The sequence below is a fragment of the Apodemus sylvaticus genome, chromosome 6 (assembly GCF_947179515.1).
Source record: "Apodemus sylvaticus chromosome 6, mApoSyl1.1, whole genome shotgun sequence".
Classification (NCBI taxonomy): Eukaryota; Metazoa; Chordata; class Mammalia; order Rodentia; family Muridae; genus Apodemus; species Apodemus sylvaticus.
Genome location: NC_067477.1, coordinates 116,476,689 through 116,548,777, shown reverse-complemented (window position 1 = coordinate 116,548,777; position 72,089 = coordinate 116,476,689). Strand labels below are relative to the sequence as shown.

Below are 72,089 nucleotides of genomic sequence, written 5' to 3'. Positions count from 1 at the left end.
CAGGTATTAAAAACAATGAATTCATAAAATTCTTAGGCAAATGGATGGAACTAGAAAATATCCTGAGTGAGGCAACCCAGTCACAAAAGAACACACATGGCATCCACTCGCTGATAAGTGGCTATTAGCCCAGAAGCTTGGAATACCCAAGATACAACTCACAGACCACATGAAGCTCAAGAAGAATGAAGACGAAAATGTAGATACTTTGATTCTTCTTAGAAGGTGGAACAAAATACCCATGTCTCACAGCCAACCAACAGACTGAGTATAGGGTCCCCAGTGGAGGAGCTATAGAAAGGACCCAAAGAGCTGAAGAGGTTTGCAGTCCCATAGGAGGAACAATAATATGTAGCAACCAGTACCCCCAGACCCCCCTTGGACTAAACCACCAACCAGAGAGTACACATGGAGGGACCCGTGGCTCCAGCTACATATGTAGCAGAGGATGGCCTTTTCAGACATCAATGAGAGAAGAGGCCTTTGGTCCTGTGAAGGCTCGATGCCCCAGTGCAGAGGAATTCCAGGTCAGGAAAGTGGAGGGAGGGGTTGATGAGCAGGGGGAGGGGGGATAGGATAGGGGTTTTCAGGGGGATAACGAGGAAAGGGGATACTATTTGAAATGTAAATAAAGCAAATATCTAATAAAAATTTATTTTAGTGGAAAGGCTTTCAATTTTTCTCCATTTGGCAAGTTGTAGACCGTAAGCTTGCTGTATATTACCATCATTCTATTGATGTTTCTTTTATCCCTACATACTCCAGAACTTTTATCATGAAAGGATGTTGGATTTTATCAAAAGACTTTTCTATATTTAATGAGATGAACATAAGACTTCTACTTTTGATCTACTCGTGTACCAATTACAAACACTGATTTACAAAAAAAAAACAAAATATTTATCCCCCTTATTTTTGAGGCAGGGTGTCTCTTTGAATGTGATGTGCACAGACTCAGCTGGGCAGATAGCCGTCGAGCCCCGAGGACCGTTTCCTCCGCCTCCCAGCACTGAGACCGCAGCAGGGTGCTGCTGTGGCTGTTTCATGTGAGCTCAGGTCTTATCCGCGCACAGTGAACCTCTTTTCTGACTGATCCATCTCTCCAGCCCTTCAACAGAAACTCTTCTGCCTGCCACTGTCATCTCAGCTCCAGAAGTCTCATACTCCCCTCACACAGATTTCTCCAGATTCTAAAAGGAGACAAATGTATTCTATGCCTTCAAGCTGTTTCTCCTTCCTTCCCCTTATTCTCCAGCTAACATAGAAGAACATGAGTTTGCAGTTAGGCAGACTTGGGACAGCACCCTGCCCAGTCACCTCACACAATCCTAGCATCTCATCATTAATATGGGCATGGACTTACTTAATGGAGTTTTAGGACATCAAATATGGCAAAATGTACAGAAATCCTTGTTGTTCCAGGGTCTCAATAGACCTTCACACACTCCCCAGTATCTTCGATCCCCCTCCCCATTTCTTCTTCCTTTATTGTCTCTTTCTTCTGGAATCAATCATCAACTTTGTGCAGGTCAGCCATGGATGGCTTGGCAAAATAAAGTGGGAAAGTGAAGCAGTAACAGGAGGCGTAGACACACCCAATCCCCCAATTTGGATGTCCTAAACAAAGACTCTCAAGTTAGAACAGAAAAGTGTGTCCTTCAATCCAACTCGGTTCTTTGGCTTCTCTTGAATAGAAAAGGCCCGCTTGTACTTCTCTACCTTTCCAGCCTAGATTTATGTATGAATGAGCAATTTCTTCTGTGTCCAAGAGTAATGAGATATCTGAAATATAGAGGCTCTGAGAGGAGAATTCAGTGTGGAACTGGTTTCATTTGATGGGATACTTAAATCTCAGTGCCCACAGAGAAACTATTTTGTTGAAATACAAGAGTCTTTGGCTCATGCCATATCTTTATTTATGTAACATAGCTTAGATTAGTGGGGGTAGGAGTGCTGTATGCAGACCTGCTGAAAGAAATCTACTCTGATACCACACTTCCCCATTTTATGATAGGGATATGGGGAACAGACAGCAAACCTTTGTAGGGGAATAAAGACCTCTAAGCTATTAGGTTCCTAGAAATCTCTTTATGTGGAAAAATAAGGTCATAAATAACAACCAGCAAATTACAGACTGAGCAGGTTGCTGGCATGAATTGTCGGGCATTTCTGTCAGAACTGGCCCTGATGACTGACTACACATGCAAAGTGTTATCAGAGAAATGAAGCAGATTAGACAGCCTTCTGCCGTTACTACAGTTAGACACGCTTTAGACTCCTAACATAAATACAGAATACATTCTTTCTCTGAGGTTTTAAAAAATGTGATTTTCCATTTTGTTCATAAGGAAATGGTCTTTGGGCTTTGGTTGTGTGGCTTTGTGTTCTATGGGTCTGAGGATATTCAACCGTAAACAGTGCTTCTCACCTGGAGGCACAGCCCAAGGGAAGAGGAGGTTCTTCCCCCATTGGAATGAGTTCATGGTGTAGAAAAGTTGACACACCAATTGGATGACTAGGACTGGCAAGATGGCTCAGCAGGTAACAGTGGCATTTGCCTGATGACCCGAGTTCGGCTTCTAGAGTCAACACAACAGAAGGAGAGAACCAAGTCCCACGCTTGCTGTGGCTTCATCCCCACCAATAAATAAATACCTTTTAAATTTTGAAAACAGCTGGTAGCTGGGCGGTGGTGGTGGCGCAGGCCTTTAATCCCAGCACTTGGAAGGCAGAGGCAGGAGGATTTCTGAGTTCGAGGCCAGCCTGGTCTACAGACTGAGTTCCAGGACAGCAAACTTGATGGCTCTATTATTCAATTCAAAAAGAGATTTGGACTCTCTCTATGGTTCTGTCTTAGGTGTTTCACTGTGATGAAACACCATGTCCAAAAGCTAGTTGGAGAGGAAAGGGTTAAGTTGGCTTACACTTCTGCATTGTAGTCCATCACTGAAGGAAGTCAGGAGGGGACCTGGAGGCAGGAGCTGGTGCAGATGCCATAAGGGTGCCACTTCCTAGCTTGTTCCTCATGGCTTAGTCAACCTGATTTCTTATAAAGCTCTGGACCACCAGACCAGAAACAGCACCATCCACGATGGCTGGGCCCTCCCACATCAATAACTAATTAAGAAAATGCCCTGTAGCTGAATCGTATAAAGGCATTTTCTCAATTGATGTGACATTTTATCTTTTCAGGTGACTTTAGCTTATGTCAAGTTGATATAACACTAACCAAGACAGGTCCTTAGGTCAAATAATTTTAAGTTCTCCTAAACATGTGTACAAGCAGAAATTGTTCAGCCACTCGGTGACTTTGTTTTCTATATCAGTAATTAACAATAGCAAGGAACTGAACTGAACGTGGTGACCCCAGATTCCTCAAAAGCTCTGGCTTTCATTTAAAGGGAATTTGATTCCCTTTTCCTTTAAAGCCTATCTAGCAGGCCACCACTGGCTGTGCAAGGCTAAAAGTCAGCACCCAGGAGATGAAAGCAGGGGCATGGCAAGCAGGGGCGTGGCAAGGAGACATCTCTGGAGCTCAAGAGATGGTTCAGCAGTCAGTTAAGAGCTCTTTCTACTCTTCCAGAGGATCTAAGTGCAATTCCCAACCCTGGCTGCTTTAGCTCATAACTGCCCATGACTCCAGATCTGGGGAGGATCCAATACCCTCTCTTGCCTCCACAGGCACCTGCATTCATATACACATTCCTACATGTAGAAACACAAACACACACACACACACACACACACACACACACTTCAATAAATTTTAAGAGCACTTATCTCAAAAAAAAAAAAACCCAATATGTATTAATGAAAAGTCTATAATACCATAGCATTGCAAAAGTATACTTTATACTGTTAATTCAGAAACATTTAAAACTATTATATTTTCAGATAACTTCAAGACTTGCTTACTGTTGTTTATGTAGATAACAATAAATAAATAAATCCCATGTCAGCAATTGATGGGAAAGAAACACACACAGTCTTGAATGCCGTAGCCTGAGGGCAAACAGAATATCTGTCACTTGCAATTTTATTGTCACTTAAAAATTCAGACTTCAAGAGAAGATGAAAACCACTTCCCACTGCCATTTGCACCAGGGAGCCAGAAGACTCCACAGCCTTCTGTGCACAGCCCTCCAGGAGAGAGTGATTTCCCAGCAGTGCTTTCACTTCTGAGCACAGAGGTGAGATCTCCACCTTCTCTCTGGAGGGGACCCAGCTAGGATCACACAGGGCCTAAGATCAGTGGAGCAACTCTTCCTGCTGCTATTTGTACCAGGGAGCCAGAAGACTCCACAGCCTTCTGTGCATAGCCCTCCAGGAGAGAGTGATCTCCCAGCAGTGCTTTCACTTCTGAGCTCAGAGGAGTAAGAACACAGGCTCACAGGCCCACAGGAGGAACAAACTCCAGCCAGAGACAACAATACCAACTAGCACCAGAGATAACCAGGTGGTGAAAGGCAAGCACAAGAACCCTACCAACAGAAACCAAGGCCATATGGCAACATCAGAACCCAGTTGCCCCACCACAGCAAGTCTTGGATACCCAAACACACCAGAAAAGCAAGAGTTGGATTTAAAAATCATATTGCATGATGATGATAGAGGGCTTCAGGAAACACTTAAATAACTCCTTTAAAGAAATACAGGAGAACATCAGTCAACAGGTAAAAGTGCTTAAAGAAGAAACACGAAAGTCCCTTAAAGAAATACAGGAAAACACAAACAATGAAGTGAAGGAACTGAACAAAACCATCCAGGATCTAAAAGTGGAAGTAGAAACAATAAAGAAATCACAAAGTGAGACATCTCTGGAGACAGAAAACCTTGGAAAGAATTCAGGAGTCATAGATGCAAGCATCAATAACAGAATACAAGAGATAGAAGAAAGAACCTCAGGTGCTGAAGATATCATAGAAAACATTGACTCAACAGTCAAAGAAAATGCAAAATGCATAAATCTGGTAACCCAAAACATCCAGGAACTCCAGGACATAATGAGAAAACCAAACCTAAGGATTATAGGTATAGACGAGAGCAAAGATTTCCAACTTAAAGGGCCAGTAAATATCTTCAACAAAATTATAGAGAAAAACTTCCCTAACCTAGAGAAAGAGATGCCCATGAACATACAAGAAGCCTTTGGAACTCCAAACAGACTGGACCAGAACAGAAACTCCTCCTGGCACATAATAATGAAAACATCAAATTCACTAAACAAAGAAAGTATATTAAAAGCAGTAAGGGGAAAAGGGCAAGTAACTTATAAAGGCAGACCTATCAGAATTACACCAGACTTCTCACCAGAGACAATGAAAGCTAGAAGACCTGGGCAGACCTCATACAGACCCTAAGAGAACACAAATGCCAGCCCAGGCTACTATACCCAGCAAAACTCTCAATCATCATAGATGGAGAAACCAAGATATTCCATGATAAAACCAAATTTACATAATATCTGTCCACAAATCTAGCCCTACAAAGGATAATTGATGGAAAATGCCAACACAAAGAGGGAAACTACACCCTAGAAAAAGCAAGAAAGTAATCTTCTTCCAATAAACCCAAAAGAAGATACCCACACAAACATAAAAATAACATCAAAAATAATAAGAAAGCAACAATCACTATTCCTTAATATTTCTTAACAACAATGGACTCAACTCCCCAATAAAAAGACATAGACTAACAGAAATATTTCTCATGTAAATTTTCAATTTTATCAGAAAATGTTTGTAATTCCCCTTTTAATTAAATTAGGAATTTTTTATGTCTACCATTTTATCTGCATTGTTTTTCATAATCTTCAATTTTAATGTCTTTCTGTATATTTCCTCTATATTATCAGAAATGTTTTCAATGTAAACCTTTCATTTTATCACAAATGTTTCTAATTCCACCTTCAATTAACTTAGAAAGAGTTTTCATATCTACCATTTTATATGTAAAATTTTCCATGAAATAGTCAATTTTAACATGTTTGTTTATATATTTCTTGAATTTTGCCAGAAATATTTCCTATGTAAATATTCAGTTTTATCTGAAAATATTTATAATTCCGCCCTCAATCAATTTAGAATTATCCCTATGCCTATCATTTTATCTATATAATTTCCATGATAATCTTTAATTTTAACATGTTTTTCTATATATTTCTTCAATTTTATCAGAAATATTTTCCATGTAAATCTTCAAGTTTATCAGAAAATGCTTATAATCCCACTTTCAATCAACTTAGTAATACTTTTGTGCCTTCCATTATTATATCTATATAAAATTTTCCATGATAATCTTCAATTCTAACATGTTTTTCTACAATTTTATCAGAAATATTTTCCATGTAAATCTTTAATTCTATCATAAAATGTTTCTATTTCATATTTCAATTAATTTAGCAATGTTTTACATGTCTACCACTTTACTCTTTAATTTTCCATGAAAATTGTCAATTTTAACCTGTTTTTCTATGTATCTCTTCTATTTTATCTGAAATATTTTCTATGTAAATCTTTAATTTTATTCCAAAGTCTTTTTACTTTCCTTTTCAATAAAAAATAAAAAATAAAAATAAACTTTAAAAAAGATGAAAATCTTGATTTTTATAATTTTTTCAGATTTTGTAAACGCTGCTTAGTTTTAACAAGTGAACTATGACCTTGATGCCATAGCTTTTGGCCTCCTTTTGGCTTTACCTCTCTTAGTGTAAGAGGAAGTGGGGCCCCACTGGCTCCCACTGGTTCTACATTGTCACCATAAGCATGCTATCTCTGTGGCCCTGGTTTTCAGGATCCAGGAAATTTTGGCTGTTCCCACCTGTTCAAGCAAAAACAGAGGGACTTTGAATATAAAGCTGTAAGATAGGAGTGTATTCCCAATAAGGGCAGCAGCAGTAACCTTCTAGGCATGTCGCGTCCTATGATCAGAGTTAGGGGTGTCCATGAGAGTAAGGGAGAGCTTGTTCTGGGGTGCCTGGTTGCTGAAAGTAGAAAATACTTTATAATTACAATTAAGGCCTTCAGTAAAAGTCATGGGCCCAAGATTCCAACAGCATCAGTGAAGGTTCCATGATAATTCTCTCTGGGCCTTAAATGTCCCACTCTCCTGAGACATCTTCTTTAACCTAGTATGTGTATGTTGCCTTTCGGTCACTGTGAGAAAAAGAAAACTCCAAGACAAAGAAGAGTTTGTTTGGCTTATTGTTCCAGACACACAAACAAACCAGAAAAGTATCACAGCAGGGAGTCATGGCAAGAGACCGACATAAAGGCTGCAACGGGAAGCTGAGCACACACAAAAGCAGAGAGAGTGAACTGGGAGTGGCTTGAGGATTTAAACTCTCAAATTGCACCTTCCGTGATACACTTCCTACAGCAAGGAAACCTAAACCTCCCCAAACAACTCCACCAACTGAGACCAAGTGTTCAAATATCTGAGCCTATGGGACACATTCTCCTTCAAACTGGAACAGTTTCCCACCCTCCCATACACCCAGGCAATGATGACCATTATTCTGTTTTCTAATATTTCCTCCTAGTTTTCATCTCTATCACCTGATACTCATAGTTTTGTGTGAATGTGTATGTGTGTGTATGTGTGTGTGTGTGTCTTTATTTGTTCATATTATTGGACTTCTCCATTATCAACACCTCTGACTAAAAGATATGTCTCATTGATACCAATGCTCTTAGCACCAGTACATAATGGTCTGGCTACATAAGATTGCATGTGTAAAATGCACCTAACACAGTATTCATAGCACAGTGGTTTATCATCATTTGTCTTCCCCTTTGACTGGTTGAAAGGATGAATGGTTTTGTGTATAAACAGATATGTGGACTGGCCTATAGGGGAAGAAAGTCCTTGGAGCACCCAAGTAAGACCAAACTGCATACCTTTAGGAATATAATACTTCATCTGTACATGTGTAGGGAGTACTTGAGACAATACAACTGTGGTGGTTTGAATACGCTTGACCCAGGGAGTGGCGCTATTTGGAGGTATGGCCTTGTTGGAGTAGGTGTGTCACTGTGGGCATGGGCTTTAAGACCCTCATCCTAGCTACCTGAAAGCCAGTCTTCTCTTTTTTTGCTTTTGGAACAAGATGTAGAAGCCTCAGATCTTCTATTGCCATGCCTGCCTGGATGCTTCCTCTATGATGAATCTAAAGCCATTCCCAATTAAATGTTGTCCTTATAAAAGTTGCCTTGATCATGGTGTCTGTTCACAGCAGGAAAATCCTAACTAAGACAGCAACAAAGACCATTGTCATTTCAAGTACCTAGCTGTAGCTTCTCAGGACAGCTGAATAGAAAACATGAAATATCTCTACAGTTCTAAGCCTCAACTTCAGAGACCTCCATGGCAGGATCTTTTCCATATCTATCTGCCAAAATGAAGAATCGTCTTCCAAATGAGCTACTGCCCAAGAAGCCAGACTCAGATTTTAGAGAAGTGTCCATCCTTTTCACAGAATTCACATTCATACCTGCTCTGTAGGTCCACCAAGTACCTATTTTTTTAATATACAATAAAGCTAAGGTCAATTCCTATGTAGTAACAGAAATGCTGGACAGTGATTATGCATGATGTCACTTTGACCTTATTACCACTGCAAGGAAAACGTGGCATCATTATTTCACAGATAAAAACATAATAAATTACTTATTCAACATTTATATCTAAGAAACAATCCAACTAGTATCTGGACCCAGATCATCTTCCTCCAAAACTTTAGTATTTACCATTTGAGTGACAGGGTTTAAGCGTGTAGACCAAATTTCAGGGATTGGAACACCCAAGTAAGACATAATTTCTAAAGTCATAAGCTAATGATACTTCGGAGGTGAGACCTCAGGAGGTAACTGGGTCTTCAAGGCCCACCCTCAGGGGTAACTTTATTTGTGGTTTGTTATGCTAATGAATTATGGGGAATAGCTTTGTGAAGCAAGAATTGTCTAGAAATCTTGTAATGACTCACTGTATGATGTCCTAGACCACCCTGGGGCTCAGCAGAGAGTCCCCACCAGCAGGAAGGTCTTACCAAATGATGCATCACCAGAACACTGGACTTCCAGAACAGGTAACTACAAAACCCTCTCTTCTTCATAAATTTCCCAATCTATGGTATTCAATGTTAGCAATGAAAATGTATAAAGGAACTTGTGCAGTTATTTTTATCTCTATATTCTATTTCTATTTCACAAGTATAAACAGAGCCCCCATCACTGTGTTCTTATTAGACTGATAGATTGCAACATATCCAGATGCCTTTTCTATGTAATCTTTCCTCCCCTAACTTGCTTCCTATCCCAAGATAACCTGGAGCTGCTGGTCCTCCTGCCTTCTCTGCCTCTCAAGTGCTGGGATTATGTGCACACATCCGGTTCACAGTATACTCTTTTGAAACATAGTCTCACGCAATCATCTCCTCACTTATTTTTCATTGTGAACCACCTTTGAGTTAGAAAATCCTGTGAAGAAAATCACACAAGCTATGTCTGTAAACTCTAGACAACGCAGTCTGAAAATTTTCCACTTTTGTTCCCAATCTATTTTTTAAATAAGTCATTAATAATACAGTTGATCTTGAAAATTGTTATAAGGAAGTTGAAGCATAGCTCTCCACAATTAATGCTTCTAGTAGGAGTGAGGGTGGGGAAGGTCTCAGTTTTATTTAAGGGTCTGGCCACTGAGAGTTTGACCATATTCCAGGGGGTATATGAGAAACACAAATTGACCTTTCTTCTTCTTCTTCTTCTTCTTCTTCTTCTTCTTCTTCTTCTTCTTCTTCTTCTTCTTCTTCTTCTTCTTCTTCTTCTTCTTCTTCTTCTTCTCTTCCTCCTCTTCCTCTTCTTCCTACTCTTCCTTTTCCTTTTCCTCCTGTCACTCTTGTTCATTTTAGAGGGTCACAAGAGTGGGAGAGCAGACCTATGAAGACTGGAAAGTGAGTGACATTGTGGTGCATGATGTGAAATTTCCAAATAATCAATACAAATATTATTTTGGAAAAGTAATAAATAAAGTTGAGATCTGGAGATGTGCCTTAGCTGGTGGAGTGCTTGTCTAGCATACAGAAAGCCCCAGGTTTGCTTGCACAGCACCACATAAAACAGGAGTGATGGTGTATAATATCACCACTTAGGAGGTAGAAACAGGATGCTTATGGTATGTACATGTAAATAAATACATAAAATATAATAAAATTAATATATTTATAATTTTTCAAAAAGAAGTTTGAGAGGTACCATACATGCTGCTCCCAGAGTACATGGGTGATGTCAAAATTTCAGTGCTAGGCATGTAATACCTCCCTGTGAGCTATTGGTTTGGGGGGGGCTCCAGAATACTCAATACAGCACAGACTGTTGCCATCCTCTTGCTTGTCCAGCCTTATATGGTAAGACAATATTGCTGAGGACATCATACATTTTGATTGCAGAACATAGAGAGATAGAAGGAAGTAACTATAATCTTCCTTTCTGTTGGTTTTCACAGTCCCAGAAGGAACTAAACAAACTGCTGGGGGAAGGAAACACATCATCGGCCTTAACCAGCGCTGGACCCTGCATTTACAGTATCATCCTACCAGATAAGAAGTGCTCAGTGGTGTAAGAATGATATGACTATCATAGGCATAACATGACTGTCATAGGAATAACATGACTGTTATGGGCGTAACATGACTGTTAGGGATGTAACATGACTGTTGTGGGTGTAACATGACTGCTGTGGGTATAACATGACTGTTGTGGGTGTAACAAGAGTGCTATGGGTATAACATGACTGTTGTGCATGTAACATAAGTGCTATGTGTGTAACATGACTGTTATAGTTGTAACATGAGTGCTATGGGTGTAACATGACTGTTGTGCATGTAACATGAGTGCTATGGGTATAACATGACTGTTGTGGGTGTAATATGACTTCTTTGGGTGTAATATGACTGTTGAATATTCAGCCCTAAATGGAATATCTATATCAACACACACACACACACACACACATACACACAAATGACTCAGGGAACTTTGTGTAAGAGAAAGCAGAAATAATGTAAGGGCTAATGAATGGGAAGAGATATGTGACATGGTATCTTCTAGACATGACATGGTCATTACATTCATGAGCTCATAGCGGCTGTGACTGTCTGAGGCTGAGCCAGTCAATATTCCTGCATAAGTGTAGGAGGGAGTCACAACATTGATTGATTATCATACCCTAGTGGATGCCCCCAACACACAGGAACACACACATGCACACTCACTCAACTGCAAATACACACACACACACACACACACACAGCCTTAACTAGATTCAGAAGATTATTTTTGAAAATGAAAAGAAGAAAAGGATATGATGTTGGGAGAGGGATGCTTGGGAAGGACCTAGCAGAGAAATGGAGGGAGAAGTGAGAATGGACTTGATCAAAATGCATTGTATACATGTAGGAAATTCTCAAAGAATAAATCTTTAATTGCTTTAAAAGTAAATATAGGCATACATAAGCACATACACACATCATTATCATCATGAATTTCTTGTCTCAGAGTCTATGAACATAAAGATTTTTCAGTAGCCTAATCTCCCCAGTCAAAACCATGCTTATCTTCATATTCATATCTCAAAAGAAGTTTTATTTTAGCATAGGAAAGGATCCTAAAATTTGTTTTTCAAGTGCCTTTGCATTTACTGACTTTTCTTCCTTAGTATGAATCTTAGAATAATCTTATAAATCCCATAAATTGTTCCATTAGAATTTTGATTGAAAATGAATTTCATTTGCCAGGCAATAGTTGAAGACTTGACACAATTACCCTATTGAGCCATCTCACAGAGAAATATATATATATATATATATATATATATATATATATATATATATATATATATGTATATGTATATTTATACATACATATACTTCATTTACTCAGGAATAATTTGTTCTTCCATACATTCAGTAATATCTTCTGCAAGAACTTGTACATCATTCACTTATAAATAATGTTTGGATTTTCTGCTATGTGAGTGATGTTTTTTATTCTGCATTGATTATTACTAATGTAAGTAAGGCTGCTAATTTAATCTAGAAATCTCTTCATCAATAAATATGTTGCATTCTCCTTTAACTTGTGCTCGTTTGCTTTTAAAATGCTTCTGAATTTTCCATGTAGATAATATTATGACTGTAGTCAGTGATGTTTTATATTTTTACTTCTGTTTCTATATCTTTTATTTTCCATATCTTACTTTATTATCTGTGACTTACAGAATGTTGAAATGTCAAAGTAAACACATTTTTCTTATTCTTGAGTTTCAGTTAGTAAAAATGATGCTTTCCATATTATTTAAAGTACATTGTTTAACAAGTTAAGGGAGCTCTGTTGCTCTCAGTCTAAGAGGCTTTTGAGGGGATGAGAAGCTTGAACCCCGGAAGGCTGATTAGCTGAGTACATGGTGGCTTATGCAAGGCTTAGGGACTACCCCAGCACCAAAAAGAAAAAGATTCCTGTTGTTCATCACTGTGTATCAGAAAGTTCTGTATCAACATGTATAAAAAGCTAGAAGATTTTGAATGTTTTCATCATACTAAAATAAACAACAAATATTTGAGGAGATTCATGTATTTTGAATTAAATATCACATAATGTATACAGTATTGAAATATCACATAGGAACCCTAACTATTTACAATTTTTACTTTCTACATATCAATTAAATTATAAATGTTTTAATTGTCATAAAGCGTTTCCTTGAATCTATGAATGTAAACAGTTGTGCAAGTAAGCATGGATGGACGCGGTGAGGAGCCTGCAATGGGAAGAGGATGAGGAAGAAAGCAGGAGGTGACAGAGGGAGGGCGGGGAGGAACAACTAAAGCTAAGGACAATCTCGTAGAAGGTCCCTAAGGTGTGTGTGTGTGTGTGTGTGTGTGTGTGTGTGTGTGTGTGTGTGAAGGATATCTAAATGAAATTGTCAAATAGCAGGGGGGGGGGCGGAATCCCAGCTGGACATCTTTCCTCACCAAATGAAGTTTCCAGTGCTGGAAATGGGCTACACCTAGTCAAGGCTGTTGACCATAGGGCTCCCACCCCACCCCAACCCCCACCCTCATCCCCCTCCACCACCCCCAGCAATCCCCAAGCAAGCCAAGCTATTGCTAAGGCTATTGGTTGCTCTCCACAAACTAAGAGCAAGGTCCTGGGCTAGATAGTTTTATGTCAGCTTGTGTGGGTGATGTGGAGATAGATCTGGTGGAGAAAGAAGGGGGATGGAGAATGAGGCACCACAGTCTACTGCGACTCCTTGAAGAGTCGTGATCCACTGTACACAGTGTATGATCTAACGCGGCTCCTGGCTTGCAGATGAGACGACACAAGGGACCCAAGGCCAGGGTGTGGCTGCTTCCCCTGTCTCCATGGAGAGGGGTGCTGGTGGGGGCATTGGACCTTCCCCTATAGGCGAGTTAGAGTCTGCTAAGCAAAACCTTTTGCACCCAGATTTGCCCTTGAATACCCAAACATACCTAATGGGCTAAAAAGTTATAACTTCATAGAATAAACAATAAAGTTAGACCAACACTCCAGTGCTGGTCTCTTTAGTCTGAATCCCAGGTATCGTCTGTCTCCAATTACCAACCCTTCCCCCAACACCCCGTCCCTGTTCCCACAAACTTGATAAAAGCTATAGTCATCTGAGAGGATAGGATTTCAATTAAGAGAAGGCCCCCATAGGAGGGGGTTGTAGGCAGGCCTGTAGGGCATTTTCTTCTAAATTAGGGACCCATGGAAGATAGCCCAGCCCATTGCAGGTGGTGCTGTCCCTAGGCTGGTGGTCTTGTGTATGGGGAGGTTTTGATACTAAGGTCTAGTTCCTTAATCATGTAAGGCCTCAGGGAGATCTAGGGCTTGCAGCCTCCGCTACTATGAGCGGGTGGCCAAAGATGTGGTAAGGGCTCGAATTTCCAAGCGGAAGGTCTTAGTGCCCAGCAATTGTATTTAGAAGACAAGTTAATGGAAGGGAATATAAGGACAGAGAAAAAGGAGGGAGTTGATTGGAGAAGGGATGGAGAGAATAAGGTTTATGGGACATATGGGGAGGGGGGATCCGGGAAAGGGGAAATCATTTGGAATGTAAACAAAGACTATAGAAAATAAAAATATTTAAAAAAAAAAAAAAAGAAGACAAGTTAAAAGGTAGTGGAGCTGTGTGTGTGTGTGTGTTTTATCTGGGTATTCAAGGGTCTTGGGGTGGGCTGGTCACGAGACCCCTTTGTGGATCAAAGGCAGGCAAAAAGGAAGCAGGTTTGGGCAGGCAGCGAGCTGGGAGGAACAAGAGAGCTGAGAGGGGCTCTTAGCACGGCCTTGGCCCCAGGCAAAGACTGTTGCTGTTTTTTAAAACTACACTCACCATTTATTGAAAATGGATCCATCCCGTATACAGCCACCAAACCTGGACGTTATTGTGGATGGCAGGAAGTATTTGCTCACGGAAGCCTGATACAGCGTCTCCTGAGAGGCTCTGCCGTAGCCTGACAGAGAAGGAAGCTCTCAGCCAACCATCGGACCGAGCTCGGGGATCCCTGATGGAGGAGTTGGAGAAGGGACTGAAGGAGCTGAGGGGGTTTGCAGACCCATGGAGAGAGCAACAGTGTCAGCAGGCCAGACCGTCCCCCTCAACCCCCCAGCTCCCAGGGACTGGACTACTAACCAAAGAATACACATGAAGTGACCCGTGATGCTGGCCACATATGTGACAGAGGAAGGCCTTGTTGGGCATCAGTGGGAGAAGAGACCCTCGGGCCTGAGGGTGTTCAATGCCCCAGCATAGGGGAATGCCAGGGTGGGAGGATGGGAGTGGGTGCGGGGAGCACCTTCATAGAGGCAGGGGGAGGGGGAATGGGATAAGGGGGGTTCTGAAAGGTGCTCAGTTAATTGTGCACTTAAAGCTTGTTAAATAAATTAGTCCAGCCTCAATTATTTAGGAGCTAGCTAGATAAGATGAAAACTGTAACACACTTAACTAAGAAGCCACTAACACCTGGGAAAGGGGAAAATATTTGAAATGTAAATAAAGAAAATATCCAAGAAAAACATTAATTAATTAATCAAAACATAATAAAAATTTAAAACTACATTATCACCTTAACAAGAAAGAAGGAAAGAAGGGAAAGAAAAGAAGAGAAAAGAAGAGAAGAGAAAACAAAAGAAAAGAAAAAAAAAGAAAAGAAAATGCTGACCTTTTTTACACTGGATGGTTTTGGCTTCTTTGTCAAAGATCAAGTGACCATAGTCTTGTGGGTTCATTTCTGGGTCTTCAATTCTATTCCATTGATCTACCTGCCTGTCTCTCTACCATTACCCTGCAGTTTTTATCACCATTGCTCTATAATACAGCTTGAGGTCAGGGATGGTGATTCCCCCAAAAGTTCTTTTATTGTTGAGAATGGTTTTTGCTATCCTTGTATTTTTTGTTATTCCAGATTAATTTGAGAATTTCTATTTCTATCTCTGTGAAGAATTGGATTAGGGGCTTTGTGGAGGGGAAACTGGGAAGGGAGATAACATTTGAAAAATAAATTCAAAAAGTAATAAAAAATGAAAAAAATAAAATAAAAACTACACCCAACAGTCCTGGGTACAGGCATGTTACTGCGCACTGTGTGAAGATTCTAATGCTGATTTCCGTCTCCTCTATATCTGGTTGCAATCCTTATTTAGAGAATTTCCAATCTCAATCTTGTGTAAATACCAGGTCCCCAGTTGTGTGTATTGATGTGTCAATAAAGAGAGTTTAACAGCCAATGACTGATCAGGGGAGAGAATAGGGCTGGACTTCCTGCCAGCCAGGGGAGGGGTTAAGAGGGAAAGGAAGTAGGAGATTCAGTTAGGAGAGAGTCTAGGAGAGATGTTGAGAAAACAGCTTGAGAAGAGAAAGCCATTAAATGCAAGTGCTTTGGGGATTTTGGCTGGGATGAAGCCAGATTACTTTAGGGGATTAAAACATAGTAATAACTGCTCAGTTATTGTGCACTGAAAGCTTGCTAAATAAATAAATTAGTCCAGTCTCAGTTATTTAGGAGCTAGCTGGATAAGAGGAAAACTGTAACATACTTATTAAGAAGCCACTAATACCTGGGTTCTATAAGAAAACAGGCTGAGCAAGCCATGAGGAGCAAGCCAGTAAGCAGCACCCCTCCGCAGCCTCTGCATCAGCTCCTGCCTCCAGGTTCCTGCCCTGTTTGAGTTCCTGTTCTGACTTCCTTTGATGATGAACAGTGATATGGAAGTGTAAGACAAATAAACCCTTTTGTCCCCAGGTTGCTATGGTCACGGTGCTTCCAGGTCATCCAGGATGGTAACCCTAAATCAGGCCCTCTTGCTGAAGACAACACCCACACGAATCATTGAACAGGAAGACGCCAAGCTGGTGCCTACCGGAGACTTCACCCATACTGACTGGTGTTCATTGGATTGGAAGGCACCCTGCACACCACCAAAGGAGAAAGGCAAACACCAACCCAGCTACAAACCCTGCCATCTACAGTGGTGACCTGCCTGCCAGTGCTATTGTGGCACAAAGCTCGTGGGAGTCACCAACCAGCATCTGCGTGGATTTAAGGCCCACTTCGTGAGCTGGGTCTCATCCACAGCACTGCTGAAGTGGCTAAGAATCTGAGACCTGATAGGCCAGGGATCCAGAGGAAAACCAAACACTACTGTTCCGCTAAAAGAATGAAGAAAAAAATAAACTGACCCTAACAACGTTCTGCTAAACTCATAGATCAGTACCTCGCTCAGCCATCATCAGAGACGTTTCCTCCTTCAGGAGATGAGAACAAAGGCAGAGCAAGATTCACAGCCAAACAATGTGCAGAGAGTGAAAAACCTTGGAACATTCAGTCCTAAGTGTGGAATCTCCATCAAATCCATCCCTTCAGAGCTCAGGGAGGGGAAGTAAGAATCAGAGTGGATAGAAGACACCAAGGGAACAAATCCTCCTCAACACAGCAGACCAGGGCACTCACCGACTGTGGCAGCATACACAGGTCTGCACCAGATAGGATTCCATCAGTGAAAGAAGAATTGGACACAAGCCCTTACCCCTAATCCAAAAGCTATCTCCAACTGATATCCACTCACAAATGAAAAATGAGTTTTCCTAAACAGTCTCATGAGTGACCAAACCATTAAGGGCAAGACCCATGCCCAGCAGTAGATGGCCAACACAAAACAAACTCAACAGCACCTCCGAAGGATCCTTGTCTCAAAATGTTTTGTCAAGGCATTTTTTTTACCTTACAGATCTTCTGTGTATATACTATGGCTTCTGGTTTTGTATCTTTATGGGACTGCTGTGTATACAAACGTGTGTCTCTGTGTCTATATGTGTTCTTTGGGCCTTTTCATTGGCTCTTTTCTGATTTTTTTATCCCATTCTGGTTTGTTTTATCATATTATTTCATCGTTATTCTGTTTTCTAAGGAGAGACAGAGATGGTGAGGACTCAGATGGGGGTGGAAGGATCTTGGAATAAACGGGGGAGGGGAAACCATAGTCGTGTGAAAAATAATTTTTTTCAATCAATGAAAAATGGGGGGAGGGAAGAACAGCAACTAAGACTATCACAAAGAATATTTTAATGAGATAATATTCAAGACCCAGTTCATGATAAAAAAGAAAGCATTAATTAACAGATTAGTTCTGTTGAACTAGTATTTGCTATCTATTCAATATGGGGCGGGGGGCGATACATACACCTTTATAAGAAAAGGTCAGCGGTGCGGTTTGGTTTGGTTTGGCTTGGCTTGGCTTGGCTTGGCTTGGCTTGGCTTGGCTTGGCTTGGCTTGGCTTGGCTTGGCTTGGCTTGGCTTGGCCTAGGCTCTGTAGCAGAGGAAAGTAAATCCACACACAGACTAGATGCTCCCCTCTGCCCGCCTACCTCATGACACTGAACAAATGCAACCACATGTCTCGGAATCACGCCTCATCCCTCTCCCGCACGTTCAGATCAAACGCCATCTTTATGAGGTGAGCGAACAGAAACATGTCTGCGTTATTTCTTGTAAAGCATATCCACATGGTTTCTGTTTAAGCAAACGTGCCTTCTCCCCCTCTGAAAACAGAGCTGCAAGAAGGGCCCCTCCAACCCCTCGGGAGGACTTCTTCCCCCGGGAGCATCTGGAAGGCATCAGACTGGGAGAGGGGAGGAGCCACTGTACCAGGGGAGTCTTCCTGCCCGTGCTCCTTGGCCTTGCTTCCACATCGCCCTAACATTGCATGAAACACCCGATGCGCTTCCATTTGTTTCTGCCTCTTCCTGCCGCCTCCCAGCTCCCAGCCGAATGAGAAAGGGTGCTGAATATCCCCCCTTCCCCCCAGGCTCAGACAGTACTCAGCAGAAACAAACTCACAACCTAACAAACCTCAGGACAAAGAACCGAGCGACACAGCTGGGCGCACGTTGTCACCTTCTGATCATCCAAATCCCAAACTAAGTTTGTGAGAAGAAACACGGGACCATATAAGTAGCATAGGACCATATACAATCACTATTCTGTGGATTTACAGAATGAACACATCTTCCTCAGAAATTCACTCAGTTGGGTCAATAAATCATCCAAGCACCATACTCCGCCTTGGCTTCATACCGCTCAGTTTCATCACGAGACAGTGTCCCTGCTATAAGCTCAGCTGGGCAGCCTGCGACAGGAGGATTGGCTTCACATCCGTCGCCACCCTGCTCATTAGCCTCCCTGTGACCCTGGCCATGGGCTGTCGGAGAATCAAAGGTCGGGCCAGAGAAGAAATGATTCAGCAGGCTCGTGGCTGTGCCAAGAGTCACTCGCTAATCCTTGCACTCTGGTTTTAAGAAAAAAAGAAATAATTAGGAAATATGTCCGTGGAATGAGGACACATTCAGAGTTTTATTTTATTATATATCTATTTTATATATGTACATATTATATACATTATATTATAGCAAATGTACATATAATATATATTGTTAATATGGTTAATATGTTATATATTTAATATAATATGTGATAATATATTATATTTATTTTATTATATACACTATATATTATAAATATGTAATAACATATCTATCACATATTATATATAACACAGATTATATTACATATGGCATATAAATAGTATATAATCCATTTGGAGTTGAGCTTAGTACAACGAGATAAGAATGGATCAATTCGCATTCTTCTGCATGCTGACCTCCAGTTGAACCAGCACCATTTGTTGAAAAGGCTATCTTTTTTCCATTGGATGTTTTCAGCCCCTTTGTCGAGGATCAAGTGGTCATAGGTGTGTATGTTCATTTCTGGATCTTCAATCAGGTTCCATTGATCCGCCTGCCTGTCACTGTACCAATACCATGCAGTTTTTAACACTATTGCTCGGTAATATTGCTTGAGGTCAGGGATACTGATTCCCCCCAGAATTTCTTTTGTTGTTGAGAATAGTTTTAGCTATCCTGGGTTTTTTGTTATTCCAGATGAATTTGAGATTGCTCTTTCTAACTCTATGAAGAATTGAGTTGGGATTTTGATGGGTATTGCGTTGAAACTGTATATTGCTTTTGGGAAAATGGCCATTCTAACTATATTAATCCTACCGATCCATGAGCATGGGAGGTTTTTCCATTTTTTGAGGTCTTCCTCTATTTCCTTCTTCAGAGTCTTGAAGTTCTTGTCATACAGATCTTTCACAAGTTTGGTAAGAGTCACCCCAGGATACTTTATATTGTTTGTGGCTATTGTGAAGGGTATCATTTCCCTAATTTCTTTCTCGGCCTGCTTATCCTTTGAGTATAGGAAGACTACTGATTTGCTTGAGTTGATTTTATAACCTGCCACTTTGCTGAAGTTGTTTATCAGCTGTAGGAGTTCTCTAGTGGAGTTTTTTGGGTCACTTAGGTAGGTTATCATATCATCTGCAAATAATGATAGTTTGACTTCTTCCTTTCCAATTTGTATCCCTTTGACCTCCTTATGTTGTCTAATTGCCCAAGCTAGTACCTCAAGTACAATATTGAAAAGAGAAAGAGAAAGTGGGCAGTCCTGTCTAGTCCCTGATTTTAGTGAGATTGCTTCAAGTTTCTCTCCATTTGGTTTGATGCTGGCTACCGGTTTGCTGTATATTTCTTTTACTATGTTTAGGTATGGGCCTTGAATTCCTGTTCTTTCCAAGACTTATCAAGGACCTCCACATAAAGCCAGACACTCTGAAGCTAATATAAAAGAAACTGGGGAAGACCCTTGAGGACATCGGTACAGGGGGAAAGTTCCTGAACAGAACACCAATAGCTTATGCTCTAAGATGTCTCGACCACCCTTGCCAGCAAGGAAGGATGCAACATCAAGAATTGGCAAATGGGACCTCATAAAATTACAAAGTTTCTGTAAGGCAAAGGACACCATCAAAAGGACAAATCGGCAACCAACAAATTGGGGAAAGATCTTCACCAACCCTACATCAGATAGAGGGCTAATATCCAATATTAGATATTATATTGGATATACAAAGAACTCAAGAAGTTAGACCCCAGAAAACCAAATAACCCTATTAAAAAATGGGGTACAGAGTTAAACAAAGAATTCTCACCTGAAGAACTTCGGATAGCGGAGAAACATCTTAAAAAATGCTCAACTTCACTAGTCATCAGGGAAATGCAAATCAAAACAACCCTGAGATTTCACCTTACACCAGTCAGAATGGCTAAGATTAAAAACTCAAGAGACAGCAGGTATTGGCGAGGATGTGGAGAAAGAGGAACACTCCTCCACTGCTGGTGGGGTTGCAAATTAGTACAACCACTCTGGAAATCAGTCTGGCGGTTCCTCAGAAAACTGGGCACCTCACTTCCAGAAGATCCTGCTATACCACTCCTGGGCATATACCCAGAGGATTCCCCACCATGTAATAAGGATATATGTTCCACTATGTTCATAGCAGCCCTATTTATAATAGCCAGAAGCTAGAAAGAACCCAGGGATCCCTCAACAGAAGAATGGATGCAAAAAATGTGGTATATCTACACAATGGAGTACTATTCAGCCATTAGAAACAATCAATTCATGAAATTCTTAGGCAAATGGATGGAGCTGGAGAACATCATACTAAGTGAGGTAACCCAGTTTCAAAAGATCAATAATGGTATGCACTCACTAATAAGTGGATATTAGCCTGGAAAACTGGAATACCCAAAACATAATCCACACATCAAATGAGGTACAAGAAGAACGGAGGAGTGGCCCCTAGTTCTGGAAAGACTCAGTGTAGCAATATAAGACAAAACCAGAACAGGGAAGTGGGAAGGGATGGGTGGGAGAACAGGAGGAGGGAAGGGGGCTTATGTGACTTTCGGGGAGTGGGGGGACCAGAAAAAGGGAAATCATTTGAAATGTAAATAAAAAATATATTGAGAGCAGTGGCTGCTCCAGCTGAAGGGCCATCAGCAGTGGAACCAAGGCATCACAGGGACCAGTTAGGCCCTGCACCTACGACCACTGACCTTCGCTGACCAGCCGGGCAGCAAGCAGCTGCAGTTGTGCGGCGCCTTTCCTGCACGGAGGCCACTTCAGAACTCGGCCTCCCACCAGTCAGGAGAGGTGCATCCATCTTGGTTCCGGCCTCCGGGGATCGGACAGACTGAGGTACACAAACATAATCCGAGGCCAACACCGCGGTGGTCTGAGCCCGACGGGCGTTGGCCTGCACCCAGGCCCTGGGCGGGTCGGGGGGCCATCGGGGTGCCAACCCAGCCAGGAGGTTTTTTGCCCAGGCCTGCGTGCACGCCGCCGCCATTTTGCCTGCAGGACGACAGAGAGCTCTGGCGGGCAGAACTGTAACAGGCATAGCTTAAGGCTAACAAAGCGGGGGTCCAGGCCCCAAAAGGCACAGGACTGACCCCAAGATCTGGGCGGCTTGGTGGGCCATCTGTGAGTCAACCTGCCCAGGTGATTGTTAGCAAAGCAGACTCTCCCGGCGCTTTCAGGGAGCGCGGGCGCGCACGCCCGCCATCCTAGTCACCTGGTGGACCCAATTAACAGTCATAGCCCTAGGGGAACTTTGCTCGGACCTTGGCCTCCCAGGCTTTTGCCTGGACTCAGGGACTGGGCGGCCAGGCTAACCTTGTGTGCGACAGCCCGGTTGGCGGATCGGCTGCCCAGCGGAGTGAGCGGAACACAGGGGAGGTCACAGTAGCATACACCGTCGGCACTCCCTGGGGGTGCACACAGGCTCCATCTGGTCCACAGACACAATCTGGGGCAAGGCCTCAGGCAGAAGCCCTCAGCTCTACTCTCTCCGCTTCCGGATCCAGATCAGTCTGGGAGGCAGCATTACATCTCCAAGTCCTGCAAGTGGCTAGCTGGGCTTCCGGGCGGCCAGCTGGGAGAAGTCAGTGTGCTCCAGTGAATCCAGCGGGCCCCAGCGGGAGCCTTCGGGTGCCTGCTTTGGGATCGGAACAGCCTGGGCAGCAGCACACTGTCTACAAGCAGTGCAGGAGGTAAGCTGTGCACCAGAGGCCAACTGGGAAGGGGCAGCTTGCACTGGTGAGTCTAGCACTGACAAGATAAACTAACACCAGTGAGAACTAGATGGCAAAAGGCAAACGCAGGAACGTCACTAACAGAAATCAAGGCAATATGGCAACATCTGAACCCAATTCTCCTCTACCAACATGTCCTGGATACCCCATCACACCAGTAAAACAAGATTTGGATTTAAAATCACTGGTCATGATGCTGGTACAGGAACACATGAAGGACATACATAAAGAAATTCAGGAGAAAATGGATCAAAAGTTAGAAGCCCTTGCAAGGGAAACACAAAAATCATTGAAAGAAATCCAGGAGAATACAAAAGCCAACAAGGAGGAAATGCAAAAAACACTTAAAGAAATACAGGAGAACTTTGGTCAACAGGCTGAGGTCATGAAAGACGAAACACAAAAATCTCTTAAAGAAATACAGGAGAACTTTGGTCAACAGGCTGAGGTCATGAAAGACGAAACACAAAAATCTCTTAAAGAATTACAGGAAAACACAAACATGCAAGTGAAGGAGCTAAGCAAAACCATCCAGGATCTAAAATCAGAAGTAGAAACAACTAAGAAAACTCAAAGGGAGAGAACTTTGGAGATAGAAAGCCTTGGGAAGAAATCAGGGGACAGAGATGCAAATATCAACAACAGAATACAAGAGATAGAAGAAAGAATCTCAGATGCTGAAGATTCCATAGAAACCATGGACTCAACAGTTAAAGAAAATGTAAAATGCAAAAAGCTTGTAACCCAAAATATCCAGGAAATCCAGGACACAATGAGAAGACCAAACCTAAGGATTATAGGCATAGATGAGAGTGAAGATTTACAACTTAAAGGGCCAGCAAGCATCTTCAATAAAATTATGGAAGAAAACTTCCCTAACCTAAAGAGAGAGATGCCCATGAATATACAAGAAGCCTACAGAACTCCAAACAGACTGGACCAGAACAGAAATACTTCCCGTCACATAATAATCAAAACACCAAATGTTCTAAACAAAGAAAGAATACTAAAGGCAGTAAGAGAAAAAGGCCAAGTAACATATAAAGGAAGACCTATCAGAATCACAGCAGACTTTTCACCTGAGACTATGAAGGCTAGAAGGTCCTGGGCAGATCTCATGCAGACTCTAAGAGAACACAAATGCCAACCAAAACTACTATATCCAGCAAAACTCTCAATCACCATAGATGGAGAAACTAAGATATTTCATGACAAAACCAAGTTTACCCAATATCTATCCACAAACCCGGCCCTAAAAAGGATAATAGGAGGACAACACCAATACAAGGAGGGAAACTTCACCCTGGAAAAAGCAAGATAGTAACCTTTCATCAAACCCAAAAGAAGTTAAGCATTCAAATTTAAAAAATAACGTCAAAAATGATAGGAAGTAACAATCACTATTCCTTAATATCTCTTAACATCAATGGACTTAATGCCCCAATAAAAAGACACAGACTAACTGAATGGATACGTAAACAGGACCCTACATTTTGCTGCTTACAGGAAACACACCTCAGGGTCAAAGACAAACACTATCTTAGAGTAAAAGGCTGGAAGACAATTTTACAAGCAAATGGTCTCAGGAAACAAGCTGGAGTAGCCATTTTAATATCAGATAAAATTGACTTTCAACCCAAAGTCATCAAAAGAGACCCTGAGGGACACTTCTTGCTGGTCAAAGGAAAAATACAAAAAGAAGAACTGTCAATCCTGAACATCTATGCCCCAAATGCAAGGGCACCCTCTTTCGTAAAAGAAACTTTATTAAAACTAAAAGCACACATTGCACCTAACACAATAATTGTGGGTGACTTCAACACTGCACTTTCCTCAATGGACCGATCAGGAAAACAGAAACTAAACAGGGACACAATGAAACTAATTGAAGCTTTGGACCAATTAGATTTAACAGATATATATAGAACATTCTATCCTAAAACAAAAGAATATACCTTTTTCTCAGCACCTCATGGTACCTTCTCCAAAATCGACCATATAATTGGACACAAGACAGACCTCAACAAATATAAGAAGATCAAACTAATCCCATGCCTCCTATCTGATCACTATGGAGTAAAAGTGGTCTTCAATAGCAACAGAAACAACAGAAAGCCCACATACACGTGGAAACTGAACAATACTCTACTCAATGATACCTTGGTCAAGGAAGAAATAAAGAAAGAAATTAAAGACTTTTTAGAACACAATGAAAATGAAAACACAACATACCCAAATCTATGGGACACAATGAAAGCAGTGCTAAGAGGAAAACTCATATCCCTGAGTGCCTCCAAAAAGAAAATGGAGAGAGCATACATTACCAGCTTAATGACACACCTGAAAGCCCTAGAACAAAAAGAAGCTATTTCGCCCAGGAGGAGTAGAAGGCAGGAAATCATCAAACTCAGGGCCGAAATTAATCAAGTAGAAGCAAAGAGAACCATACAAAAAATCAACAATACCAGGAGCTGGTTCTTTGAGAAAATCAACAAGATAGATAAACCCTTAGCCAGACTGACCAAAGGGCACAGAGAAAGTATCCAAATTAACAAACTTAGAAATGAAAAGGGAGATATAACAACGGAAACTGAGGAAATCCAAAAAATCATCAGATCCTACTACAAGAGCCTATACTCAACACAACTGGAGAATCTGGAGGAAATGGACAATTTCCTTGACAGATACCAAATACCAAAATTAAATCAGGACCAACTAGACCATCTAAACAGTCCCATAATGCCTAAAGAAATAGAAGGAGTCATAGAAAGTCTTCCAACCAAAAAAAAGCACAGGACCAGATGGCTTCAGTGCAGAATTCTACCAGACCTTCAAAGAAGAGTTAACACCAATACTCTTCAAACTATTCCACAAAATAGAAACAGAAGGAACACTACCCAATTCCTTCTACGAAGCCAGAATTACGCTGATACCAAAGCCACACAAAGATCCAACAAAGAAAGAGAACTTCAGACCAATTTCCCTTATGAACATCGATGCAAAAATACTCAATAAAATTCTTGCCAACCGAATCCAAGAACACATCAAAACGATCATCCACCATGATCAAGTAGGCTTTATCCCGGGAATGCAGGGTTGGTTCAATATACGGAAATCCATCAATACAATCCACTACATAAACAAACTCAAAGAACAAAACCACATGGTCATTTCATTGGATGCTGAAAAAGCATTTGACAAAATTCAGCATCCCTTCATGCTTAAAGTCTTGGAGAGAACAGGAATTCAAGGCCCATACCTAAACATAGTAAAAGCAATATACAGCAAACCGGTAGCCAGCATCAAACTAAATGGAGAGAAACTTGAAGCAATCCCACTGAAATCAGGGACCAGACAAGGCTGCCCCCTTTCTCCTTATCTTTTCAATATTGTACTTGAGGTACTAGCTCGGGCAATTCGACAACATAAGGAGGTCAAAGGGATACAAATTGGAAAGGAAGAAGTCAAACTATCATTATTTGCAGACGACATGATAGTCTACCTAAGTGACCCAAAGAACTCCACTAGAGAGCTCCTACAGCTGATAAACAACTTCAGCAAAGTGGCAGGTTATAAAATCAACTCAAGCAAATCAGTGGCCTTCCTATACTCAAAGGATAAGCAGGCTGAGAAAGAAATTAGGGAAATGATACCCTTCACAATAGCCACAAACAGTATAAAGTATCTTGGGGTGACTCTTACCAAACATGTGAAAGATCTGTATGACAAGAACTTCAAGACTCTGAAGAAGGAAATGGAAGAAGACCTCAAAAAATGGGGAAAACCTCCCATGCTCATGGATCGGTAGAATCAATATAGTTAAAATGGCCATTTTGCCTAAAGCACTATACAGATTCAATGCAATACCCATCAAAATCCCAACTCAATTCTTCACAGAGCTAGAAAGAGCAATTATCAAATTCATCTGGAACAACAAAAAACCCAGGATAGCTAAAACTATTCTCAGCAACAAAAGGAAATCTGGGGGAATCAGTATCCCTGACCTCAAGCAATACTACAGAGCAATAGTGTTAAAAACTGCATGGTATTGGTACAGTGACAGGCAGGAGGATCAATGGAACAGGATTGAAGATCCAGAAATGAACCCACACCCCTATGGCCACTTGATCCTCGACAAAGAGGCTGAAAACATCCAATGGAAAAAAGATAGCCTTTTCAACAAATGGTGCTGGTTCAACTGGAGGGCAGCATGCAGAAGAATGCGAATTGATCCATCCTTGTCTCCTTGTACTAAGCTCAAATCCAAATGGATCAAGGACCTCCACATAAAGCCAGACACTCTGAAGCTAATAGAAAAGAAACTGGGGAAGACCCTTGAGGACATCGGTACAGGGAGAAAGTTTCTGAACAGAACACCAATAGCGTATGCTCTAAGAGCAAGAATTGACAAATGGGACCTCATAAAATTACAAAGTTTCTGTAAGGCAAAGGACACCATCAAGAGGACAAATCGGCAACCAACAAATTGGGAAAAGATCTTCACCAATCCTACATCAGATAGAGGGCTAATATCCAATATATATAAAGAACTCAAGAAGTTAGACTCCAGAAAACCAAACAACCCTATTAAAAAATGGGGTACAGAGTTAAACAAAGAATTCTCACCTGAAGAACTTCGGATGGCGGAGAAGCATCTTAAAAAATGCTCAACTTCATTAGCCATTAGGGAAATGCAAATCAAAACAACCCTAAGATTTCATCTTACACCAGTCAGAATGGCTAAGATTAAAAATTCAAGAGACAGCAAGTGTTGGAGAGGGTGTGGAGAAAGAGGAACACTCCTCCACTGCTGGTGGGGTTGCAAATTGGTACAACCACTCTGGAAATCAGTCTGGCGGTTCCTCCGAAAACTGGGCACCTTACTTCCAGAAGATCCTGCTATACCACTCCTGGGAATATACCCAGAAGACTCCCCACCATGTAATAAGGATACATGTTCTACTATGTTCATAGCAGCCCTATTTGTAATTGCCAGATGCTGGAAAGAACCCAGGTATCCCTCAACAGAAGAGTAGATGCAAAAAATGTGGTATATCTACACAATGGAGTACTATTCAGCCATTAGAAACAATGAATTCATGAAATTCTTAGGCAAATGGATGGAGCTAGAGAATATCATACTAAGTGAGGTAACCCAGACTCAAAAGGTGAATCATGGTATGCACTCACTAATAAGTGGATATTAACCTAGAAAACTGGAATACCCAAAACATAATCCACACATTAAATGAGGTACAAGAAGAAAGGAGGAGTGGCCCCTGGTTCTGGAAAGACTCAGTGAAACAGTATTCAGCAAAACCAGAACGGGGAAGTGGGAAGGGGTGGGTGGGAGGACAGGGGAAGAGAAGGGGGCTTGCGGGACTTTCGGGGAGTGGGGGGGCTAGAAAAGGGGAAATCATTTGAAATGTAAATAAATTATATCGAATAAAAAAAATAAAAAAAATAAAAAAATATATTGAATAAAATTTAAAAAAAAGAAAAAAAAGAGAAAAAAATCTTTAAAAAGCAAAATAAATAAATAAATTATATATAATAATTATGTATTATAACATGTGTACTGTTTATATAAATCATATAAACATTGCATAATATAAAATAATATTGTTATATAATATGTTATAAATGATATGTGATATGACTATATTTTATATATATATCAGCCTTCATCAAGAAGACTGACAATGTTAAAACAATGGCTTTAGATAACTGAGACCTAGGCAAATAACTTATTTAAATTAAGAATGTCTGTGATCAGTATGGAAGCTGTCTTAGTGGGTAAAAGCACTTGCCACACAATCGTAATAACCAGTGTTGGCTACCCAGAACCCATGATGGAAGGAAAGAACTCTCAGAAGTTGACCTGTGACCTCCAAATGCATGCAGTGCACTCTCACGCACTCAACAATATAAAGTCTAAAACTTTTGAAATGAAAGTTTATGGCTAATTAAACAAATTTGAAGTAGTAATAAGGTTTTGTGGGATTAAAAAAAAAACGCATTTGTAAATTGACTAAATCAGAAGTCACCTGAATAAAATTCTGGATAGTGCCCTCTTGTGGTAATAGCGTGCAATTGCTGAATGGCAGTTTTATCAGCCTAAGCCAAATGGTGGCCGCCATTTGTTGAGCATCTTTCACATTTAAAGGATTGCCCTAGACTTTTTTCATGCAAGTAAAATTTTTTAAAAACCTAAAAATCTAATTTTAAAACAATATTTTATACAAAGTCTTTTGTTTCTTAATCTGGCCTCTAAAGACCTCCCTGTGGAGCAGAAGGTGACACTGCACTTCTGATCTTTCTACTGGGACCTCCCAAGTGCTGGGGTAAGCACTACCTCGTGCTGCATGTGGAATCCAGGGTCTCACACATACTAGGCAAGCACTCTACTGAGCTTCATCTCCAGCTCTAAAATAAAGGACATGAGGGAAGTGGTTTTCAGTCACAGAAAACCACTAAATTTTATATATAAAATCTTTTCTTTCAGGAGAATTTACCACTCATGTGAAAGCTTGCCTAGTCTGCATTCTGAGAGTTCCCCCAAAGGCTTGCACCCTAGGTTTAGTTCCCAGCTTGGCACCAGTGGGGGGTGGGAGAACTTTATGAGGTGGGACCTTGTGGGATGTCTTTGGGTCACGGAGGAGAGGAGGCATGCCCTCAGAGGGGGACTGTGGAACTCTGGTGCCTCTGGCTGTCTCTCCTCTCTTCCTCCTTCCTCTCTCTCAGCCAGGAGATAAACACGTCGTATATTCTACTATATGCTCCCACCACAATGTGCTGCCTGCTGCAGACCTAAAGCAATCGGACCAAACATTCCTGGACTATGAGCCAAAATCACTTTTTTCTTTATAAGACAATTTGTCCCAGCTAATTGCTTTAGTAAAGGCTTCTTGACACTGTGTTTTCCTCCTAGGTATCACGGGACACAACTGGCCTCGGCGTGTCATCCCACACCTTCCCGGTACCTGCTGGGATTCTGAACTGTAATTTAGAAGCTGTCCGCCATCCAGTCTTTCCTGTTCACAGCCCCTAATCTCAGACTGGGAAATGAAGGGAGATAGCAAGAAAGAAAACAGCAAGACCAGAAACTAAGATGGAGGGAGGAAAAAGGGTTATAAAAAAGAAAAATAAAAAAAAAAAACACCACTCAATAGATACATTGTAAATGCCACAGAAGATCTGGGTCTGTTTTTATTCAAGCATTGGTGGTGGTCATGACTTGAGAGGCGTTTGATGAACAAGGAGCACTTTCTTGTAACACGACAGTCCGGATCTTCATTAAATATCCTACTTCAGATCTCGTATGACCCCTGGATTAACTAACAGTTTCTGTACCAAATGATAAAACTAGAGCACAGTTTCTCAAGCATGTTTCCAAACAGCCTTGGGCCCACCCACCTGGGGCTGAGGAGACACATATTTAACTGTTCTGATTCACAGCGCTCAGTCCGTCCCTTACAGAACCGACATTTCAGCCTCTTTAGGGAACCACCCCTTCACCAGAGGCTGTACACTTAAATGCTCACGTGCTGCCCAGTCCTAAGTCTCACACAGGAACCAGGCTCAGAATGCTGAGGTCAGCATATATCAGCAGTTCTCAGCCGGTGGCTTGAGGCCCTTTTGGTAGTCAGGTATCATATTTCCTGAATATCAGATATTTACATTATAATTCATAACAGTAGCAAAATTACAGCTATGAAGTAGCAACAAAATAATGTTATGGTTGGGTATCACCACAACATGAGGAACTGGATTAAAGGGACGCAGCATTAGCAAGGCATATCTTCATCATGTCAGGAAATCTTATTTGGGTGTAGTACTTTGATTATATTCATGCTCCCATTATCTTCTGTCTCTTATGTCTCTCCTTCCAACTTTTAAAAGCTTGGGTTCCCAACCTGTGAGTCATACCTCTTTAGGTGTCAAGTGACACTTTCTCAGGGGTCACCTAAGACCATTGGAAAACACAGATGTTTACTTTATGATTCACAACAGTAGCAAAATTACAGTTATGAAGTAGCAACAAAAGTAATTTTTAGGTTTGGAGTCACCACAACTTGAGGAGCACAGTGTTAGGAAGATGGAGAGTCACCATTTTAAAAGAACACCAGGGTTTCAGTTTATGTAGAAACCTCCTAATTTTTACAATTTGAAGCTTGAAATGCAAGATAAAATATAATAAAACTAACTGTGACATCCTGTCTGAATTGAATGAAAGATGAGAATGGGGCAGATCTCACATCTGCCATTGGGACCTGAGGGCTGATGTTGAAGCTGTTACTGGGATGCATCTTCTAAGCTATGTCTCAAGGATCATCAGGAAGAAATTCCAGAAGAAACTTGCTCAGAGATTCTGATACCCTCGCATTGTCGCAAACATCTCTTCAATTTGAACAGTCTACTGTCTTACACATGAATTTCTCATACTTAGAAGTGCTCCTGATGGGAGTTTACACTGTCAGTTGCAACACAATTCTTTTTTTCTCTCAGGAGCCACTCATGACTGTATCTTTTTCTTTGTGTTCAGTAAAACCTGGCAATCAAGAAAATCCACAGCAGTGATGTAGATGAAGCTATGGTAGCTCTAATTGTGAAACCTCCCAGAATATCTGGTGATCACTGACTAAGACACTGTGTACATTTGGACTTGGGTCCAAAAAGGGAATTCCATTATTAAAGCTCTCCTTTTTTTTTATCTTCCTAATTAACCAATGCAGAGGAAGCTGGGCCAGGCTTTCATTTAGGCACACTCTGGGTCTATGGCACTTAAACATGTAAATCTTTGCCACTCTGTGGGCACACAAAGGTATGCTTTTGATTATTTCTTTAAACACCACCCTCAGCCCAGACATTCATTTTTGGCTGGCTGGTTCATTGGCTTTGGTTGGTTGGTTGGTTGGTTGGTTGGTTGGTTGGTTGGTTGGTTGATTGGTTGGTTAGCTTGTTGGCTTGTTGGCTGACTAGGTGGTTGATTAGTTGGTTAATTAGTTGATTGGCTAGTTGGATGGATTGATGGATGGATGGATGGATGGATGGATGGTTGGTTGGCTGGGTTGGCTAGATGGATGGCTGGTTGGTTGGTTGGTTAGATTTTTAAAACAAACAGACGAAGTAATTGGTTTCACCATGGTGTTTTCATGCATACTTTACTTCCCCTGCTCTCCTACATTTCCCCTGCTGCTCCCCTTCCTCCTGCAGTAGCCTCTCTCTGCTTTCATGCCATGCAAATTTTATTGTCCTCTTTTTTCTTCCCCACAAGAACTCTTTTCCCTTCTCATGATCTCCTTTCTAAATCAATGAACTATATGACCCTCAACACACACATATGAACATGTACATATAATATATACAATATTAAAACCTAGAACCTGCATATGAAAGGAAACGTGCAATATTTATCTTTCTGAGTCAGGGTTAGGTTGCTTTATATAATAATTTCCAGTTCTGCCCACTTCCCTACAAATGTTATAATTTCATTTTTCATTTTTTGTCAGCCCAAAGGGTTTTGACCACAGAACTTCCCAAAAGTAACACAGAATAAGAACATCACATCTTCAGATCATACATTGGGGAAAAAAACAGAGAATCGGGAAGCTTCTAGATGGGATAGCTAAGAGTAAAATGGCCCCTGTGATGCTCCAAAGAGAAATTAGGTTAAGCTCTCTGGACAGACAGGAGTATAGGCTGAGCAGGCATGACTCTGCATGTCTCAGGCAACTGGAGCAGCAGGAGACATATTAATACATACATCGTCACACACTCGAGCAAGACACTGTTCAGTTATAGTTTACAGTTAAGAGTTTCAGCAGTTGAGCAGGTTCTCCATAGAAATGTGGTTCCTTAAAATTGGGGTTCTTTAAAAGATGAATGGAATAAGGGCTTTCCTAGATTTGGGGTAATCCTTAAACATCTTGAGGTAGAACCTAAAAAAAAGACAAGAAAGAAAGGAATAATTATAAATGAAACAGAGTAGTGGCCAACAGTTGAGTTTCACAACCAAGGCAAGTCAACCCAGTTATTTAGCACCTGACCCTTCCTAGGGACCACGTGCCCATCATCCACCACTTTCCTACAGTCTGCTCCTTGTAAATGTTGATCATCTCTGTGCAGATAAACACAGAGTAGTATTCGGAGGGTAGTGGTGACGGTTTGTGATCTTATAAACGTACTTGCTTTCTCTCAAGTTTGCATTTAAAAACTGTTAAAGTGGTAGATTTTACGATATGCATATTTCACCATATTTTTTAATAAGCAAAAAGGAAGTACTCCTTTGAGCTTACTTTGCTGAAAACTATAGGAAATCAAAGCCTCCCAAAAACTTTGGCCAACTAGTGTAACAGTGACAAGCCAGTAATGAAGTTTATCCAACTACTCTCTGGTTGGACCTGAGGCCTGCTCTGTAGGAGATCCACATCTGGGGGTCGAAAATCTGACGCAAAAGCCCGTAGCTGGGGAGGTCATAGGCCTGAGTGGGGAAGTTACTGCAACTGTTTTGCTAATTGGAGAAGCTCTGCCCATCAAAGCACTGTCTAACGATTCTGTTTCTACCCACAGGTCAGTGCACTGCCGTCAGCTCTGCTCAGAGAAGCTCCTTTTTGCAGTGGGCAGCAATAACTGCAAAGACTCATAATGAGTCACAGTACTGAGAATCGGGAACTGCTAAGCGTCCAGCCATGAGTGGATCACTCTCTCCAAGGCTCGGGAGCACCACAGAAGCTGGCTGGGGTAGGAGGGATGTGAGAGCTGGAGTGAAGTAGACAGCTATAGAATGTGGCATCACCGTCGCACTCCTAAGTCTGCAGCGGTTGACATCACCCACATAAAACCTGCACAAGACTGAGCCTGTCAATATCCTGCCATGACCTTCCCCCTAGGACCTCAGGCATGTAATCATAGCCAGAAGGAAAGAGTTCACAGGGCCAACACCTCCCTGAGGACCTGTAGGCAGCTAATAGTTGCTGGGGGAGGGAGGGATTTTTTTTTCCTTTGGTGGTATGGTGACCAGTACGGACACCATGCTCTTGAAAATAATTCCTTACCAAGGACCCTGTAACCAACTCGAATGAGGCTTACTCAGTCATGAAAGGAGGGAAGTAAATAGGGCTAGAGGAGGGGCTCAGCCGTCAAAAGCACGTGCTGCACTTCTAGAGAACCTGAGTTTGGCTCCCAGCATGTCCAGTGGCTCACAAATCCCTGCCTGTAACTCAGCTCCAGTATCTGATGCCGTCTTCTGAGTGTCCCCACACACATGTGCATACAAACACACACACACACACACACACGTAAATAAAAGTACACCTTTGAAAATAAGATAAAAAACATGTAAGAGCAAGAGGAAAACAACAGAGAAATAAAAGATTCATTTAACAAAATACATCGTACGTGTATGAAAATGCCACGAGGCTCAGTATTGTGTCTAATAGAACACCTAGTTACAACAAATAAAATTTGCAAAAGGCATGGACAGAGTTAACTTCAGAGAATCGGCAGCATTTTAAAAGAAAAAAAAAATCCCTTCCTGAAGTTTGGGGATGCTACTATTACTGTGGATCTCAGTTTGGCCCTAAAAGATAGGTTGCAGTTCTAATTCTCAACACCTGAAGATGCAGTCTTATTTTGGATCACTTATTTTGGTCACTGCATATGTAATTAATTAAAATAGCTCATACTGATGCAGGGTCGACCCTTAATTCTGTAGATCTCAAGAGACGTGACAGAGATTGGATTGAGGTGTCTACCCCAGCCATGGTGAACCCAGAACAGTGGTTCTCCACCAGAACCGAACAGAAAGAAGCAAGGAAGTCTTCTTCACGTCATTCTAGAGAGCACAGCCCTACCTATACCTTAAGGCCAAACCTCTGGTCTCCAAAAATCTGAAAAGATAGCTTTTCCTTGTTCTAAGTCATGCCGCTGGGGGTCCTTTCCCAGGACAGCCTGAGGAAGTTAATGCCTCTTACTGGAAGCCTTTACCCTGGGTGACCAAGTTGTCCTCTTAACTAGCTGAAACTAATGGCCCTCGAGGCATAATAAAGACAAAATGCACTCTGCTAAAGTGCTTTGGGTTTGAATTGGAAGACAAAAGCGATCCTGTGTGCCAGAAGAGCCTGGTCTGCCCTGCTTTGGCTTCAAAGACCCTGTGTGCTAGGTCTCCCCAGGCCCTCCCTCGGTGAGAGCCTTCACAAAGGCCTCTTGGTCCTAATAAAAGAGACACCCCTGGCTCTCCCTCCGGGAGGAATATAACCAGATGGCCTCAATTTGATTTGATATTGCACCAGCTGGAAACTTCTGGTGGAATTATTGACCGAGAACTTCTCTGTCTATGCTTTTCAGAGACCCTCTATACATTAGGCAACACCCCGACCTCTGCCATTCATTCGCTGCCTCTGATGGGCAGCAGGTTCTCCTGAAGTGGGAAGGCTGTTGCCGTGTCTCTCACAGGCTGTGAACCTCGAATCCATGTCCCTTTCGAGACAGGAGGTGACAGGACTAGGTCTCAAGAGAAACTGCTGCTTTGCCTATTTCCAAATTGGTCTCAGTTTCTACTCTGAAGGAGCTCATGCTTCATTTAATCCTGAAAACTGTTGTTAGAAAAATCATTAGCCAGACAAAAAACACCGAGGTGAGGCAGAAACGCTGAGGAGAAAGATTAAGATGCGCTCAGCCCCGTTCGCTGCTCCACGTGTTCCTTCTTGCTCTCTAGGCATTCACCTTTCTACAAAAGCTACTTGAAGGTAAGCAGGTGACGACCTATCACCTCCTACCTTGGGAGGAACAGGGTTTCAATAGTCCTACCCCCTGGCTAATGGATTAATGATTTGTTAGACCAACCCTCCAAAGGCGCTAAGTAGCAGAACGGGACCTTAGATGCCTGCAGTTCCAATATACACCAGCAGATGGAGCCCTCGGGGCTCACCTGCTTTCCTTACTTTGTGATGGCTGGCAATGGTGTCATCCCTGGAGGACAGACACTTCAAGAAATACAAAGGAAGAGAACTGAACTGAAGCGTGGCCTTTCTTTCACCTCTTATCCCATTATCTGCAGTTTCTAGCCAAGTAAGACCATTTCCCTGATGAAAGACCCTGGACTGTTCAAATGAAGAGAGGCAAGCCAAGCACATCGTGTGTGCATTGATTCATTCGCTTTCTACTTTTCCCCATGAAGGCAATATGACTTGCTGCTTCGAGTTCCTGCCACCTTGGCATGCAAAGCCCAGAAGATGGAGCCAAATGGGTCCTTTTTTCCTTACATTGTTTTTGTGAAGCGTTTTATCAGAGCGAAGGGAAACAAAACCGAGACGGGCCTCTGTGAAAGGTTTACCTGTGGTGGTAAAAAGCTTGCTTCCCCAGGAAACAAAGTGTGAAAAATGCAAAAGCAAAAGCCGGAATGGACCAAGTGGCCAAGGCGTAGCCCATCCATTCAATAATCTCTCCCAGGAAATTGGCTCCAGAAACATACGTAAACAAACCACCTGTGTGCAGAAGAATCAAAAAAGACGGCATTCAGAACAGTGTTACTGTGATACTGCACCCCCGAGTCTCAGTCCAAAACACACAAAGACAAAGGGATGTAACCCGGGAGTCTCCCTTCTCAGCCAGCGTTCAGAGGAAGCATCTCAGAGGTACGGGAAAGCAAAGCGACCACGGACCCCTTGCCCGTAGAATATTCTGGAATCCTGGAGAGTAGCTGGTTTCCTACAGGTTTCTTTTGCTAACTGTGAGACCACCAGCTTTGAGCAGGACGAGCAAGAAGTGCAGAATGACCTGCTTTTTGTCGTGTTCCATTAAAGGACCTCCTCAGACAGTTCCTTGCCTTCCTAAGCCTTTCCCCAGCAAGTCCAAAGGTCAACCACTGCGGTGCACACCAGCCCCACCCCAGGAAGTGAGATAATGCACGGCACTGAAATAAACACTTAACATGTGTGAGAAGTGGTGGGATTCTTGTCTGACCCTCAGATCGTCCACTCCCTGGCCCCCTGCACTATTCACTGTTCAAGTTGGAAGCAGAGAATATTTGGGTTGGAAAATCTCTGCTGCTGCTGCTGCTGAGATATCCCACAAGATGTTTCCTCTCCCGGAACTATCTAAAAAAGCAAGATATATCTAATGACATTCAATATACCCACGCTCAAACTTTATGAGCCATATTAAACCAAGAAAGTTGTGACCCAAACAGCTTTTCTCCTTCTATAATTACATTACAATGTGCTTTTAAGTCATCCTCTCCTGGTCTCATAACTCAGTTGGAAACTGACCTTGGCAATCTGTTTTTTTAGTTTTGTTTTGTTTTTTAAGAACTGCCTCAGCTCATCTTTCCTTAATTATTAAACTGAAATCTTGAAGTGTCGCTATGGTTGGAATGTGAGTGCTGCCCACAGATTCGTGTGTGAACACTTTGTACCCAGCTGATGGGACCACTTCAGAAGGGAAGAGCCTTTTGTCCACGGGTCCTCGCTGGCAGGTGGAAGGCTATGAGGCATGGACAAGAGGAAGAAAGAGACAGCTTGGTTCCTGCCGACGGTCTCCACTTTCTAGCTGCTATGGAGATCTAAGCGAGTCACCCCACATTCCTGCCACCCATGACAAGAGCTCCCCTACTACAAGGCTTCCTCATAGGCAAAGCCACCCTGACTCTGTGAGCTGACGTCGCTCTGTTCAGTATGTTGTCCTAGCTGTGAGACACAGGGAGCAAGATACTTTCTATTGCGTTTCTTTTTTTTTTTTTTTATTCGATATATTTTTTAATTACATTTCAAATGATTTCCCCTTTTCTGGCTCCCTACTTCCTGAAAGTCCCATAAGCCCTCTTCCCTCCCCCTATTCCCCCATCCACCCCTCCCACTTCCCTGTTCTGGAATTCCCCCACACTGCCGCACCGAGTCTTTCCAGAACCAGGGGCCACTCCTCCGTTCCTCTTGGACATCATTTGATATGTGGATTATGTCTTCGGTATTCCACATTTCTAGGCTAATATCCATTTATCAGTGAGTGCATACCATGATTGATCTTTTGAGACTAGGTTGCCTCACTTATTATGATATTCTCCAGCTCCATCCATTTGTCTAAGACTTTCATGAATTCATTGTTTCAATGGCTGAATAGTACTCCATTGTGTAAATATACCACATTTTTTTGTATCCATTCCTCCGTTGAGGGACATCTGGGTTCTTTCCAGCTTCTGACTATTATAAATAGGGCTGCTATGAACATAGTGGAGCATGTGTCCTTATTGCTTAGCGGGGAATCCTCTGGGTATATGCCCAGGAGTGGTATAGCAGGGTCCTCCAGAAATGTCATGCCCAGTTTTCTGAGGAACAGCCAGACTGATTTCCAAAGTGGTTGTACCATCTTGCAATCCCACCAGCAGTGGAGGAGTGTTCCTCTTTCTCCATATCCTCGCCAACACCTGCTGACTCCTGAGTTTTTAACCTTAGCCATTCTGACTAGTGTGAGGTGAAATCTCAGGATAGCACTGTTTCCCTACCTTTCTGCCTATCACACCTTTGACTTTCTGAAGAACCCCTGTCTATTGCAAAGGGTCTGATTATCCATGAACATCATGGTCTAACTTAGTTCTTCAGATACCAAGGAGCTGATAATAATTACTCACTTAAATAATTGCCCACGGATCACAAAAGCTTTGTCATTATTAATCAGCAGTTGTCAGTCTACACCAACATCAAATAATCCAGAACGTTTTTCCTGCAAGCTATGTCTCTGTTCACATCCAGGAGGATGGGAACCACTGTCCACTTGGTGTGTTGGTCACCTGGTCTGATTCCTTGCCAAATAAATGTTTATTGGTCAGACTCACACTCCTACTTTCTTGGGACCAGAAGTTTTCTGTATCTTGATCTCCAGGCATGTGCTACACATAGAATGCCCGTCAACAGCAGACTTCACACATAATGGTGAGCCACTTAGACTGTGACAGACCTCAAATATTACCACTGCCATCACTGCATCAGCACCACACAGAGTCCATCATATGAAAGCCCAGGCCCAGTCATTACCACGCCTAAGAACTTGAGGTCAAGCCCCAGTACCCACATTAGAGCAGTGCATGCCTATATTCAGAGTGCTGGGGACGCAGGGACAGGAGGACCCCGGAGCTCTGTGACCAGCCTGACTGAATCAGCAAGGGCTACGTTCAGTGAGAGACTACATCAACAAAATAAGGTAACCGCGAAATTGAAGAAGACACCCGACCTCAAACTCGCCTTCGTGTGGGTACTCGCAAGCACCTACATACATGCAAGACAAAATTCATAATTTAAAAAATAACTTTTAGGGAGAAAGTACAGCATATGATCACATACAGTATTTAATCTCTGATAGTTATACAGTTATATTAAGTGTCTATGCTGTGGTTTATGTGGTTATTACACCAGTCATTGTTAGCACAAAATTCTTCTGCTTAGAAAAAAGTTAACCATAAGACAATCCCACGCTGCTCTGGAAAACTTCCAATAGGCATGAAGGTAAAATACACCATATTGATGACTGTAATCATATATAGGCCTAGGTTTAGACCTGTTTGCCTTTTAGATTTTAGCAAAACTTTTTTTTAATTCAAAATTTCAGGATAGGCTGTAGCCTATAACTCAGGTGTGCAGCGGGCTTCCCATCCAGGTCTGTGTACGAAGGCCGTGATGCTTACAAATAACGAAGTCCTTGGCTTTGTGGCCAGCACAGGTAGGTTCTCACCCTGTGTAAATGGGCAGGGTTAGATCCTAGGCTGTACCCTATTCCCCTCTGTTTATATGCAAGCCTGGGGCCCTCTGTCACCTTGAGGGCACTATGATCTTCCTTCCTTGGGTGAGAGGAAAGTTTCCTGTAGTTCTCAATCTCTCTCTGTCTGTCTCTTTGTCTCTCTCTTTATCTCTGTCTCTCTTTGCCTCTCTCTCTTTCTTTCTCTCTGTCTGTCTGTCTGTCTCTCTCTCTCTTTTTCCTTCCTGTGGTGTGTGTGTGTGTGTGTGTGTGTGTGTGTGTGTGTAACAAGGCCAGCCTTGAACTCGCTGTATGCTAAAGGATAACCTTGAACCCCTGATCTTCCTACCTCCCCTCCTAAGTGCTGAGGTCATAGATACGTACACCACGCCTGTGGTTAAGTGTTACTGGAGATGGGACCCAGGACTTTAAGCACACTAGGCGAGCACTCTACCACCCGAGCCACAGCCTCAGCCCTCCTGGAGCTTTCTTGGGTAACATAGATGGGACACAGTATGCAGAAGGAGGCAGCCGAAGGGTACCCAGTGCATAGCTGTGCTGTCACAGACACATCCCTTTGCTAATCACCAGGACAGGCTCCACTGAACAAGGGGAATCTTGGCGCCAGGAGAGGCGTTACCTTGTGGGATCCTGTAGATGACTTCTCCCGGCTTCCTGAGCTGGCGCAGCATATAGTCGCTGTGGACGTTGATTCCCATTCCCAAAATAAACAGGAAGACACCTTGGCAAAGAGAAAAGGAGATGGGTCAAGAGATTTGCCTGACTTGGTACTTATCACACAGGATAGGTTGTTGGGGGTCTATTTGTTTGTTTGTCTGGTTTTGTTGTTGGTTTTTTTGGTTGATTGGTTTGGGTTTGGGGGTTTTGGGGTTTTGTTTTGTTTTGTTTTGTTGATTCATTTTGGTTTGGTTTTGTGTTTTTTTTTACATAGAGATGTAGCCCTAGCTGTCCTGAATCTTATTCTGTAGACCAGCCTGACCTCAGAATCATAGATATCCACTTGCCCCTGCCTCCCAAGTGCTGGGATTAAAGGCATGTGCCACTACTACCTGGATTTTTTCTTAAAATAAAGGAAGTGGTATTAATTGCTAGATCTAAGAATGGTATTCCGATAGGAACCAAAGCCTTCAGGGAGAAGAGATTGTACTATTCCCTAGGGTAGAATGACAGCTCTCAGAGAGAAGCGTGATGGACGGAGATGGGAGGGGAGGCAAGCGGGAGGCAACAGCACTCTGTGTATCTAGATGAGCCACTGGAACAAATCAATGGGCAACAGCAAGCACTTGGCTCACTCCCAAGTGGCCAACTGGCTGGCTCATTCAATGGCCAGGTCTCCTCCCTCCTTTGCCATGCCCCACTGTGACAGCTGGATGGCAATCACATACATGTGTCAAAGTGTCTGAGAATAAGTTTTATTAACAAAAAACGTGACTCTGTATTCTTTGTAGCTAAATATAAATATTATGTTCAAAGCAATGGTTTAATAAAATGAATGCTGTTGGCAGGTGGAAGAACTACAAGCCTTCTGGAAATCATCCGTAGGTGCTAAGCTTGGGAGAAGTGGGCCCTCATACTGTTATAAAAGCAATATATGTATATTTAGAATATTAGGCATTAATTGGTGTTAACAGAGCAAATTACGCATTCCTACCTCCCCAGATCACCACATTGAACATCTTCCTGCACATTCCTCTGTGTCCACCTGATCTGACACGTCACCATGTAACTTACAGGTCATGCTCCAGCTCCCTCAGATGTCCCCCAAATGCCTCTTATAGGCGGTTTGTATAAACCAAGGTCAGATAGAGCCACAGCCGGCTTCTGGTTGTTGTGTCCATTAGAGCCTTTTTAATCTAGCCCAGACCCTTTTATTATTATTATTATTATTATTATTATTATTATTATTATTCAGAAAACTGCTTTGAGAAAAATAAACAGTCGTTCCTCGGACTGTTCCCTTTACCAGATGCGACTAGCCGATTTGCTCATGGCTCTAACTGCTGTATTCCCATGAACCAGTTTAAGATGTTTTCAGTGTGGTTACATTACCAGTTCACTACATAAGGACTTAGCATGTCTGTTCTCAATTTAGGAGATCTTCAGTGCATTTTCTTCCTTTTTATTGTGTGTGTGTGTGTGTGTGTGTGTGTGTGTGTGTGTGTGTGTGTGTGTAATACCAGTATACCAGTGTGAGTATATGGGGGCCACAGGTGATTATGAGGTGCCATATGGGTGCTGGGAATCAAATCCAAGTCCTCTGAAAGAGTGTTAAGTGCTCTTTATCACCAACCCATCTCTCTAGCCTACAGTGCATCTCCTTCTCAATTAAGTAACAAAATGTCGTCACCTGAGAGAAAATATCAGCCCACCCACCCTCGCTCTCTTCTTTGGGGCACCATAGGGAAGTTTTATAACTCCAATATTCTTTTCCCATTCATGTACATTTTCTTTCAATTTCATTTTTACGTAAAAAATATCATTCCATACGAGTGTTCGAATCTATCTGTTTTGCGTTTTTAATTTTGCAAGACTTATTCTAATGTATGTACATGCATGCATGTGCGTGTCTGTGTGTCACACATGTGTGGTTACCTACAGAAGCCAGAAGGCCAGCAAAGGGCCCAGAGTCCCTGAAGCTAGAGTCACAGGCAGTGGTGAGCCAACCAACAAGGGTGCCGGGAACTGAACTTGGGACCTCTGGAAGGACAGAAGTGCTTCTACTGCTAAGAAATCTCCCCAGCCCGAGATTACTTTTATTTAACCCAGAGACAGTCCTTCTTTGCTGTCTGTTTCATTTCTTTGTTTTGTGGCCAAACAACACCTTAGAAGGCATATGTGGCAGTATTTGCACAATGAAACCTCTGGTCCTGTGTGAGATTTTGACTGTTCACTCTGACTAGCATGAAGAACAGACCGAAGGGCACAGTGGGCAGGATTCTCAGTGCAGGGGTTACTGTGTGCAGGTGTCCAGCCTAGACAGAACTACGGCTTAGTGTAAGCCAAAGCTAATGTAGCTAGGGAGAAGAGGGTCCAGCGGGATCTGGTTCTAAAGACAGCCAGGAGTAGTGAGCCAATAGGCAGACTGTGACTTGGGATGTTAATAAGGATTGAGCATGCTCTCTAGTGACCTACTATTGTTTTACATGAGCCAAGATACCAAACAAAGAGCTCCAATGGCTTACGAACAGGAGGGGAGGGGACCAGAGAAATGGCTCAGTCTGTAAAGTTCTTGGCTTGTAAGCATGAGGACCTGAGTTTCCTCCCTTCAAAAGCCTGCATGGTGACACACATTTGTAAACCCAGCAAAGGGGACATAGAGAGAAGCAAATCCCTGCCCCAGACATATAATACATACATACATACATACATACATACATATACATACATACACATATATACATACATACATATATACATACACACACATACATGTATCATATATACTATATCTGTATATAGTATATACTGTATAATATGTAGAATATATCACATATATTATAACTATACATTACATATATAGACATATAAGTCTAGGCATATAAACAACTCAAATTTCAGCAAGAGGCCTTGTCTCAGAAAACACTGCAGGCAGCTGTGCTAAAGAACAGCTCCCACAATTCATCTCTGGCCTCCATGTGCACCTGCATACAGACACACAGAAACATGCACATACATACAAATAAAATAGGGGGAAGCTTTTATCATATCTTTTATTATTTAAGATGATTTTTAAATTTAAATATATCCTAATTCATTTCTTTCCCTTCTCCAAGTACCTCCAGACCCTCTCCCCCTCTCTACCCACCCAACTTTTAAGTTCTTTCACAAAAAAAGCCTACTACAACAACCCCCTCCTAAAATCAAGAAAACAACACCCCCCAAAAAAACACATGTTGGTCAACTACTCCTGAACATAGGCCTGTCCTGCAGTGGTTGGTATGCCTAGAGTCACTCCGTTGGAGAAAACTGATTTTCCCTCTTCCAGCAGATATAAATGACAGTTCAGTTGTTAATCTTTACCCTAGTAGCTAGGTTTTCATTCATTCAGTCAGTCATTCATTTTGAATATAGCAAAATATATCAAATATAAAATATAATAATAAAAATATAAAGCAAGAACTATCACATTGAAGTTGGACAAGTCAAGCCAATAGAAGGTAAAGAGCCGGAGAGAAGTCACAGGAATCAGAGACCCACTTGTTTGCACACCCAGGAATCCATGGAAGCAATAAAATACACACAGAGGACCTGGTGCAGACCCACGCTGGCCCTGGGCGCGCTGTGAGCCCATGCGACCTCGCCCGTGCTGCAGTAGAGGACCCTGTTTCTTGTCTCCCCTCCCCTCTGGCGTTTACCCTCCTCCTCTTGTATGGAAAATAGAGGAAATTTTTAACTATCAAGTTCTTCAGTTATTTCAGGTAAGGTGTTTGGGAAAAGCCTCTTTGAGGAGAGGTAAATTGGTAGAGAGATGGATGAAGCAAGGGAACAGGCAAGCCTCAAAGGTCAGAGGGGCAGAGCATTCTGGGAACACGGAGCGTCCCGGACTGAAGCGCTGCGACAGAACAGGCTTGACTATTGGAATCCCAGGAGCAAGGCTTCTGGAGATAGCACCCAAAGCAGGGTGAAGAGGGGCAAGAAAAACTGCTAAGCCGAAAAGACTGGGGACATTTGGAAACTGGGAAACCTGTTTCTTAGGCGCGGTGGAAATCCATTGGACCTTTTTGAGATGGGGAATGGCCGTATTTGAACAATCATCTCCCTGGCTGCCTTACAGGGAAAGACCAGAGTAGGGGTGTGAGTGGGAAGGGAGACTGTGAGAAGGCAGCAGTATTAGGATGAGAAGAGTCAGCTGTGACTGACACGGGTGGGACTGGTGTTGCCTGGGAACGGATGGAAGACGGTCAGTCACTCACCGAAGCTAAACCGCACGTCTGTGTACCACTCCTCCGGGTATTCTGCGCAATAAACCAGGTAGTAGGCTTGAAGGAGTCCGTTCCCTATGCAGAAGGCAGTGGCTCTCAGAAAGATCACCGCTGATAAAGGCCTTCCTCTGGTGAGCAAGGCATAAATAAATGTCCTAGGAAGAAGAAGCGGTAAATAGTCGTTATTGAAGGAAGAAAGAAGGGAAGGGGAGGGGAGGGGCCGGGAGCGAATGGGGGAAGTGGAGGAGAGAGAGAGAGGTCAAACCACAAATAGTCCAAGCAGATAACCACACCAGACTCATTGTCGCGAACACTGTCGCGAACACTTTCCCCTTCATTCTGGCCCAGTCAGTAAAGCGTTTGACTTGGAAGCCTGAGGACCTGATTTCACAGTCTATGAGGATTTGTCATTGTTGTTTCTCAGTTTTTTTTCTTTTTCTTTTTCTTTTTCTTTTTCTTTTTTCTTTTTCATTTTCTTTTTTCTTTTTCTCTTTCTCTTTCTTTTTCTTTTGTAAGCCGACCATGGTGGCATGCCCTTGTAGACCCAGCATGTCCAGGGGACACCAAGACGTGCATTAAAAGGAGGTCACTCTCTGCATCTACATGATTTTTGCTTGTGTTCTATTTTGTTTTATTGATGGTGGTTTGGTTTGGTTTGGTTGTTGTCGTTTTGGTTTTTTATTTGTTTGTCTTATGACATTAAAAAATGCACAGAAACTACCATGTGGTGCCTTGTTTTATTTCCCAAAGGCAGACAGCATCCCCATTCAGCAGCTGATGACAGAGGAAAGACTAAAAGAATGATCACCCCCATAAAATTAGCTCTACAAAAAAAAGTCAGGATCGATTCTTTGTTTCAGAAATTTGAATATTAACTAAAATTTTGCAGCAACCTGCAGCACTCTGATAAAGGAAAGTCTGGATCACATCAGACACAACAAACCCTGTGACATCAGCTCACCCTAGCTAGACCCATTTACCACATCCAGGTAAAATAGCATAAGGTTGCTCTCTGCAGCCTTAAAACTGAAAACGCATGTTCCCAGTGTTGCTGAGAGTAAGGAGGGGCATGGCCCTTTCACACTCTAAGAGAAGCCTTTACTCCACCGGCAAAGCTCTGCTCAGTCGGTTTGCTGCGCTCCACCTCACACAACGCTGAATGATTTGGACAACAGTGTGCCTTTCAGCTTGGTACCCTGGGGTCGTTACTGAAGGGGTAAAGATAAACCATATGAAAGTTTACAAGGGGAAGCTAGGGAATGCAATAGTCTAAGGAATTTTGCAACACTCGGATGTATTCCTGCGGAAAGTTGTATTTGGAAATATCAGTACGGGTGGCGCACCAGAGGAACAGCACTCTCGCAGGTCTAGGAGTAAAAATCCAGCAGCAGCAACACGCAGCCAGTCCTTCGTCCGTCAACACCACTCCCCTCAGGAAGCCAGGGCATCGTGAAGAAATAGCTAGTCACACATCAGAGTCAGGGAGGATGCAGGGGATCTCAAGGGTCTTTTATTCTGTTGGCAAGTAAGGGAACAATTGAAGAGAAAGGGAGACAGGAAGTTGCCAAACTGCTCCACTAGCTATGCTTGTGATAACAGGGCGTGGAAAAGAATAATGGCTGTTGATGCTAGTGAATATTTGATACATAAGTTCCATAACTTCATATTGATTCGTGTGTGTGTGTGTGTGTGTGTGTGTGTGTGTGTGTGTGTGTGTAAAGACCATATCTATATAAAAAAGACCTTTGTCACTAGAGGTTACTATTAGTTCAAATCCTTACTCTGATAAAATGTAACTAGAAGGACAATTAAGCATTTATCCTACATCCTGTGTCCCTGCCTTCTTAGCCTTGTCATCTTTAATTGATGAACAAAAGCTTTTCTTCTAAATAAACAAGTAACTGCTACCATTAGAAAGGCTGTTGTTTGAGGGACTCCAAAATCACCCACAGACTGAGTCATCTTTCCATGACTTTTTAAAAAGAGCTCCTAAGTGCAAAAGTAAAAGAATCCCTCCAGGCAGGATTGCAGGCGAAGGCGCTGCCTGCTTCCCTTCTTTATGGTAGAGACCTCACATAAGAAGGCAAGTCAGAGCAAGCTGATTCTTCCCTTGCTCTCAAATTCTGGAGACATGGTGGATGTGGACAAGGCATGGGAAGTCCCTGCAGGGACAAGAGGCTAAGACCTGGTAGGTGAGGCAGGAGCCAGCAGTGGTTGCATACTAAATAATGCTCTTGTTTCATTCCTTGAAAGGAACTCCTAGTGACTCCTGCCACTCGTGTCACCTGGGACCTATGTCGTCTCATTGGAGGAATACCAGAGCCCCACTAGAATGGCAGTAATGAACACAGACACACCCTAAGTGGTCAACCTTGGATGTCCATTCTCCCAGGCTGCCACAGCTCCAGCTCCAGTCTCCTCGCCCCAGTTCCCAGCAGCTGCTGCCAGGATGGTGCTGGCTCTAGGAACTGGGCTTTGTAAAGCAGTGGCTCTCACCTGGAGTCTCAATTCTCCTGATTCTTCAATTCATAGGAGGACACTGATCCAGGCCTGCTCTTTATCCCTAGCCTAGCTCACATGACACACTTCTCAGGAGAAATGACTCTGAGCCAAGACAATGAGAAATCTGACAGATACAATCACTGAAGACGTAACCAGCCAAGGACAGAATACAGGAAAATCTTGAGTGAATAATGAACAGTGTATACTGGATAAAGTGGAATTACCCACTTTACCAAACAAATGTATTTGGTAAACAAGCTCTGAAAGGATGCTCAGGGAAATCTCTTCCTTGAGGCAGGAAATGCCAGTGAAAGGGGACCTAAGTGACAATAGAAGACACAAAAAACACACAGGTAAAGAGCACAGTCCTCACAATGACTAACAGACGGTTTTGACTTAGAAGTTCAAGAAGGAATGACTTAAGATGCTATGCAGGGGGAAATGGGCCATATCTATTAGGGCTTTTTATTTTTAACTTATCCTGCAGACCTGTCTGCCTGTCTGCATGTCTGCCTGCCTGCCTGCCTGTCTGTCTGTCTGTGTACGATGTGGGAGGATAGCAAGCGCATGGAACAACAATACATGGAGGTCAGAAGACAATTTTGGAGTCAAGTTTTCGTCTTCCACCTTTTCCTGGCTTCTCCAGATCTATCAGGTCTTCCAGCTTTCAAAGTGAGTGTCTTCGCATGCATCTCTCCAGCCCAGTGTGCAGCAGCCTTCCTAAAGCAGGGATGGATTTGACAGTGACAGTGACAGTGACCTACCTCACACGGGCCTACCCTGTCCGACCACAGTAAAAGCATTAAAGGAAGATACATGTTTCCCAGCATTTGCCTACACAATACCTGGGATTATTCGTCTAAGCAAAGGGAAAAATACTCTGTCTTATTCCTGAATGCTCTACTTGGAAAGAACACTGGTCTTAAAGAAGAGGCCTTGAGTTTGAGCAGTAGTTCTCTTAAGCTCCTGTGTGCCCTTGGAAGGTCACCTCCCTTCCCCTAGGACAAATTCAGACCTGAAAATACCAAGGTTATCACGAGGCTTTGAGTGGGGAAAGTCCAGGGCAGTGATTCTCAACCTTCCTGATGCTACGACCCTTTAATACAGGTCTTCATGTTGTGGTGACCCCAGCTATAAAATTATTTTATTGCCACTTCATAACTGCATTTTGCTACTATTATGAAATATAAATATCTGATATGCAGGGTATCTGACATGTGACCCTGGAAAGGGTCGCCCTACCCCCAAGGGAGTCACGGCCCACAGGTTGAGAACCATTGCTTTAGCCTATCAATTATACTTTAATTTTTCTTTTTCCTGGCTGATAAAAATGTTTAGGTCCCAGAAATGTAGCAAAAGGGATAACAATGATATATGCAAAGCATTTGTTTGGTTAAGATGAGCAAGTAAGTCTTGGCTACAGAGTTAGGGATACAACATGCATTCAGTAACATCTATGATGTCATACTGGGTTTAAGGCCAAAGAAGCAGAACGGTGGATGTTTTTAAGAGGCGAATTATTCAGATCAAATCCTGCCATTTTACACATGGGAAGGCTAGAGCCCAAAGAGGTTAAATAATATGCCTGTGGTGTAGATCCACCTGATGGACTGACAACAAAACCTAGGTTTCTCTGGGTCTTTGGCTTCATCGTAAGTGTTTGCCGCACAAGTGTGAAAGCCTGAGTTTGGTTCTCTGGCACCACAGGAGATCCAGGAGCAGGAGCTCGTATCTGAAGCCTCACTGCTGTGGCCTTGGAGACAGGAGGATCCCTGGAGATCACTGGCCAGCATTTCTAGCCAAATCCATGAGTTCCAGATTCAGTGAGAGACCATGACTCCCAGAATAAGGTAAGGGGTTGGGGAGATTGCTCAGTGGTTAATGTTGTTCTTAAAGAAGCCCTGAGTTCAATTCCCAGCACCTTCAACCATCCATAACTCCAGTTCCAGGGGATCCAGCGAGAGCTCTCTTCTGGGCACCAGACACATGCACGGTACACAGATATACATGCAAGCAAAACACTCATATTCATAAAATAAATTTAAAATTATGAAAAATAACATGATAAGAAATGGAGGAAGACACTGGACTTCAGCATTTATGTGCACTTGTGTCCCCCCTACACACACATGTGCATACATACACATGCATGCACACACATGCACACATACACACATGCTCACATGCACATACATGCACACACAAATGCACACACACACACACACCATATACACATAAAATAAAGTTAAATTAAATTAAACAAATGTAGGTCTTTTGCTAGATTCATTTACCTACATTAAACTTGCTGGTTACTCCTGAATTGATATTTTGAAAAACAAAAATAATATCATATATTATATATATTATATTATATTACATTGCATACACATATACATATGTACTGTTACATGTAAGTGACTGGGGGCACAGTCATTGCTGCAGTTAAATAGGTCTAAGAGCTATTCCATCAAAGGCCTAATTACATGTTTACTTCTTCAAGCGACTAGGTGCTTCAGCTATGGTGACTCTCTTAAAAGGACACCCCTGCGAGCCACATTCATCAAAGAGCCAGAAATGCATCAGAAAACCTCCTGTGTCAGAAATTGCATACCTTGGGCTCATGTGTTGATGATGTTTTAGAGATGAACCTAAGTAAGGGATCTGATCAATCTGCTCGTGGATTAGTAGGCTATTGAAGGGATGACTTTGTTGTAAAAGTAGCCCTTTCTGGTACACATGTCCCATCTTGCCGTGTGATATCTCTCTGACACGTTATCATGCAGAAAGGAGGCCCTCACTACATCCCTTCTCTAAAACACCGCCAACATATGAACTTGAGGTATGCAGTTTCCAACACTTGATTCAGATACCAGGACCAGGTCCTTGAACTTCCCAGGGCCTAGCACTGTAGTCTAAAGAAACCTCTACATTTTATACATGACCAGGTCTCGGGTATTTTATTATAGCAACAGAGGATGAACTAAGATAACTATACTAGACCTTGTAAATTTCATATTCACTTACACACACACCACACACACACACACACACACACATATCTGACCATTTGCAGGCAATAAAGAGCAGTCAAAGTCTGGAGACTATGACAGAAATCACAGTTGCACTTTAGATAAGGAATTCTAGCTTCAAAGCCTGGAAGTCTGCTCTCAGATCTCATTGGCAACCCTAATAAGAGCACTGGATTTGAAGTCAGAAAACTTGACCAGTTTGGCTTACTTAAAAATGGAGTCTCATTCCTCCCCTGTGACCTCACAAAATCGATGTGAGGTCAAACTAAATAATCTACAGCTAAGCATGTAGTACAGTGATAGAGTTCAATGCCCTGAGCATGGTAGGCAAGTACTTTATCTCCAGCACCACAAAAAAAGTTCAAATGATCTATAGAGATAGGCATTTAAGCTGTCGCACGATTGAGGAAAGAGTGTGCACATTAATTGCCTTATATGCAAATCTAATTTTGTAGACTTAAAACAGTCAGGTGGTCTCACAGGCCACACTTCTTATATTTTCACTCTCTTGGCAAACACCAACACCTGGGGGAACACAGAGACTGCCCCGCCTTGCTGGACCTTCACACCATGGGAGATTAGTTTCCTGATCAGGTGCTAGATCATAGGGACTTTGAATGCTCTGTGTTCCGAGAAGTAGAAAAAAAGGAGCATCTACTTCCTGTATCCCTTCTCTGGAAACTCTAGACTGCCTCCTTACTCCCTAGTCCCAAACTTTACATTCAGACTCTGACCCTAAATCCCCTACAGAGCCCCTCTCTACATTCAAGCACAGCAGTGACCACACTCATTTCCATGAATAAAAATCACCACCTTGGGGCTGGAGAGATGGCTCAGTGGCTAAGAGCATTCACTGCTCTTCCAAAGGTCCTGAGTTCAGTTCCCAGCACCCACATGGCAACTCACAACTGTCTGATGCCATCTTCTGGTATGCAGATACACACGCAGACAACAGTATCCATATACATAAAACACATAAATAAATCTTAAAAAGAAAGCACTGGCCTCTGCCTCTCATGTCCTTCAAAATGCTAAAGAAGAAAGAGGAGAGTGGGGCTCTAACCCAGCATGTCCACAGGTCCTCTGCGCTCAGGGCTCTTTCCTTCCAGAAAGAGTGAAAACCAAATAGAACAAGCAAGTGCTTCCTGAGGGTGAAGTTCCAGCTTGATGGATTCTATATCTTCCTGACCGAGCTTGGGTCTGACGAGCATCTTCGTCTGAAAGCTGAGGCTAGTCATAACTTTGGGATTCATGTGAGCATTCATTTTTCTCCAGTCTCCCATTTTTGACAGCTTCAGGAACCTAAAGGTAGGTTAAATTCTCAGAGGGAAAAAGACTAGAAAGCCAACAAAACGTCATTTAAAAAAAAAACTGCCTCTTAACAGTGTGGTCTCATTCCAGAAATGAGACCAAATGAGCCCAAATACTCAGCTTATGACGCTTCCGAAGTAAACCAAGAATCCAACCCGAGCTATGGCCTCCTAAATCAATCATCCTGGCTTCTTAACCAAAGAGGTGTGTCATCAGAGCAGGCTATCTGCAATAACACAGTGCCAGAGGTCCTAGATGCTAGACGCTCCTTAGCTGTGCATGCAGCAATGATGGTTTGATGTGCAGCCATTCAGGACCCAGGCTCTTCCAGGGAGTCTTAGGTGTGTAGATGAGCAAAAGCAAGAAAACGTGAATGACTCTGTAGGTTTTATTGAGGATGGGTGTTTGGAAGAGAGTGCTATATATTATTCCCACCCTCATCCTTTTATCCCCACACAACCATCAGAAAAAATTGAAAATACAGCCCACCAGTTTTCCCAGTGGGAAAGAAAAATAAATCCATAAACATAGAGGATGGTGGGAAGCCAGGAGTCTTAGGGAAAAAATATGGTTCCTAGGACATAAATGGCTTTGCTTTGGGAAGCTGGAAGCAATTCGAAACAATAAACGGCTCAGTGTAAGTAAATAAATAAGTAAATAAAATAAAATAAAGATAAAAAATGATGAAGAGAGGGAAAAGAGAATCAGTTGGTTCACGAGACTGTAAATCAACACCAGGGAGTTGGACCCAATTTCCCCTTCCGGTCTGAATGGTTGGTGCTGTTTATCAACCTGACAAGAATCTAGAATGCCCTGGAAGATGGGCCTTTACCGTGCCTGTGAGAAACCATCTTGACTACATTAATTGATGTGGGAAGGTCCATCTTAGCTGCGGTCAGGGCCATTCCCTGAGCTGGAAACCCCAACTGGGCATTAGCGTGGATGCATTTGTTATTCTCTACTTCCTGACTGTGGGTGTGATGTGACCAGCTACTGCAAACTCCTGCTGCCTTGCCTACCTCACTGTGACCAACTGTACCCTGGAACAACAAGCCAGAATAAATTAAACCCTTCTCCCTTAAATTACTTTGTCAGAATATTTTATTGGAAGCGTTTATTATTCTTTCATGTATATGGGTCTGTGTCTTAGCTAGGGTTTTACTGCTGTGAACAGATACCATGACCAAAGCAACTCCTATAAGAACAACATTTGATTGGGGCTGGCTTACAGGTTCAGAGATTCCGTCCATTATCATCAAGGAGGGAACATAACATCCAGACAGGCATAGTGCAGGAGGAGCTGAGAGTTCTACATCTTCATCTGAAGGCTGCTAGAAGACTTCCAGGCAGCTAGGATGAGGTCTTAAGCACACACCCACAATGATACACCTCTCAAACAAGGCCACACCTACTCCAACAAGGCCACACCTACTCCAACAAGGCCACACCTCCTAAGAGTGTCACCTCCTGAGCCAAGCATATACAAACCATTCCCATATGTGTATGTATATATGTGCACTATCTGCATGCATAGCCCACAGAAGCCAGGAGAGGGGATTAGATCCCTTGAAGTGGAGTTTTAAATGGTTGTGAGCTGACATGCGGATGCTGGGAATTGAACCCAGGTCCTTTGAAGGACACCCACTGCTCTTAGTCACTAAGCCATCTCTCCACCCTGAGTAGTTTTATTACAGCAACAGGAGAAGAAACTAAGATAGCATCCTATGCCCTACCCTATCCTTTGTGGCTTTTTCCATGGTCTGGAACCATGTCTCTTTAATTTCTTCCTATGCTGCTGATGTCAATTTTAATTATTTTATGTTCATCTGGATAGAGTCTGATAAGTAGTCTGTAAATGTGCAGCTTTCTGTCACAGCTAAGTCAATGTTTACTGGGAGATAGAGGGAGAAAATGACACTCTTGTTGGAAAGGGTTAACTGAAATTGCAGATCCAAATTAAACCCAAAGGAAAGAAATTAGAAATAACACATCTTGTGTCTACCAACTCACATTTAACTAAATCTTCTTCAAATATAAGTGCTATTGCTAAGATTATCAAGCCAACTGAAGACTTTTCACAATATGAAACTTGAGATTGTCAATCAAAATAAATTCGAATTCTGCAAATATGTAGAAAGCCTCCCTGTGGTGCACTTAGCTCTTCTATAGAGTGACCTCGTGCCCTCTGTCATTCACTGTCCCATTACCCTGATTTTTTTTACAACAAAATTCCTCTCCAGAGCAGCCCACACTTGCCACCTCTATGACATTTTCTCCTCTGTTGCCTCTGTCCCCACAAATGCAAATCCTGGCAAGGTTACCCATGGCCATATTTCTAGATTAAGATCAGAGTTTCAGGCCTTTTCAGGCTGGGCAGAGCCATCACCCACTTCTCCTGGAAACAGTGCCAGCAAGCACACCACACTCCCTGGTTCTTCTACTTCACTAATCTGTCCTGGTTTTCCTTTGTGGGTTTCTTCTCAATGCTTTGTCCTCCAAATATTGATGTCTCATGTCTCAGACATTTCCTGCTTCATTAGCCACTATCTGTGTGATGGCATCTCCTCAGATGATATTAAGCAGTGTCGCCGTGGTCTGACTGTGGCTCCATGCACAGCACTGGAGAAGTCTTTAGGCCTCTAGGAATGTGTTTCGGCCTTGAGTGCTCTACCCTAGTGGACAAATGGACTCCTCTACCAAAGGGTTTACAGGAGTGGCTGTTCATTCTTGCCTTTCTAAGTTATAACATGTGGAAACACTACAAAAAGGCCCTCACCAAATGTCACCGCCTTGATGCTGAATCCCCCAGCCTCAGGAACTGTGAGAGCTAAACTCACACTCCTTACAAAGTGTCCATGCTGTCCTAGAAGCATGAGCAAAGGAAGGCAGGCGTCTGCCCGGTGGGTCATTCACTCATAGGCAGCTCCCTGCTATGATTTCATGTCATGGGTGTCATGAAGATTTCAGTCTTAACACATCCCAACAAGACTCCTGATCCTCCACTCTCCCCCAAGCCAGCGCATCCTCAGGGCTTTCTCATCCCAATTCCAGTCTAAAGATTCTCTCTCTCTCTCTCTCTCCCTCTCCCCCTCCTCCTCCCCTCCCCTTCTCCTCTTCCCTCTCCCTCTCCCTCTGTCTTGTCTCTCTCCCCCTCCCTCCCTCTCCGCCTCCCTCCCCTCCCTCCCTACTTCCCTTCCTTCCTCCTCCCTCCTTTCTTCTCTCTCCCTCCCTATCTCCCTCTCCCCTGACCTCAGGTAAATTGATTAGCAAATGCCATCATCTCTCTCTCAGAACCTTATTTCCAAAACCCAGCCATATCTCACTCCCTCCATAACCTTGAGTTCAAATCAGCACCAAAATTCTCCTGAAGAAGTTTGCAAAATCCTTCTCACTTGACACCCACACACCTTCCACTAAAGTCTTCTCCATGTGTGGCAAACCCATTAAGCCCTAGCCTGAATCACATCACCTTCCTTGACACACCCCTCTCTCTCCTGCACATCTTCCTCCCATCTCCCCTTCCCTTCTCCTCCTCTCTCTCCCTCTGCCCTTTCCCCTTCCCTTCCTCAATCCCTCCTCCCTCTTCCCTTACAATCTCCCCTTTCTCACCCAGACACTAAGAAAAAGAAAATATAGCCTCACTCCTATCCAACAAAAAAATTCAGAGAAAGTTGCCCCACCACCCCACTGAGCTGGGAAAAGCCCTGTCAAGTTGTCAGAGAGGGCTAAGAGGGAGCCAGAACTCTAAGTTTGTCCATATTCCCCCAGTCCAAGGTGAGATCTTGTGGGAAGTCTGTTCACCCTGACCCTAATCCTCTCCTGATCTGGATGGTATTTAGAGATGGCTGAGTGGGGGGTGAGGCTACTCACTCCTACATTGAGAGCTTGGAGAAGAAAGGAAACACAAAGTTGCCAGGCAGGCAGCAGTCAGAGGCCATCAAGTATGGATCAAGAACCCCACCCCCTGCAACAGTAGCAAGGAGTCTTCAAATTAAGATAACCTGGAATGCTGCCCACACATGGCAGGAACAGGGTGACTCTCCCATATCCTTAGCTAGATCAGTGTGAGGAGATATTGACACAAAATCCTGATGCAAGCTACTCACCTGAGAGGAGGGAGCTTCAGTTAAGAAAAAAAATATTCATAGGATCAGGCTGTATGCAAGCCTATAGCATATTATCTTAGGTACTGGTTATGGGAGAGGGCCCAGCCCAGTGTAGGTGGTGCCATCCCTGGACTGGTGGTCATGAGTTCTATAAGAGAGCAGGCCAAGCAAGCCTGGGGAGCAACCTAATAAGCAGCATCCAACCGTGGCCTCTTCTTCAGTTTCTGCTTCCAGGTTCCTACCCTGGCTCAGTTCCTGTCCTGACTTCTTTCAATGATGACCAGTGATATGGAGCTGTAAGCCAAATAAAAATCATCCTCCCTGAACTGCTCCAGTCCTGGTGATTTATCACAGCAATGGTAACTCTAACTAAGACAGTGGTTAGGCACACTGGCTACTCTTGCAGAGGATGTAGGCTTGATTCAAAGTAACCACATGGAGAAGCACAACCATCTATAAGTCTAGTTCCCAGGGATCAGATTCCCTCTTCTGGCCTATGCAGCCATAACACACGCAAGCAGCATACAGGTGTACATGTAGGCAAAACAGTCACACATATAAAATTAAAAATAAGTAAATAAAATAACAACAAATGCTAACAAGCACACAGAGAAAGAAGAAGACTCATTTACTGCTGATGGGAGTGCGGAAGAGGTGAAGTCACTCTGGGAATAAGTATGGAAGGTCCTTAAAAAATAATAAAAATAGAACTATCATATGATCCATTTATATCACTCTTGGGAATGCAGTCTAAGTAACAGTACCCTATATACTATAACTCGAAGATATTGTAGCATTGTTCACAATAGTCATTGTGAAACCAGTTCTGGTGTCTGTCAATGATGAATTTTTAAAATGTGGTACATTATATACACAATGGAGTTTCATAAAAACAAGTCTCAGAAGGATGAATTATGATAAATTTTCTCTCCCATGTGGGTCCTATATTTTATGTAAACACATACAATTCATACACACACACACACACACATACATATGTATGTATGTATGATATGAAGGTAGACAGATTGTTTGTGGGGAAGAAAGAGGACTAGCAGGAGGTGGTAAGGGAGAGAGAGGGAAGCTTGGGATCTCACACAGCCACAGTACATGACACAATTAAACAAAGGTCTTTATGGAGCTTGTCAGGGTGCACACGGACACACCAATAGAAATTACAAAGAAAAAGTATTACTGTAGGGTGAAGCTGCCCTAACCAAAGGGCACAGCCTTCAAAGATGGATCTGCCTCCATGTAGTGCCTTTATACATCTAACCTGCATTCCACGGTTTACTTGAATAAAAAAGAATAAGACAAGGCATATTGACATTTCTGTGACAGACTTCATTGGGTGAAAATGGTCCTGTCTGTTATCACTGGTGTCTCCGACTCTACGGCCCCTATGCCATGGCCCTGTGTTCACCTTACCATCCACGGCTACATGAGGCATAGGACTTATGTAAAAGAAATTGGTCTTTCATCACCTGTAGACTTCCACAAGCTTAGAAACATACAAGATGGGACCCAAAGGTCGTTGCACACCGAGCATGAGAATGGATGAAGAAATAGAATTAAGGGGCTGGAGAGATTTCTCAGAGTGCTTACAGTTCTTCCAGAGGACTCAATATTGGTTCCCTGCACCCACAGCAGGTGGCTCATGACTATCTACGAGTCCAGCTCTAGGAGATCTACTGCCACCTTGTGGTTCCTGAAAATACCTGCACACACTTGGCATACACACACTTGGCATGCACACACACACACACACACACTTTTTAAAGAAATTTTTAAAGAAATAAAAGGAAGGAGCACAAGGGAAAATAATAGATACCATGGAAAACTTGATACTCAGTTCAGAAATAAAAGCAGTGGGCTTAGACATAACATGAGTGAGTATAAGCAGAAACCACTTAAACCCACCAATCAGCCTGTAGTGGAGAGGGTCAAATTAGCAAAGATGGATTATAAACTCTACTGGAGATACTTCCAGGAAATTTCGAGTAGTGGGGACTGGATTTATTTTCTAGACTATAAATAAGCAAGACAAATTATATGAAGCAAAAAGTATTAGGCAATGAAAGACAGTGTTCTTCAATTATTTTCCCACTACTGAGATAAAATAATCTCTCAAAAGCACCTTAATGGAGAACAGAGTTATTGGGTTCTTGGTTCCAGGTCATAGTGCATCAAAGCAGGGAAGTCACAGAGACAGACGGCAATAAATATACACACACTAGTGCTCAGATCATTTTCTCCATGGACTTATACAGTCCAGAGTCCACTGCCTAGGGAATGGCACCACCAACAGGGGGGCAGGTCTTCCATCTCAGTTAAGATAATGGAGATAGCTCCACTGACATACCACAGGCCCACCTCACAGGTGATTCTACATTTTTCTTAGCTGGCAATGAGCACTAACCATCACATACAGGGATCTCTGAAAAACAAGAAAAAAAATTATGTGAACTTTATAACTAACCCAGATTGCTATTTTGAGAGAATTTCTAGTCTGAAGTATAAGGAAGGGGATTCTGAGCTAACACTATAAGATTCTTGAGTCAAGCTATGTATAACTCTCATTGCAGAGTACTGAAGAGAAAAAATATAAAATACTGAAGAGGGTCTTCTTCAGGTAGTTAGTTAATTAGTGAATGGCTGTAAGAAAAGAATCATTCCCCCAAATTTAAGAACAATACCCAGAACTTACATTTGACCAGCAATAGGGTCCATTTTCACCAACCAGATAGAAAACTCATAAATCCCTGAGACACTGCTAGAATGCTCAAAAGACCTTATTCTAGAGAAGATTAATCAGCCCTAGCTAGCACAGCTCTCTCTGGAACCACATAACTCATGCAATGTCTGAAAGGACTGAACTGTTTCCAAATGACTCAGCTGCATCTAGAATGAAGATCAAGAATATTTATAGAACTGTGAAGATTCCTAACCTTCAACTCTATAATTTCTTCTTTTGTTGTTTTACTAGGTGTTTTGTTTTGTTTTGTTTTGTTTTGTTTTGTTTTTAAGAAGCTGGGTTTGTTATATAGTCCGCCCTGATCTGGACCTTCATATGTAGCTAAGGCTGGCTGAAACCTATAATCCTCTTGTCTCCATATCCCAAGTGGAGGGTTGATGGTGATTTACCATCCCCCCTGGCTTTAAAAAGCTGCAATTTCCGACCATCTAACACATGCAAAACTGTGGGTAAACATTGTCCATAACTGGAATAATAATCAATCAAAAGTGATAAAGAAATTACATGGAAGAGTCTGTAAGTGGTTCAGGGAGGTAAGGCCTGAGTCCCTTCGTGGGATCCATATGGGGGAGGAGAAAAACAACTCCCACAAGTTGTTTTCTGAGCTCCACACACATATGCATACAGAAAAAGGAAAAAAGAAAGAATGAAAACTTAAAAAGAAACTACATCGATGTTAGAGTAGGGAACAATAACATTAAAGTGACTATCGTAACTGCATTCCATGTGTTTTTAAAATTAAGCTAAGACATGAAAGGTGGTTTTGTTTGTTTGTTGTTGTTTGTTTGTTTGTTTGTTTGTTTGTTTTTGAGACAGGGTTTCTCTGTATAGTCCTGGCTGTCCTGGAACTCACTCTGTAGACCAGGCTGGCCTTGCACTCACAGAGATCTGCTTGTCTCTGCCTCCCAATTGCTGGGATTAAAAGCATGAGCCACCACTGCCTGGCAAAAGGTTGTTTTGTTTTGATTTTTTAATTCAAACTTCTATAGATGAAAACTACAGTTGGAAAGGAGCAGGTCTGATTGGCTTATAGATTACAGTCCATCAAGAGAAGCCAAGACAGGGCCTGAAACTGAAAAGCATAAAGGGGGTGCTTCTGGCCTGCTTGCTCTGACTCCTCAGCTACTTTCCTTTTACACTCCAGGCCCATCCCACCTAGGAATGGCACTGCCCACAGTGGGCTGGGCCCTCTTATATCAGCCAACCATTGAGAAAAGCCCCCACAGACCAATGGCATGGAGACAGCTCCTCAGCTGAGGTTGCTTCTTCCCAAGCAACTCTAGCTTGTATTAAATTGACAAAAAATAATAGTAACAATAACAATAACGATGATGATGATGATGATCTTGTATCTATGTAACATTTTTTTTCTTTTGGGGAGTCTCCCTTTGACATTTCCCTTCAGATCAGTTTTCAGTCTCATTCTCTCTCTCTCTCTCTCTCTCTCTCTCTCTCTCTCTCTTTCTCTCTCTCTCTCTCTCTCTCTCTCTCATCTCCTCTCCTCTCCCCCCCACCCCCGATCTATCCCCAAAATGAATTGCTTTTCAGATCCTGTTAAACATTAGCAAATTGCTTTCATAGAAAACTTGAATAGCCTTCAGGGACATGCGTTTCAAGTGTTTCTTTTTAAGTATCAATTTAGGTAAATCTAATATGAGTGCACTTAAACTGCACAATCTGGTGTTTCAGGTGTGCACATATCCATGATACCATATCGCAACAAATGCATCCATCACTACCAAGAGATCCTTAATCCCTCTGTATCTTCAGGAAACCACTGGGTGTGTCTTAAGTCACCATGTGCTATTTGGACTTTATAAAAATAGAATAATAAAGCATGCATTCTTTTGCCCTTGGGTACTTGTACCTAGAATTATTTTGCCCCCTTTCCACACTGTAGCATGTGCCAATGTTCTGTTCTTTTTATTTCTTCATTACATATTTATACCACCATTTATTACTTTCACCAATTGACCAGCATTTGAATTATTTCCAGTTCAGAGCTTCCCCCAAAGGAGACACTGCAGATATTTCCACATAAGTCTTTCTATGAATTCGTGCTTTTACTGAGGGCAGAGGATATCTAGAAATGAAATATCATGGACCCAAGAGTATGTAAGCACTTACTTTTTGAAACTTTTTCAGCATTTAATTTTTTTCAACCACCGTCTAAACATTTTCAAACATATTTATCATTTCACATTTCAATCACGTGTGCAAATAGTATGGCTACATGCCCCTTACCCACTTAGTAGGTTCCTAATGCTATCACGGTTCAACTTGCATTTTTCTAGCTATTTCATGATGAGAATCTCTTTGTGTTCTTAGGCATTCAGCTATTTTCTTGGGTAAAATATGTATCTGTAATTTTCTCATTTTAAAAATATAAGGTGTGAAGTCAATTATTAGAGAAGAACTGTGTTTTTGGTAAGCAGCACTAGAACATCTGTCTGTCCATATGCAGAAGGCCTTTTGATTCCTACCTCTAACCCTAGAGAAATTGGTCACTCAAAATTGAATCACAGGCCTAAATGCAAAACCTAAAACTATACATCGTCTAGGAGGAAGTCCAAGAGAGGACCCTTGCTACCAAAGCTTAGGCAAAGGCTTCTTAAAAACAACTGCTAACACTCATGGACAAATGGGAAAACTAGAGCAGCTGAATTAAATGTCCCTGCTTTTCAAAAAATAGCTAAAGAATTAGAAAAGAAAACCACAAACCAGGAGAAAAATACTCGCTAGGTGTCTACCTGACAAGATATATAAACAGGATATATAAATAACCTTAAAGTTTAGCATGAAAACAATTGAATATACTACTATTTAGATTTGTTTACTAAGTATGTAACTTTAGGCATGCAAAGGGCCTCCTCTGCGAGATGGGCACACAGAACAGGCAAATTTGGAAGCACACAAACACAGTTGCCTGTTAAAAATGTGGGGGAAAACAGGAAGGTAGAAGCTCTTCAGGTGGTTCGTGCCCAAAAAAAACCAGGTACCCTGTTTTGTTCAAAGTTCCCTGTTTTGTAACAAAGACTCAGCCTGGGCAATATGGATCATATGTAATGGAACAATTTTGAAAATGGAAGCGCTTTGAAAACTGCCTAGAGCCTGTCCTGAGGCTTGAACCAGCTAGTAGGTCCTAGGTACAGATAATTAAATTAGAATTTAAGAAGTAGGAAGATTGTCCAAGACTGGGTGTACAGAGTGCAGGGCGGCTTTAAGCCAGGCTCACCACATCTGGACAGGGAGCATCCTCTAGGGAGCAGCTCAAGGACTTGCCTTCCCAGGGCCCTTCCGCTCGACCCCGCCCCCCACCCCACCCCCGCTCGACCCCGCCCCCCCCTGCATGCACTCACCGCAGAGTAGCATAATCAAGGACAGTGAGATGACCTGTGTAAATCACTACCATAATGCCCGAAACACCCAGAGCCCAATAAATAGTGGCTTATCAACCCCCCTCCCTGCTTCCATATCCAAATGGAAGGCAAATTGCTTTGTTGGCCCTAATTCAGAGGTTTTTAAATTTTAGAGCTCCTGTGTTGGGCTGAGTATCATTAGAGACTCCTGGGTTGAGAACAGAAACGTTTGAAAAAACTTGAGTACCCCATCAATCTACAGAAGCAAGTTATCACATCCTGGCAAAACTAAGATAGAAAACATGAGTGTTCTGTGTAATAACAACAGAACAAAACAAATGTATGTCCCCCTCTCCAGCTGTCCTTGGCCTGTTAGTCCTCCTGAATTACTCCATGGCCAGTGTAAGAACAGGATCTCTCAAAGCACAGCTTGAGCCCCTCTATCTTCTCAGAACAAGTATGAATGAAGAAGACCCCTAGTTGTCCGGCCATGGTTGCTGCTGGTAGTCTGAAAGTACAGTTAGAAGACCCACCTGGTTCCGATTTTCTTACTTTCCCCTAAACCTGCTTTGTCAGTAAGAGGTGTGGTGAACTGTCTCTTATGGCTCAGGCCCTACTTCTGTCTGGTAGGCAACCGTGGAGCTGCTTGGGATTCCCTCAAACACCCACAATCTACCCAAACACAGACAGATCCTCCCCTCAGACCCCTTCCTATTGATATTGCTACCTCCCAAGTGTCCATCCAGAAACAGTGGCAAGCATGTGCTGGGAGCCCTTACCTGCTTTTCTCCAGGAGGCAAGCACACAGCACTGTAGTTCTTTTTGACTATCATAAGACATAGCATGTATAGGAACATTCAAGGCTCTGGTAAAGGACAGGAGTTCAAGCCCCACTCTTCCCTTCCTTGTCATGTGACTTGGTGCCCATCACTTCCATACATCTGGTCCCTCTCTCCCCATCATCTTGGTATCCATCACCTCCATGCATTTGGGTCTCTGTTTCCCGTCTTTGTTCTTTTTCAGTGACCTAAGTCAGATTTAACACTAGCAAGGAGTTGGCCCTTTCTGCCATGCGTACGAGTGAATCAGGAACTCCATGGCTTGTTTACATTTTGGTAAACATGGCTGTCTATTTCCTTGGCTGTATTTTGATGTCATCCCTTTTAAAAGGAGAGCTCCTGCAGGCATTCACATAAAGGAACCGGAGCCCAATAGTTCTCAGAAACTGATGTTTACTACCAAGTCTCTAAATAAATGTAGCAGGCACTTTCTTAAACTCACCCAACATTTTCTACAGAATTCAACCAAACTATAGAATTACCAGGGCACTGAATGTAACCTACACCACCCATTGTTTATGTAAGGGTTGATAAATTGTGCCCAAGGGCCAAATCTGGACCACTACCTGGTTTTACACAGTTTTATTGGGACACAAGCACATACACACACTCATTTGCTCACATAATATTTACCTCAACTGTTTTTTGATACATTCTAAACAGGGGGCCATCTATTGCAACAGAAGGACCAAACAGATGCAAAACCTAAAATAATTATGATCTGACTTTCAAGCTTGCTGTGGTCAGGAATGGGCAACAATAATCACAGCACTCAAGAAGCCAGGGCAGGAGTGTGGGTTACCTTAAGATTCTGTCTAAAAACAAATATAAATATAAATATAAATAAATAAATAAATAAATAAATAAATAAATAAATAAATAAATAAAATCTGCTGATTCTCATTCTAAAAATTCTTTCAATGAATGTTAACTGGGAAATATTATATGTTATGAATGTCATCAGCATATAACCAGAAGCATGTTTATCTCATGTTAGATCTCTCTAATCAGGAAGAACAGAGATTTGTCTATCATCACTGTAGGCATTCATCCTCACTGATTCTTAGCCAGTGACTAGTCTCCTTAGGCTGACTGCTTCTGAACATCTAGAATGTCAGCACCTCACAGATGACAAGTGACCCACTAACACAGCCAGGAAGACTTGGGTGAAAACCTCACTTGGCTTTTCACCAGCTCGGCCCCTGGTGCACGCCTGCTGTAAAATGTAGACGTTACAAAGGAGAGAGGCAGGGGATGTGAGAGTTGGAGAGGTGAAGACCAAGTCTTGTTAGGATCGATTACAACCCACGTGTAAAGGGCCTTCGGGAAGAATCACAATAGGGTCACAGGCAAGCAGTGGTTCAGTCACAGCTTCTTGGAAGAAATAATGCCTAGCCTGAGTCTCAAGTCAAAGAGACATTTGTGCTACTGGAGAATCAGTGGAGAAAGCAACAAGGATTGTATTAAAGCCACTATCTTACTTCACTGATTTGGAAATAAAAGGTTTCCCATCTGTTGGAATTCTAAAACCCCTAATGTGTGCATTTCACAGCCCACAGCTTCTAACCTTTCTTATTGTTGTTGTTTTGTTTTGTTTTGAGACAAGGTCTAACTCTGAGGCCTGGCTGGCCTCAACCCGATCAGAGTGGTCTTAAGCACAAAGACATCTTCCTGCTTCTGCCTCCCAAATGCTAAGATTAAAGGTGTGCACCATCTTACCTTGCTCCTTCTAACCTTTTATGGGGGAAACCTTTTCTCTTTTTAAGTCGCTTTATTCTTACTGAGGTTACAGGCAAATCTTCAAAAGGATACCGCCTCTCACAGGTACTTAAGTATAGCGGTGGCTACAGTGTAGGAGACCACTTACTCTTGAGAAAGAGAATATCAAAAAAAAAAAAAAAAAGGATTTGGACAAAGAGCCATTCCAGGGTTGTCATGGAGGTCAGTAGGAGGTAAGACAGCTCTGCCTGAGATCAGCTTGGTGGTGGACTTAGGCAGCAGCCATTTCCACATGGCTAGACACCCACCACAGTAGACTCTGAAAAAAGAGATGCGGGTTGACCCAGTCATGCAACTTCCGTGATCACAGTTCCTAAGTGACTGCTAGCACTCCCACAATGCCATGTGTTGTTGCCGGTCAGTGGAGTTCATTTCATCCATTCGGTCTCCGCCGTGTACCAACACTGCTCTGGGAGCACAGTGTGCAAAGAAATGATACAGAAGAAAAAGAAGAGCTTGTCCTTGTGGGGTTTGTTCTACCGTGATACCCTATACCAAGGGAAGTGGGCGGAGCTTCGACATCCACACATAGAATAGCTCATGGTACTGAACAGTCCCCAAGGGACACTTTGCAAAAGAACTGGAACCAAACCTGAGCCTTTCATCCCCCTTGTTAACAAGCCATTGAATCCTGAATCTTGCCAGAATATTTGTGCCAGGAGCCTAAAAAAAAAATCTTCACAGGGCTCCAACTTCTGGAATTCTTTTTCCCCCCCCTTCGGAGCTTTGATTTGAATTCAGAACTTCACAAATTCTAAGCAGGAACTCAAGGACTAAGTTAGCTTCTGAAATGTAGTTAGGTGCAAAATGCACAGCTTTTTCATCTCACCTATCTACAAAAAGAGATCAAGTTAGTTGTGCAGCTATCAGTGAGTAGACAGATGAACCATGGCTTTTATCTGAGGTTAAATACAAAACAGCCACTAGGAAAATATGCTCTAAGAATGTCCAATAATGTAGAGAGATACATTTCGTAAAATGTTAGAAAATCCCTGAAGATGGGTCAGTAGGCAAAAATGCTTGCAGCATAAGCCTCACACTCTGAGTCTGGATCTTATGAATCCAGGTAAAAAGTCAATTCAGTAATATCTGTAGTTCGGAACCCTGCCTTAAGACGAGGTAGGGACAGAACTGTTTACACATTCTTGGCCCAGCTAGCCTGGAGTATGCCTTGCAAGAAACACACACACCATTAATTTTGAAAGTTCCAAAATGTAAGTCAGGCAGAACTATATATTTCAACAGAAGGAGCTTATGTGAAATAGTGTTAACAGCTATAAAGGATGATGGACTTTGTTTTACATGAACACATATTTACATATTAAAGGCATATCTCTGCTCTTCTAACACCCAGTCTTGGCCTGAGCCAGCATCCACCGTCTTCTGTGACTAAAACAAGAATGGTGTGAAGCCTATGGCTTTCAAAAATCAAGAAAAAGTATCAAGAGCTTGTCACTGTGGTGAGAGCCAAAGTATCGGCTCTGGGTCTCCAAACCACTGTGTGGCTGGGGCAGCTTACAGAACACAGCCTGCTGCTTGTTCCAATGTGCTGTCTGCAGAATGGAGGCCATTGCAGTCCCTACCTAACCGGTTAGTGTCAGGATTAACACCTATGTCACGTGGACTGTTTGCTGCAGAGCCTAACTTCTAGGAAGCACTTAAAACAACAGCACAGGACAGACTCAGGGGCCTCAGAAGAAGAGCAGAAACACGGGTAGAAAAGTCCACAAGTATCACATCCTAGTGAGTTAGAGACCAGGAAGTCAGGAAGCAGATTTGTCTCAGACAGATTCATTCCCCAAACTCTTCACTAAAAGTTCTTCTGAAGATGAAGAATGACATGTACATATTTGTTTTATAGACAATTGCTTCCTCGTTTGTTTTAAAGGGCCCTGCTCTTATTTTTGTTGCACAAAATGACTATTTTTTTGTAATCTAAAAATTTCGTTCATAGGCTTTTCAGAAAACATGCATCATTTTTCTATATGAAATGGCCTCATTTAAAAAAAAAAAAGACTTTATAGCCATGCTGTGGTCTTTAATACCAGCACTCTAGAGGCAGGGACAGGAGGGTCTTCTTTGTCAATCTCAGGCCAGTAAGGGCTACATAGTGAAACTCTGCCTAAAAACAAAGGTGTGTGTAAAGCTGACAGTTATATATTTGGAGATTATGATAGATGTCCACAGAATTGCATTGTCTTGTCAAATATCTATTTCCAAACAAGCAAAATCAAATGTTTGTCTTTTATCTCCTGCACCCAGGATCCTTCTTTCTGTATATCTGTATCAAATAAAATGATGACTATCCTGGGACTTTGTACACAAAATTTTTTGTAAATATTTATTGGATAACATAAATGTATTATTACTTGCTAATGCTTAACCTTTTTAAATGAATGAGAATTCCATGTTAACAATGCACGATTACTAAATATTGACCAATGCAGAGCCCCTGGATGAGGGCTAAAAAAGACAGGTTGAAAATTATATTTCTGGTCCCTTCTTTCCTAGAAATGCGTTAATTGAGAGAAAATTCTGCCTTAGGTCTCCATAAGCCTTTTTTTTCTTTTAAATTTAATTTCTTATGTAAATTGACATAATCTTCTGACCTGAGGAAGGGATTCTCCACTCCAGACGGCACAGACAGCCTCCGGCAGCCCTTCCCTGTTCATGCCCCCTGTGTGGAGAATCTATCTAGGGCTGGGGGCCTGGAACTGAAGGTATTTGTTGGAAATTAGCTGGCAATCTTGCCAGATATCAGGGATGTCACCTTCCCTTCAATTACATAACCTTTGTGGGCCTTGGTTTCTTGTACTGTCCATCCAGTGGCCGTATCAAGGAGATCTCCCGCTTTAACAGTGAACACAAACAAGAGGACAAATGCTAACCGGGGACAGGCGCTTCAGCAAGCTGCCTGCTTGCCCCTGGGTTGTCGGCTGGAGATTGTGCAATCCTTGGATTCTTGGTATCTCTTTGATCATTTTCCTGTCTTTTCCTCCCACATGAGTAAGGCAAATTTCTGAACTCAGAACGCTTGAGCTCTCGATGAGCGTTGCCGGGCTCACTTTTAAATCCTGAAGGACTTGGAAAGGTAAATCACTTGGTAGTGAGCTCTGCTTCGTCGGGGTCTTTAAGCAGTATCCCCATCTTATCCTGGTCTACGGATGGATGGTGAGCTCTGCACACTTACTTCCTCAATCACACAAAGACCAAACTGATCAGAAGAACTTCTGAGAGTTCCAGAGCTTATCACCTCCCCAAGTTCCTGAACCAACTGGACCTTCATTACAAGAGAAAGGTGAGGTCTGCATGGTTGGAGAGGGAAGGACCCTTGCCAATAGCTCCTGCCCAAACTGAGTTCCCCAGCTTCACCCACCCACCCTCACAGCTACCCGGAGCACCCAAGGAGTGCCCAGGGAACAGTGCAGGCGTCTGCTTCCCAACCCTGGGGATTCCAGCCTGAAATCCCCGCCTGGAGCTCCAAACCTGCCTCACTCCGCGCTCCTCCCCACTCTTCACGCTGCCCTTCGCCTGTTACTCCATGCGCTGGAGCCGAGCAGGGAGCTGTGCTCTGCGGAGAAAACGCTAACCTGTGGAAGTAATGTGCGGAGAAGAGACCCAGCAGCACATTCCCGGGCGGTCCGAAGAGGGAGCGCGGCTGCCAAGCGAGCATCCCTACAGACACCACAAAGGAAGGCAGCTCCTGCAGGAACCAGGCTATGCGTGCGGGCAGGAGGGGAACTCTCGAAGACACACTCTTGCTGTGTTTCCCATAATTGGCGGGTTTCCTAAGACACAGGATCAAAGTCCCCATGGTGGCCAATGTGGCGCTACCCGCCAGCACCGGGACCTGATGGCACACAATCTGCATCTCTCCTGTGTTCACAGCTGGTAGCTGCTGCCCGCGCGGTGAAGAGCGCGGGCCCCTTTATGCAGTACCAGACGCCACCCCGTGTCCGCCCCTCGGGCCAGGGTTCCCTCCCCACTTTAACAACCCCCCTCCCGCGTGCCTCCCACCTTGGCGCAGCCTGCCCTGGCTCTGCTTAGCAGTAATGCCCATTTCGCCCGTCTGGTTTTTGGTGCTGCAGCTGGGACACAGAACCGAAGCTTTTGTAAAGCCAAAAAAAAAGTATTTGGGGGGCCTCCCTCTCCACCTGTGTCGGCTGTCTGCATCAAATTTAGCTTTTGTCCTCCCTAGGTGGCCCTAGGATGCCTTGCTCCTCATTCACCAACTTCCAATGCTGTAACTTCTGGGACCAACCAATAGCCAAAGTCAAAGTACCAACGCTTCTCCATCCTTTACGCACACCCTCAGTGCTGTCGCCAGGCAGTGCCCACCGTGGATCGTCCTGGCAGGACTTCCCACTTGCCCCAGTTGTTCATGCTTCTCCACTCCCCTCAGTTTCTATCTAAACTCAGACCCTTTCTCCCATCCGGGGCTCGCTCAGCAGAACCCCCACCTCTGTACTGGGACCTCCTTCCTCTCTGTCACACTGCATCCCTGCTAGCTCTGTCACACCCTCCCTCTACCTCTCAGGCAGGTGCCAGCCAGCTTTGAAGGTAAACGCCCAAATTCCTCCCGGGTTTCAGGGTCCCTGGCCTTAGAGAAAAGTTTGTCCCTTGGCTGATTTGGTTAACCCTGTGGCAATGATCCTGAGAATGCATAACCAATTCCCAGAATCCCATCCTGATTCATACCCAATTCCCAGAATCTCATCCTGATGCATACCCATCCCCAGAATCCCATCCTGATGCATACCCAAATCCCCAGAATCCCATCCTGATGCATACCCATTCTGAGAATCTGCCCCATCCCCAGGGTCTCCAGAAGCTGGCTCAAACTCCGCCTAAAGTTTCCGTGTTCTCTAGAGAGACACCTTTTCCCAGTTCTGAAGTGCTTGAGCTGGGTCCCATAGAATGGTAACGATGCTCGCCGACCTGTCCAGCACACTGCATTCCGCACACCGGACCAGGTTCTTTTCCGCTTACGTTTTTCCCACTCTTCCCTCAACCTCCAGACACCCCACTCCACTTTCGTTCTCCTAACTCCACTGTGCTTGGTGCCAGCCCTTCTTCGCTGCTTTTTCTCCCTCTACCCTCCTTCCTCCCGCTCCTGACCTCTTCTCCCCCCTCCCCCCTCCCCCACCTCTTCCCGCCCCAGCTTTTCCCTTCAGTCCTCCATCTTCTTGTCTCATCTTTGATGACTTAGGACCTGTTTCCCCCTCTGGTCCCTGTTTGGGGCTTTCTCACCCTTAATTCCAGCTCGCCTCATCAATAGTAAGATTTTTTTTTAATATTTATTTATTATATGTAAGTACACTGTAGCTGTCTTCAGAGGCCAGAAGAGGGTGTCAGATCTCTTTACTGATGGTTGTGAGCCACTATGTGGATGGTGGGATTTGAACTCATGACCTTTGGCAGAGCAGTCAGTGCTCTTACCAGCTGAGCCATCTCTCCAGCCCCAAAAGTAAGATCTTAAGATCGTTCTTACTGCCCTATCCACTCCAACCAGCCCTGGGACCAGTTGAAAGAATGGACATCCCCAGTCTGTTCCAGATTAGGGAAGTTTCTTCTGTACTGGGATACTTGACAGACGGGGATTCATTATCCATCCAGGGTACCCTCTTCCTGCTGACCAAGAAGTAATAATCATCGCCCTGCTGTATTAAAAATAAAATAACAATCACGTTTGCTTGCAACTGATCATACAGGAAACACCCAGACTGACTGGAGCACTTTCCAGGAAATAGCCCAGCATTGCTATCTCAGCAGCTTCCTGCAGTTTAAACAGTACCTTTTTATATGTTCAGCTCTAACTTCTCAGTTCCTACCTGTTCCTTGAAGATGCCCACATCTAGATTACCCTGCTAGCAAACGACACTAAGATGTCTTCCAAAGACTTCAGATTTAACCCATGTATCTTCTCCTACACTCTACCCACATTCTCCCTCTGGGTTTTGGTTGGTACCACTTCTTTACCCCCAGCAACCATAGTCTCCTTAGGAAGCTGGCTTGCTGGCTCAGAGAGCTATGGATGTCATGGTGTTATAATCAAAACACTGGCGTAGCATTCCAAACCAACTCAATGAAATAACTTTGAAAGAATGAAATGTCTCTATCTCAATTCCTTCCTCTCCTTTTGTATAGCTTTGTCAAATTGGAATGATCACTTTCCTTCTTATTCCCACTCCTATAGCAACTATTTGCCAATTAACGACCCACACTTATGGCCATCTGTATGATGAAAACATTCATCTACAGTCTGCGTATATGTGGGTTGGCCAGCACTAGCTGATCCAGGCAAACTTAGCTGATCTTGGCTTTACTGATGCATTGCTCTGTGAACCACCTCAGAGCACAGCTTTAGGAAGGACTTGGATCAGGAAGGATCCTTAGCCCCTGAGATGAGTGGGCTAGACTCACCATTCTATGTAATGTCAATAGAAACAATAACTTTTACAAAAATACAAGAAATAGGCCAAGACCTAGCCCACTCTTTCTTTCTAGGCATTCAATTGGCCAAATAAAATCACATGACCAATTCATTTCCACCGTAGGAGAAGACTTATTGCAAAGTTACATAGCAAAGGGCAAAGAGAGAATTGAATTCAAAAAGGCAACTGTATGCATTAGATACACAAAAGAGAGGATCAAACAGCAAATGTCATGCTTGATTGGTTCTCATAAAGGGAATATGTTCTCATAACCTGTACCTAGGTCAAGAGACAAACTAAGCATTCGAGAGACTCGTCTCCTACCTCCTTACAGAATTACAACCACCGTAACTTCGAGTACCATAAATTAGCTCTGCCTGCTTCTGAACTTCATTTAAATGGGATCAGATAGTATTTGCTTTTGTGTGTGTTTTAATGGTACTTGGAATTTGTTTTGCTCAGTGACTGTCAGACACACAGACACAGAAATAATGGCCATGAGGGGAAATATTGATATTCTTAGATCCTTAGAAACCAGAGACACGGCAAGCCACGTGAGACTACCCAAGAAACAAGCGGGGACCACTAGGAAGCAGGAAGACTAAACAGATGAGGCAGAATAAGGAAAGACTACGTTATGTCCAGTGGCTCAGTGGTACAGAGGCTGATGCTGCTTGTCCGTCTCTTGACCCTGCTTGTCCGTCTCTATAAGATTGGCATATAGAAGCCAGAACTTGAAAACACAACACAAGATGGTTTGGCTTGCCTAAGAAAGGTGTGTACCAGAGTCATTTAAGATTTCTGAGAAATTACCCTGGGAAAGGTACTTCCTGCCTTGTCAGCAGGACATGATTAGTATGGTGGTGGTGGTGGTAGTGTGTGTGTGTGTGTGTGTGTGTGTGTGTGTGTGTGTGTGTGTTACAAATAGTTCTGACTTGTTAGTTCTCAAAGCATAGCATTCGACTAAGAGAGTGTATTCTTTCCAACAGACAAAAAAGTAACCTAAGAAAGACAACATTTATGTAATCTCACAGTCAGAGGTACAGTCCAACTGGGGCAGGGTAAGCAGTGTGGCAAGACCCTGAGGTGGCTAGTTACACTACAAGGCAGTTAGAAAACACAAATAAATACTGGTACTTAACTGTCAGTCTCCTGACTTCCAGACCAGGATCCAAGCCATACATACCATGGTACTGGCTACATCCAAGGTGGTTTTCCCTCCTGAAGTACTATCTGAAGAATTCTCTTAGGTTTGCCCAGGAGTGTGTCACCTAGATTATTCCAAATCCAGTCACCTTAACAAGAAAAGCAATCGCAAGTTACCCTTTCTCAACTTGACACAAACATCACTAAATCATAATTTTTCCATACCTTGCCTCATGGCAATATCAGAATACAAATGTATTTCTGCTTTAAAAACAACTGAAAATCACACTCTCCCCACTCAAAAAAACAAAAAAAGACCCAAAATGGAAGACAATGTTCAATTAGAATTTGGAAAAGCACAATAATATACTTTTAATCACAATACTGTGGAGGCAGAGGCAGGCAGATGTCTGTGAGTTCAAAGCCAACATGATGAATTCCAAGCTGGCCATGGCTCAGCCCTGAATGGAACATCTGTATTAATCCTCAAAAGACTAAGGGAACATCCTAGAAGATGGGGAAGAGAGAATGTAAGAGCTGGAAGACTACTGTCTGCAACATGCTGTGGTCTGAACATGACATGACCAT

The 72,089-nt window shown here is 42.8% G+C and overlaps 1 protein-coding gene across 1 annotated transcript; it reads right to left on the bottom strand.

Annotated features, from left to right (window-relative positions):
- Window positions 1-29,769: 29,769 nt before the first annotated feature.
- Srd5a2 (steroid 5 alpha-reductase 2) lies at window positions 29,770-67,792 on the bottom strand. The gene is made up of 5 exons (XM_052184786.1): window positions 67,512-67,792; window positions 44,233-44,396; window positions 39,939-40,040; window positions 35,910-36,060; window positions 29,770-32,514 (listed from the first exon to the last, which is right to left on the bottom strand). The coding sequence occupies exons 1-5, from the start codon at window positions 67,790-67,792 to the stop codon at window positions 32,448-32,450; spliced, it is 765 nt and encodes a 254-aa protein (XP_052040746.1). The 3' UTR covers window positions 29,770-32,447.
- Window positions 67,793-72,089: the final 4,297 nt, after the last annotated feature.

Excerpts from the sequence above, each read along its gene's own strand:
- Srd5a2 (XM_052184786.1), bottom strand. The coding sequence starts at position 67,792 with ATGCAGATTGTGTGCCATCAGGTCCCGGTGCTGGCGGGTAGCGCCACA. Across the intron at positions 40,041-44,232 it reads AGACGTGCGGTTTAGCTTCG|GTGTCTTCCTGTTTATTTTG; the intron begins GTGAGTGACTGA and ends CTCTTTGCCAAG. Across the intron at positions 32,515-35,909 it reads CAAGCTTTTTACCACCACAG|GTTCTACCTCAAGATGTTTA; the intron begins GTAAACCTTTCA and ends TCTTTTTTTTAG.